Source organism: Nansenia antarctica (assembly GCF_963989245.1).
Source record: "Nansenia antarctica genome assembly, chromosome: 11".
Lineage (NCBI taxonomy): Eukaryota > Metazoa > Chordata > Actinopteri > Argentiniformes > Microstomatidae > Nansenia > Nansenia antarctica.
The window spans coordinates 10,122,790-10,194,878 of NC_137681.1; the positions used below are offsets into that span (position 1 = coordinate 10,122,790).

General features: G+C 42.3%; 2 protein-coding genes across 2 annotated transcripts; one reads left to right on the forward strand and one right to left on the reverse strand.

Moving 5' to 3' along the window:
* Positions 1-11,684: 11,684 nt before the first annotated feature.
* On the forward strand, positions 11,685-39,163 carry cpxm2 (carboxypeptidase X (M14 family), member 2; the record flags this gene model as incomplete). Its single annotated transcript, XM_080542254.1, has 14 exons — positions 11,685-11,991; positions 15,086-15,187; positions 20,963-21,072; positions 23,189-23,328; positions 26,724-26,808; positions 27,904-28,054; positions 28,313-28,401; positions 30,531-30,654; positions 30,993-31,189; positions 31,728-31,907; positions 33,199-33,496; positions 33,961-34,100; positions 34,986-35,085; positions 38,904-39,163. 14 exons carry the CDS (start codon positions 11,685-11,687, stop codon positions 39,161-39,163), a joined length of 2,283 nt encoding a protein of 760 aa, XP_080398380.1.
* A 10,081-nt stretch (positions 39,164-49,244) lies between these two features.
* Positions 49,245-53,976, reverse strand: LOC308167279 (G-protein coupled receptor 26-like; the record flags this gene model as incomplete). The annotated part of the gene is made up of 3 exons (XM_080541667.1): positions 49,245-49,476; positions 51,652-51,765; positions 53,306-53,976. 3 exons carry the CDS (start codon positions 53,974-53,976, stop codon positions 49,245-49,247), a joined length of 1,017 nt encoding a protein of 338 aa, XP_080397793.1.
* Positions 53,977-72,089: the final 18,113 nt, after the last annotated feature.

A 72,089-nucleotide genomic window follows, 5' to 3' on the forward strand; every position in this document is an offset into this window, starting at 1 on the left:
TGCCCTGCCTGAATGTATGTCTATGTAGACTTCAATATCTGCATTGGACACACAGTAATGTGGAACCATAATTCTGCCAGGACCCAGATGTGATTTAAGGCATTTTTATGCTTATTTCTATCTATCGGCCACAAAGTTGCTCACACAGTATGTCTCCCACAACAAGTATGTCTAAAGTGTGCCTTCAGAGGCTGGATGTAATGATTAAACCATTCCTATTGAGGAAGATCCCATTTGCTATGGAGGATGTTCCATGTCCAGATGTGAACTCACCCCCCCTCCCATAGAACTTTGTCTTCCTAGTACTGTAGCAGCCTTCCTGTTCCGCTGGAGTTGTGACCTCATGGGCCTTAGTTAAGGTCAGTGCTCAACACCTCTCTCTCACCCGCAAGCCAAACATTTAACAACAAACACTGGACTGAACTGTGTGCTCACTACTACTAAACAGTGTCCGTACACCCAAATTGTGGAATGCACTGCCAGTTTACATTAAGGATGCAACCTCAGCAAATATGTTCAAGTCAAGACTAAAAAGCCATCTTTTTAATATTGCCTTTAAATTACTAAATAATTCAATTATGATTATAGAATGATTGGAGCACTTTGAGATGCAACGTTTGCAAGAAAAGCGCTATACAAATAAAAAGTTATTATTATTATTATTATTATTATTATTATTATTATTATAGTGTCCTTATCAATGTGGGAGAGCCTATTTTCACTGATAACATCAACCTCAATTGTATTGTGACCATTAAAATGTTGTTAAACGAAAGTGTGTCATGAAATGATGTACGTACAGTTATCCCTAAGATTAGCGCTGCACATAAAAATAAAGGATATGCAGTGTATACAAAAATATGACTTATCAAAACAAAAATTCAATTGGCATTTAAAAAGTAGCAATATTTTGATAATGCTATACATAAATCATACTACTCTTCCCATCATGGCTGTCATCGCTGCATGACATGTGCAGGCCAGTGGGTGCTCTTAAACAGCTGGAGTTTCTACCAGCTCTCTTAAATAGGAAGGTGAAATGAGAAACGCAGGTGTTCAGGAAAGGAGAATCCGTTGAGAGAAGTAGGAAGAGAGCTGTGCAGCAATGAACTATTGGGGAGCCAGCCAGGCCACCCCCCAATTTAACTAACTAGTCTGAAACCATTTTTGATTAATATATGAAAAGGCTTTCAACACCTGAGAGAGAAGCTATGCACCATGTCTTGAATTAGAAATGAGATATTTACACTCACTAAAACACGTCATTAGGAACACCTGTGCACCTTCTCATTCATTCAGTTGATGTAATGCTGTAGGGAATGTTTTCTTGGCACACGTTGGGCCCGTTGATACCAATAAATCATTGCTTGAATGCCACAGCCTATTTGAGTATTGTTGCTGACCATGTGCATCCCATCATGTACACAATGTACCCATCTTTTAATGGCTACTTCCAGCATGATAATAAGGTTTCATGAACATGACAAAAGTGTTCTTCAGTGGCCTTCCCAGTCACCGGATCTGAATCCAATAGAACACCTTTGAGATGTGGTAGAATGGGAGATTAACAGCTTGAAAGTGCACCTGAAAAATCATCATAGACCAGAATATCAAAAGAATGTTTCCAACATCAACAGGAGAATCAATGCCACAAAGCATTGAGGCTGTTTTCAGAGCAAAAGGAGCCCCTACCTTAGTGTTCCTAATAAAGTGTTCAGTGAGTGTACATTCCTGCAGTCACAGACATTCTCAACATCCTCCCCAAACGTCCAGCCAACCATAAATTGTTTTCAAGAATTTATTTATTTAAGAGTTGCAATGGCTTTTTCAGAGAGAACATAACAACGAAAGCTGTTATACTAGACAGGAAGTTAGAATCCATTTAACCAAAAGCACATGAAAGGAGGTCAGTGTTTGATTAGAAATGCAGAATCTCCATAAGTACATGTCCCCCACTTGGCCTACATAAACAGTGCTTACTTGAAAATATAGTTTTGTTTTGTAAAAACAGATTTGTTTTTACAAGCCCTCAACGGTGAACTTCACTAACTACTAACTCCACAATGTATATTCAATTAATTAAATTGAGCCTACTAAATCTTTAACTGAAGCTTGCTAACATTCAACATCCTTGCTTATCTTTGCTAAGATGACGACAGATTGTATCTCTCCATCATATTGGAAGCGCCATTGTAAAATAACTTAGAGAGGTGATTCAGGAGTGCATCAATGGAATGATGCCAAATTCCCATAATTATTGCAACATAGCATAAGCAAATTAATCAACCTGTTTTTCAAATATGTAATACTTCTTGAGGAACACAGACGTTTCCTTTCCGCCACATTATTAGAAACATCTCTATTATCTCCTCTTAGTTTTTAATATGCGGTTGGACCTTCAGTTGTGAATAATGAGCAATTCACTTGGGCATTACATAATAACATACAAAATATGAGCATCTGCTATTGGTGTTGTCCCAAAGACTTTACCTCAGACCTCAATGGAATCTGGGGCTCTGTTTTCTGTAATCAAGTTAATAACGTTTAAAAAAAAGATTCTTCATGTAAATTACCTGATGAATAAATCATATTTTGGGATTTTCTCATAATATACTCATGTTTCAATGTACTGTCAGGCTGCAGCGTTGTATTCATTTGGTTGGCAGACAATGTAACCTGGAGCTGAAGGTCCTTTGTGATCCATGCAGCGGTTTCAGCCGAAAGATGGCTGACACAGCTAGGACTCTCATCTCACCTGCTGAGAATGTGTTGAGGGAATGTAGGACCTTTCGCTATGTTTTAGCTGGTTTCCATAGTCACTCGAGAGAAATATCAATACTCTAACTCTAACTCGAGGGCCCGGCTGCCCTCGAAAAGGCGATACAGGACCATGGCCGCAAGGACAAACAGACTGAAGCACAGCTTCTACCCCAGGGCCATCCAGGCCCTGAACACAGCAAAGACCTAGGTTCTGGGCCCTGGACAGTCTGGACGGATTGATGGCAGCTGCTGGACTGAAAAAAATCTGGTGTAGTGCTGAGGCACAAATATGTACATTTCTAGCCTGCAAACTGCGACACTTCAAATGAATGTGCAATAACACTATGTGCAATATGACAACCCTAGTCGTCTATCTGTACAGTATAGTATAGTGGATAGTGTACATAGCCTTTATTTATGTAAACCAGCTCCTTCCCTTCTTGTTTTGTTTTTTTTTTTTTCTTTCCTTTCCTAGCACCAGGGGAGCCACCCCTCCTAAATTTCGTTGTTTGGTACCTGTACTGTAGCAATGACAATAAAGACCATTCATTCATTCATTCATTCATTCAGTGTTGTATTCATTTGGTTGGCAGACAATGTAGCCTGGAGCTGAAGGTCCTTTGTGATCCATGCAGCGGTTTCAGCCGAAAGATGGCTGACACAGCTAGGACTCTCATCTCACCTGCTGAGAATGTGTTGAGGGAATGTAGGACCTTTCGCTATGTTTTAGCTGGTTTCCATAGTCATATAGAAATATCAATACTCTAACACCAGGCTGTGTTCTATGCTGTCTTATCATATCATACCCTGCTTATTCTTTATTTTTTTATCCAAGCAGAGCTTATGGTATTGAAGGATAAAGGTCACTTCAGTCTCATACGTGTTTTCCTTACAGAGTTGTGCAGTGCACTGTGAGTTCATAGGTTTATGGAAAACTGAATACATCTCTCTGTCTCTCTGTCATAGGCTTGTGCGTTGTATGTGAGTGTGACCAATGGGCCAAGCTCCTTAGACTCCTCACTCCCTGATTATAGTCGAGCTCAGCGTCCTTCCCCTCATCTATGTTGATAAATCAAAATAATTGTTGACATTTATCGGCACCCGCACACCATATGTCATTCAGACACTGATGCTACAAATAGATAAAGAGCAAAGATTAACTTTGAGGGAACCTTCTGGACATTGTCTTCTCGCAGCTGAAGAAGCTCTGTTGTGGATTTAGTGTTATTGCCTGTTCAGATGCTTCGGATGTTGCAAAAAACAGACCCTATAATGGCATGCACATGACTTGGCATGAGTCACTGCACATTTCAAGGTTGTAAAAAAAGACAACAGGCCTTGTGAGGACGCGAGCGGTAGAAGATGGAAGCAAGGCGGAGGCATGGGGCTTCCCCAGGGTGCGAAATAAGGGGGAGCTCGGGGAGCTACAGCTCCCCTAGTGGTGACATGAGCTCCCCTGGAAACATGGTTTGTGAAATTTTGGGGGAGCTCTAAAATATTCCAAATTGCGATGGATTTATTCCAAGTTGTGACGGATTTTACCTGGTGTAATATGATTTGTAGAGGCATACAATCTATTTTGATGTTGGTATTAGGTATATAAATGATATATAATAGCCTATATAGCCTACATATAGGCCTTTATTGGCTACAACTATGCGAAGGTAACAGAGCGGGGTGCACTGACGCTGAACCCCTCATAGTGATAAGTAGGTGGACATGGTGCGTGCTGCTGAAATAGCCGACATGCGGTGTGTGTTTTGAAAAAAGTAACGCCAGCTCAGTAAATAATTCAAACTTAATGTTTACTTATAGGCTATGTGAATGTGACTGCACCACACATGTGAACAGTAACAAAGCAAATGCAGTTTAATTTTATGAAAAACATTGACGCTGAATCCGCTTAGCCTATATGCTCCTGAAACGACAGAGCAAACACGCTACATTACCCGGGATAATAATTACAATGAGCCATTCATTAAAAATAGAAAAAATAATATTAGGCTATTAAATCTCACTTAATGAGAAAACTGGCATCTCCCATCGGTCACTATTTGTTGGCTATCTGGTGATATGGACGTCTTTGAGTGTCTAGAAAAGCGCTATAAGTCTAATGTATTATTATTATTTATTATTATTATGGACGTCACTTTAATCCGGCAGTTCTCAAGGTTTTTATGCACCAATCGATTCCTCTAGTCAGTGCGTCTTTATCACATTCATTGACGAAAAGGACGACTCGCATGTATAGGTGGAAGGGAACATTCATTGTGAGCACGGAAAACGTGAGTCTCACAACGGCTTTGCATTGATGAAACCAGGTAGGATGAACGCATAGTTCACTGTCCATTCCTAAATGCCCTGTTTCCACCGTCAACTTTCCTCTTTAGACCTTTGGAGAGTGACATGATGTTTCTCTTGCTAGCAGGTTAAATGTTTAGCTAACTTCACCCGGCACGCAAACAACCAATCCAATAATAATGTGACCTTGTAAGTCTGGGAGGAGTAGGGAATAATTATCACAATAAAACTATGTTAAATAATTATTAGAATAAGTTAGGCTGCGCTACATCGTCAGTCCACACATTTATTATTCAAAAATATGGAAAAGGGTGAAACTACGTTTCAACGTTGTTGAGAATCACAACACAAACTTGCTAGTCAAGCCAAAATACTGCAACGTAATGGATTGGACTGCTACCTAAATAACTACAACACTACTTTACATTGTTAGCAGGCTCATAAAACAAGCCGTGTTAGTTGACTAGCGATGTGTCATTGATTTTCGACAACGCGGAAATGTATTCACATTTTTCGAAAGAAAAGTCAAAGCATTATAACGTAGAAAGGAACATCGCACGCGCGCTTTGCGCACGGAAAGCCACCGGCCCCGATTTGGCCAGAATTTTTTTTTCCGTCAGGAGATTTATTTTTTTTTTGCTTTAATCCCTGGGCTCCCCCGCACACCGTGATTTAATTCGCACACTGGGCTTCCCTGTGACAGGCCTGTTACAGGTCCATGAATGTCGTGACGTTAGACTTATACGGTTCTATCTCCATTTTTGTCAAAATTGAGTTTTTTACATAATCTGATCCATTAGGTGTTTATTAATGCCTGTGTGGTGTTATTTTTAAAATGTTGACATTTTTTAGTTAGTAATTAATAAAATACAAAGGTTCCATCTCCCAAAACATAATGGCATGTAAAAACGTTGACGCTCAATATCTCTGAACTGCCCTAAACGGAGATAGAACCGTATCATTCTAAGCTCACGATGTGTCACTTATTCGTTCTTGGTCAAACACGTCAATAATAATGACACATAAGATACTAGCCAGCCCATGTTAACTAACAACATTTCTCCTCCATTTAATCGCTTCCTTAACCATATCATTATTCATTAGATCAATCACGAGAAGCTCAACATAGTGTACATAGTTGTTGACACACATTGAGTTGAGCACATGTAGTAAAGTACCTGTATTTGCACATAGGTAAAAGGTACCCTTTTCACCATGACTTTGCTTGATGATGCAATTTACTTTACCACGGTGGTAATACAGCTAAAGTTGATAATCATGCCTTCAGTGTCTCTATCAGAAAGCAATGCTTGACAAGGACATTTCTCATTTTAAACTCGCAACCCCACCTTGGGACATGGAGGGTAACATTTATCTCATTCTGTGCCACATTTTCATGAACACAGAAAAAGCCTGAATGCCCTGGTTACAGCACCTGATGCAATCATTTAAAAAAAGAAATCCCTGAATGGGACCATTAGAACACGAACAAAAATCCCAGATTGGTTACATTCTCCATCATACTGTAGGAGTTCATTTGGTATTATATCTGACAGCCTTATTTGCCTGCTGCTTTGAGAACAAAAACCCTTCGCTTGTCATTAATTACGTATAAGTCATGCAGGCAACTGAGGGATTTACTGTATTTGACAAGTGCTCCCTGACTTCCAATTAATAAGGTACTATGCTTCATCGACTTCATCGACAGGCATTTGACTCGATACACCGAGGCTCAATGATGAGGATACTTAAGGCCTACGGTCTATTTCCCAATCTATTTCGGGCCATAGAGACCATGTACAAGGGTACAAGAGCCAAGGTGATGACTCCAGATGGCAACAGTGAGGAGTTTGACACCCTTGCTGGGGCCCTGGCCCCCTTCCTCTTCATCATAGTCCTAGACTATGCACTCAGGAAGGCCATCAATGGACGGGAGGAAGAACTCGGCCTCACTATAACACCTAGGAGGTCAAGACGACACACCGCTGTAGTCCTAACGGACTTGGACTACGCGGATGACATCAGCCTGCTCTCTGACCACTTAGAGCAAGCACAGGGGCTCTTGTGCCGAGTGGAGACAGAGTGTGCCACGGTTGGCCTTCGGTTAAATGCCAAGAAAACCGAGGTAATCACCTATAACATCCTCCCGGACTATCCACCTCTAATAACATCAGGAGGTATTGCTCTGAAGCAGAGGTTCTCAACCCTCTCCTCTGGGACCCCCAGCCGCTCCACATATTTGATCTGTTCCACCACCAGCACACCTGATTCAACTGATCAAGTATAAAGCAATTATGGTTTGTACTTGATCAGTTGAATCAGGTGAGCTGGTGGTGGAACAGATCAAACATGTGGAGCGGCTGGGGGTCCCCGAGGAGAGGGTTGAGAACCACTGCTCTGAAGGAAGTCAAAGACTTCATATACCTGGGCTCATGGGTCGGCTCGTCCGAGCAAGACCTTAAAGTGAGGAAGGCGCTTGAATGGAGGGCCCTGAACAGCATGGCCAGTGTGTGGCACTCCAACCTCCCAGGACAAATCAAACTCGGCTTCTTCTATGCAACGGTCCATTCTCCTATACGGCTGTGAATGCTGGACCCTGAAGCCTACCCTGCAGAAGTCCCTAGATGGGTGCTACACCAGAATGCTGTGTGCAGTATGGGCATGGAGGGATTTGTAGGTGAGGAGGAGGATTTTGTATAAGACGCAGAACTTGACCGGAAGCCAGTGGAGGTGGATGAGGGTGGGGGTGATGTTCTGCCAGGGCTTGGTGTGGGTGAGAACGCTGGAAGCTGAGTTCTGCACACTGGTACTGGAGCTTGTCCAGGGCTTTCCTGGGTATCTCGAACAGGACTCCATTGCAGTAATCCAGGCGGGAGGTGACAAAGGCATGAACAGAGTCAGAGAGTGACATTCGGAGTCTGGCAATGTTTTTGAGCTGGAAGAAGGTGGATTTGATGATGGATTTGATGTGTGACTGGAAAGAGACGGTGGAGTCTAGAATGACACCCATGATTGTAAGTCATTATACCCCCCTAGACAAAAAATCTGATAGGATTCCAATATTAATCCTCACTCTGGCAGATGCAGAGAAGCTCATCCACGCCTTTGTCTCCTCCAGACTGGACTACTGTAACTCCAGAAACTTCAATACATCCAGAACAGCGCTGCTAGGATCCTGATGAGGGTGCGCAAATATGATCACATCACCCCCATCCTCAAATCACTGGCTCCCCGTCTCCCTCAGAATCGAATTCAAGGTCTCCCTCCTCACCCACCAGTGCATCCATGGAACTGCCCCCCCCTACCTCAAGGAACTCCTCCATACCCCTCAGACCTCACGCACCCTCCGTTCTACTGCCACCAACCTCCTCAAGACCCCCAGGACCAAGCTCAGCACCATGGGAGATCGGGCCTTCTGCTCGGCTGCTCCCAGGCTGTGGAATGCTCTCCCTGACCACCTAAGGGCACCACAGTCTGTGGATGCTTTTAAACGAGGCCTTAAAACCCACCTTTTTAATAGAGCCTTTTTTTTAGCCTTTTAATTGAAAATGTTTATTGTTTTATCTTCCTGTTTTTAATTGTAGCACTCTGAGATTTCCTATGTAAAGTGCTTTTATAAATAAAATGTATTATTATTATTATTATTATTATAATAATAATCTAATAGAAAATCTTGTTTGATTTTCAAACCGATATCCTATTGGATTTGAGCCTATAGGATAACATTGTATAGGATAGAATTCGTTTAGACAGCTTTCAAAATCTAAGACTTTCTTTTTGATTTTTAAACAGCTAGCTAGCTACTAACCATCCTGCATCTTCTGCATAGCTCTCGAGCTAGCTTGCATATCTATGGTACAGTATTTCCAAGTTCCCACCAAACTGTTTATCAAAGGCTGTTGAATTAAACAAACATGCAGGATACCATAAACTGTGACCTTGTAGGGTTAGGGTTAGGATTCTGTTAGAGGTGACATAAAAAAATCTAATAGGATTTCAAGACGCCTATAAGATGTAAAAAAAAAAAAGAAAAAGGAGTAGTATAGTATTTTCCATCATTCCAGCATTCTATTGGAAAAATCATCCATCTTATATGACTTTTTGACTAGGGCCTTTATACGCAGTTCTATTCAGTTCTTTTTGAAGCATCATTGGCTTGCGCTGCAATCGAAACGCTTGACATTCTGACACCACTAGTTATTTGAAGGTGTGCAGAGAGGGAGGGAGGGAGTGAGCATCATTTAACTTTGGTAAAAAAAAAAAACGAGTACTTCAGGCTTTCCTTCCTCTCCTCCTAGAGAGAGTGTACATTTTGCAGTGGAGAGTTCTAAGCTCATGGGCACAGTCTAAATGTAGGAGTGGGCGAGTTGTAGTCAGTGGCTGCCTGGTTGTTTCAGGATTGTGGCAGCCCCCGCCGCCCTTCGTCCCTCACTTCCCTGTCCGCCCACGCTGGCCCCTTACCCCCCCCCCCCCCCCCCCCCCCCCCCCCGCCTGTGCGCTGCTCGCCCGATCCCCAGCCCCAGCCTCAGCCTCAGCCCCAGCCTCTCAGCCTCTGAGCTTCCATTCAGCCCCTGTCTCCGGCTGATGGCTTCGGAGCGCGCGGGCGGAAGGCCAATTTCCGCTCAACCTTTTGTGAGGGCTCTGCATTTGACATTCAGCCTATTATACCCAGCCCCCCCAAAAGAGGTGTAATAAAGCAATACGTCTATATTGTTCTCTCCGTTCTGAGCATGCTATCCTGTTGGTCTGACCGTGTCTCTCCCACACACCAAAGGGGAATATCAAGGGAATGCTCCTAGGGGAATATCATCCTCTCTTTTGTTTGTTTTGCTTCAGGCTGGGTTAATGTCAGGAGCAATGCTTATTAGAGTGTAATAGCTCCACCACGGCATCCCTGTCTACTCCAGCAATAAGGGCTTCAGAAGAAGATCACCCTTCTCTAGTGCTAATTCTAAATGCAACGCTTAAGGAGATACCTGCTCTCTGTCTGTGCTGCTGGTTACTGTAGGTAGGATTCAGTGTATTGTATTGATTTGATACTTAAGTTTAATTGACTTCTATCAGAGTAGCTTATGACTGTAAAGCTAGCTGCAGAGAGATGCATTTTAGGCCTGGGTCAGGACTGGTGTATTCTATGGGACAATAATATGGGTCTACTCTAGAAGGTTATCTGTGCTGTGCTATGCTGGTCTGGCTCTGTGCTTTGTTATGGTTATCTCTATGGAAGCAGTGAAGTGCTGTGGCTCTGTGGGGTTTTAGTGGTGTCAGTGTGAGGTACTGTAGATGGATGGGGGGCTGTGTGTGTCACCGTGTGTGTGTGTGTGTGTGTGTGTGTGTGTGTGTGCGTGTGTGTGTGTGTGTGTGTGTGTGTGTGTGCGCGTGTGCGCGTGTATGTGTGTGTGTGTGTGTGTGTATGTGTGTGTGTGTATGTGTGTGTGTGTGTGTGTGTGTGTGTGTGTGTGTGTAATAGAGGCGTTGAGGCACAGGCGCTGCAGTGCTGATGTGATGGGCTGTGACATAGAGGGCAGAGCTCTATACTCTGTGTTTGAGCATGCCCGGACGCTGCACAGAGAGACGCTCCGTTTCTCCTCAGCCGCTCGCTAATGTGCAAATTACAGCTATGTCCAAACAGGTCTGGGTGTCAAACAACAGCCATCTTACGAAACGAGGCTGCATGGAGGGGAACTGAAGGCAAGCTAATTATTTTCCAAGAAAAGGGGAGATGATTTATATTATTTTCCAAGGGGAGATGATTTATATTTAAATGGACACTCAACATAATATGGGGGATACTGTTATTTAACCTGATATGTGACCCAGTATTTAAGTTGGAATTAAACTTGAAGTGGTTTGTTTGCCTATGGTAAGCATAGCATTTATAGTTTCTCATCTCACTATTGGGGCAGTTACTGTAAAGGCTCACCCTTAACTCTCTGCAAATGAAATCCTCAAGGTACTGTGCTGGATGGCTTGTATGGGTTAAGGGAGTAAACTGAGTCCCTCCGTTCCTCTGCAGTAAAGAGAAAGGTTTGCTCAGATTACAGCAGAGCGGCCCCAGCCCCAGCCTTAGACAGAGTGGGAGGAGAACAAAGATGAAAGAAGATCGCGTAAAGCAAAGTGTCAATGTGTGCATGCGTCCAACAGGGGTTTTCATCTGACTACCCACTATCTACACAGACTCAGTCAGGCTTCTGTACCTCTGTGGTACAAAGCTAAAGGGTTAAATTAAAAATTCCCTTTCTCCTTCTGAGGATTTTTTAGAGCTTGAGCCACCTGCCAACATCTAAAGAAGAAAATCCCTCTCCCTCTCCCTCACTCTGTCTCTGTCCTTTCCTCTCTCTTCTGCTTTCTCTCTCTCTTTCTGCGTGTATCTCTCCCTCCCTCTCCCTCCCTCTCACCCTGCGAACATTTCCCAGACAGAGACTCCCATGGACCCCCTGGCTCCGCTGCTTTCGTCAGTCACTTGGAGCGCTCTGAGAACTTTGTGAACCACCCTACCACGCCGTCAGAAGTGGGAGAGAGGAAGAAGCGGAAGCAGTTTAATGGGACGCCGCCTCGCAGCAGCAGTAGCCTCCTCTGGAGACAGCAGGACCCCCCGCTGTTGACTGATGATCCCCAGGGCCATGAGAGGCCAGCGCCTCACTCTCCTCCTCACGCTGGGTCTGCTGTGGCTCCTCACAGGACTCCTGGACCTCAGCCACGGCCTTGCCGCAGAGGACGAGGACTACTACCTGCAGGAGCTCCTCACCAGAGAACACTACCACCACGTCCCAGGAGGACCAGAGGATCTCGTGCCCCAACCTGAGGTGCAGGAGCCTGTGGCGCGCAGGAATGAGCATCCCAGTCAGACCACCACTGCCAAGAAAGAACCCAAGGGCCAGAAAGTGAACGGCAGACAGACGGACAAGACCACCAATGAAGCTAAGTCAGGTACTGTAAAATGAAAAGGGCATAGGATTTACAGTAGGCTGCATGAAATTCTCGAAAATGTCACTCACAAACTCTCTTGTGTATGATAAAAAAGGTTATTCCAAAGATTTTCGGCAAAAAAAGGTTTTATTGGTAGAAAGGCCATCCAAAAGTACTGTTGTAAAATGTTATTGGTGCTTTAAATAAGCCACAGTTGAAGTTGGCTAACATACTGTATCTGGTGAGAACTTTATCAATGGTTTCTCAATGACTGGCTGCAGTTACTGTATACTAACATACAGTAGTCTATAAAAAAAAAAGTCTCATACCCTGTGTGTGCCACAACCTCTTTGCCATGGTAACACATGGCATCATCTGTTGATATCATCATCCACATCCAGTCTTGTTTACATTTACAAAATCAATACAATGGCTGAGTTTAGGAAAATGTATTTAATTTGTTTACCATGCAATAATAGGAATAGCCACACAAGTCATTGCTTTCAAAGGGCCTGGTAATTCATTTTGAAATAATATGGTTGTTTTGCACTAATAGGAATGACGAATTGGAGACTTTGCAGTTTGATGTCAGAACCAAGCAAAATACAAAACAAAATGATCAAAACCAGAAGGAGTGGAACACTTCACAGTTCGGTCACTGCTCTGTCCCAAAATGTTATGTATCCTACAATAAACCAACATTTTAATAACCTTTGAGAGACTAACGATCTGGGAATTACATTTTCCAGTTTAAAATCCAGTAATGTGTACCAGATATAATACTGTATATAACCTAGCTTATTTGATGAATCTGAATGGAAAACCCGTGGCACAGAATCTCTACTTTAGTCTTTTGGACTGGAGAAAACCATCTGAATCTAATTCAGATAGTGATGGATGGAAGCGTAGAAAAAGACAAACAATAATCTCCTCCGGTAGTCCCTCCCTCCTCCTCCATACACAGAGATCAGCGCCAGGTTGCTGTGTGGCTGTGTGCAAGGCCAGGTGGGCTGAGGAGAGGAGCGGTATTGCTGCCTCTAGCGCTGCATTGGGAGGTCAGGATTACATTAGGAACCCTGGTGTGCAGAGCACATGTGAGACACACACACACGCTCACGTGCTCCTCCACAGCGGCGCTATATGGAACCATGGGATTCTTTACAAATGAGTTTACTATGGATGAAAGCCTTTCCCTATGGCGTTTGCAGTTTATGCAGTATAGCAGCACAATGGTTACTTAGTTCAGTTCTGTGGGGCCAGTGTCAACCCTGCTGTGTGTTTGGAGGGCAGTATCAGACATGTAGGTACGAAGGTAGCAGTCAGACCTTGGCTCCATTAGTATCTGGCGCCATGGAACCGATGGAATAGCGCCAAAAGCACAAACCCCGGCCATCAGGAGTTTTAAAACAGTATTTCAAATAGTTTTTTCAGCCCATGTCTGGTACAGTAAGTAAGTAAGTAAGTAAAACATTATTTCTATAACACCCTTCACAGCATGGATGCACAGGGTGCTTTACATCAAAATAAGAGATCAAAATGGGTGAAAAGAAAAGTGCCGTCAAACATCGTCAAAAGGGATTAAAAACAAAAACGGTGGAAAACCCCAAAGGGACAACATAAACAGAACATAAACAGGAACATAGGATGGCTATAGGTGACTAACGGCCTGCCTAAACAGATGAAGAGTCTTTAATTGCCGTTTAAAAATGAGTTCTGAGGGAGCGGCTCTCAGGTCAGGGGGGAGGGCGTTCCAGAGTCTTGGGGCCGTCAATTGCACAGATGAGGTACAGGCTGTGAGTTTAGCATAACAGGCATGTAGGTACAATACAGTATAGTAGGTGTGTCCAGTGACGGCCTGGTGAGGTGTGTTAGCCAGGTAATAGAGAGCAGCTGTGTCTACAGATACTCAACAGTTCAGGCGTCCTCCCTCACACGTGTCTCTGCAGGGGTACCTGCAGTAGGTGGGGTTGGCACAGGAACATCAACACAGCCTTCTGCAGGCAGTTACAGACATGGGAAGTAGACTACACTATTGAACACTTCATGATGATTGTTTCTATAATGTGCAGCACAACATTTTAGTTCCTTTGCTGTCCACAAAATTCTTTGATTCTGCTCTGTTGCATCTCATGCTTTATGTTCAAGCAAGTAGCCCGTTGTGTGAAGTACTTCCTTTTTTCAGCTTATTGAAATGTCATTAGTCTTAAATGTCATTATGTCAGTCTTTTTTTATCATATGATTTCGCTAGCATCATTCGTGAGGTTCATCTGTGCAATTGCGAAGGGTCATCTTTGAGAACACAATTATGTTATTAATTATCTATTCCTAATCTACATTGGTTGCTCATCACGAATAACATTAAAAACCTGAAAACACTAAATAGGTCAATAACAAGATTTCACAATTTACATCTCATGATTCATGAGTCTACTTCATCTAAATCCACTGACTTAATTATTTGCAGCTTTCTGCATTGCTTAATGGGCCTATTTGAGGCAAATAGTTATCGCATGGGGCCTGCCTATCCAAACCTGATAAATCAATCACATTAAATTAATTTCCATGAATTGAAGTCTACTCTGTTGTTCCTTCAGGAAAATGTCATTTTCATGATAATCTTGAACTGTGTGGCAGTTAAGTGGTACTGTGCTTGACTATACCTTGGCTGCATTCGTAAATCCGCTCTGAGAGCGCCAGAGTGCACACTGGGTTCAACGTCATAAAGGGACCAAGTAATGTGGTTGGACAAGAGGCATTCCATGAGTGCTGATCAGATTTCCAGAGCGAATTTACGAACGCAGCCCTTGGAAGAATCAAATAATGTCCTAAAATGACAATGTGCAATTGTTCACATAACTGCAAGTCAGAGTCGGAGTAGAAATATTATTCTGCTCCAACTCAGACTTGCAGTTATGTGGACAACTGCATATTGTCATTTTAGGACATTATTTACCTTCTTACGAGGTAGTTTGAATCTGGTGCAGTACCGTAGACTGTATTTAGTCATTATAACTTTATTAGGACCGTGGGGATGTAAAGGTTCATGAGAGGTGGAAGCTTTTTGAGTGATTGAATATCATGCGTCTCTAACAGCAGATCTATTTCTTTTCTCAGTGAAAACTGGAAACAAGAAGGCTGAGAAAAACAAAAAGGGTGCTTTGAAAACTCCAAACAGCATCAACGAGGCGGAGGGTCAGTACAAGTCAGTCAAAGAGGGTAAGTAAGTGATGGCTGCCATAACACTACCGCTGGGATTCATTCGAGCAGAACTTCAGTACCTGTGAACAGCCCCTCGGCGATATCCATCCCCCTCGTACAGTTCTTACTTGCGCGTCTGTGTGAGGACAGTCTGCAAGATTGGAAAGACACACAAGCACACACTTAGAAATGACAAATGTGTCTGACTCCTGTTGGAGAGGGTTAAGATACCAAAAAATTCTTATTTTCCCTCGGAGGAAAAACCTGGCAACGAAGATGATGCTTCTGATGTGAGGTGAAGACAGAGGCGCTGCTGTCCTCTCTGCAGATGAAACATTGTGTCTGGTTGCCATGGATCATGTTAGAATGACTAAACAGAAGTTAGGTGGGTCTTAGTTCGAAGGCCAGTTGCCTGTGGCTGCCTGTGGTTGCCTGTGGTTGTAGAAACGAATACTTTCTCTGAATATCTGTGGTCCTGTGTAGATTGTATATCACCGTCATTCTGTTCCAAGCCACAATGACTAGATAATGGCTGCATTCTGTTGAAGACAGACTAACTGTTTTTGTTACATATTTTTGTAACTCGCTTCTGAATGCTATATATCTATCTATCTATATAGATATATAGATATCTTTTTTATTTTTTAAAAATGCCTCTATAATACATCTGCCTTTCCTGCTATAGGGTGGTAAATACTTAACACAATATTAAGAGAGCATACAGAAGGGAGTTGGGAGTTGGAAGGCAGGATAGCTCTAACATGTCAGAAAATGGGAACACACACATATATATATATAATATACGTATATATATATAATTATTTTAAGAGAGCATTCAGAAGCGAGTTGGGAGTTGGAAGGCAGGATAGCTCTAAACTGTCAGAAAATGGGAACATATATATATATATATACTGTATATAAATATATTCTTATTTTCAGAGAGCATTCAGAAGCGAGTTAGGAGTTGGAAGGCAGGATAACTCTAACATGTCAGAAAATGGGAACATATATATATATATATATATATATAAATATATAATTATTTTCAGAAAGCATTCAGAAGCGAGTTGGGAGTTGGAAGGCAGGATAACTCTAACATGTCAGAAAATGGGAACACAACTCAGACATGTCTGGCACAAACGCTGAGGCATAAATACGTCCAGCACACAGACAGTTCTTCTTTCATGCTCTTGGTTCCAGTTCCCAAGCTGTGTCTTTTGGACTGAAATAATTCCTGAAGGCAACTCTGTTGTCTAAATCATGTACACTATGTTTAGTGTGTCATTTGGCAGCAGCAATGATTTATCTGCATTACACTTTTTGGCTTATATTTTGACAATTCAATCATGGATAAACTAACACTGACCTGTGCATGTTATGTTATGTACTGTATTGTATGTATTCTTTCTTAAAGGATTGGCTTTAATTAGCACCATTTATAATAAGCAGAGAAACCAAATTAATTCCAGCATTTAGAGACACTCAACTGAACTCTTTCAAGGGGATCATGGATACTTCTTTGCTTTTCGTATTTCCTTAATTAGTGTATTGGAGTGTGAACGAGGGTAACAATAGGGAAATCATTACATCGAGTATTCAACTGTGGCAGGCATTTAAGGAGCGTAATTAGAGGAGTGTTTCAACATTTCTGTCCCCTTTAGAATGCTCATCAGCACAAGAGTTTTGATGTTAAAACAAGATGTTTCCCCAAAAAAGCTGATATCTTTAGTGGCATTCTATCCATGGGACACGACTGGATGCAATGGATGAGTTGCATGTTGAATTTATGATGGCTTGGACCTTTGTCAGGCAAAATCTAAAACTTTATTGATTCTTGTAAACAGGCTTTTGATGTGCAGCTGTCTGGCAGGGGAAGTTAGAAACAGTGATTCATCATGGAGTCACACTAATGTATTCAATTATGGGCACTGCAGCTCTGTCCTTAACTTGGAGAGGTTACAGGATGACTGAACTCATTTTCTTATTCAAGCCCATTTTCAGAGTTTCCAGTCCGTCATAGATGTCTACAGTAAAAAAAAATGATGCCATCCAGTCCTTTGCTATTCCCGAAATCTATTTGCTTTTTGTCTATGAATAGCACAGTAACAGGACAATTAGGCACCATTCATATTTCACAATTGTGTCAGCAGATGGAAATTGAATGCTTCTGACAGACCCTGGTCCCTGACTAAACTTCAATTTCAAACTCGGGTTTCAAGCCCTAAGCAGCGCTGTGACAAGTGGCAAAGCTAACAGCTATACGGGACTGAGCAATTTCGTTTTAGATTTGCATGATATATTATTTTCAATGTCAGATTAACTCGGCAGGCTTCTCTGTGTGCTGTTTGTGGAATACTACACACACTAACACACACATACACACACACACACACACACACACACACACACACACACACACACACACATACATACACATAGACACACACACACACAGACACACACACACACACACACACACACACATACACACATACACACACACACAGACACACACACACACACACACACAGACACACACACACACACACACATACACACACACACACACACACACACACACATACATACATACATACATACACATAGACACACACACACACACACACACACACACACACACACACACACACACACACACACACAAACGTACATAATGACCTCATGCTCATCGACACGGCAGGATGCCATGTGCATAGCTTGTTTTCCTTGTTAACATTGTTCGTGTGGCTTGTTGCTATGAGGGGCAGGTTGACCGTAATGAATTGTGATGCCTTAGTGCTGAACCCACTGCATGCCCTCAGCCCACGTCTCTAATAGGATGATTCTGATTTGAAATATGTACATATATTCTTTTAGCGTAGGGTCACAGGAAGGGCTAACACATGGGCTTCATATGCCTGTTGTAAATACCGTACTAATTGGTCATAATCAGTAGCCTTCTTCTTATCTATCTGGCTCACTAACCCTGGTCTCTCTGCCTCTCTGCTATACTCACTCTAGTACTCACTCACTCACTTGGCTTTGATAAAGCTTGTGATAGCATATGCTCCGAGTATTACAGTAATCATGCGATATCATCAGTTGTTGAGGCAGTGTGTGGATCTTGGATCTCTCCAAAAAATCTGTGATCTTTAAAAATGTCACCACATTTCATTCACTCCACCTGGGGATTAAAAAACGTTCTGTTGGCTCTAAACTCCCATTCCAGTGTGATGGATACGGTCTGGGGTGTCATACAGACAGACAGAGAGACAGAGAGAAGGCCACCAGACTGATTAAATAAGGGCCAACTTAGGCTCCCAGTAATGGAGAGAAAATATGCAGAGACTTGACCAAATCCATATGTGCATATGGTGCGGGAAGTGAGGAGGTGGAAGTCCACACAGTATATAAGTTATATATCTTTTTTGTCGGTCTGCAACAACCATTTGCTGCGACTTCGAGCCTCAGTGTTCATACGAGGACAGCTTTAGCCGTGTGACAGCGTGGTAATGGAAACCATGAGCAGTGCATGCTGCGAGTACAAACACACACGCCCAAGCGGAAATACTTGCTTTGAAATCCCATAGCTGGAGTTTCGGGGTAGCCGCCAAACGGCATGTTCAGGCCGAAGAAGCTGTTAGCCATCAGGGCCTTTCACAAGAGCTCACTTATTTGCACGTTGGGTTAGGGTTAGGTCACTGGGTGATACCCAGCCAAGTTAAAAAGATGAGTCGATCCCAAACAAAGGGCCCTATCTCGTGAGCAAGCATCTCATCTGTGTAATCAGTTCAAGATGGTGATTCAGCCAAGCGAACTCAAGTGTTGCATTGCTGTCTTGCAGAAAATGAAGAAAAAAAAATAAGTGAAATGATGTGTGTTTTGATGAAGCTGGTATTTAGCAATTTTGAAACCAGACAGCCATACACAGCTCATCTTGGGCCGTAGTGTTTTAGTCCATAGTCCATTAGTTCCATATAGCCCAAAAAAAGAGTCTGAGGGATTGCATCGTTTTAGCTGTGGAGGATGAGATGATGATTCGAAAAGATATTGAACGTCATCATTAATCAAAAGATCTAAAGTGATGGCAAGTCCTGCGGGACTCAAAGCATCATAGAATACCATTGCCCTGTTTGTGTGTGTGTGTGTGTGTTTGTGAGCTACGGCTAGCCGGCTAGCTAACCTAGCAGGGTTTCAGCCTCACTGCACATGATGGATCCATACAGCACGCCCACAGCAAGGCATCACAAGGACAGTCACACTGTGTTCTGCATCACAGCTCCCAAGCACGACATGAAGGCTCTACTGTCCCCCATGTCATTCTGTAGCTCTTCTCTGGTATATCATTTCCAAAAATAGGACATTCATAAATCTTTTAATAGACCATTTCTATATGGCTGGGGCACACACGGGGAGCGGTATATTGGGCGGCCGCTCCCGAGGGCGGTATAGGAGTATTTCCGGACAAGGATCCGTCGCGCAACAGCGCCCCCGGGGTGCCGGAATAACGGTGCTGGGCTCGAGGAGCCAGTCAGCTAGTCTGCCTGGCGGCCTCCTCTGGGACTGCCGGCCACGGGGTCGTGCGGCGGATCCTTCGCAATAGGCAGGGGATAATTGGATGCTAGGTTGGGTTCAATTGGCTGCCAAATTCGGTGAAAAAGGGATAAAATCTGAAAAACAAATAAAATAAATAAATAAATAAAAATAGACCATTTCTATTAAGGATACATGTTTTGTATTCATTTTATAATTATGCGTTATTCAATTCAATTCAATTCAATTATACTTTATTTATCCCCGTGGGGAAATTCATTTTGCCACGCCGCTCTCTAAAAACAACACATGACAACACAACATAAAGGACAGACAACAATACTGGGCCAGCCATGTATAGTATTATAAACAAACAGTGAGATCATGATAGAAAAGTGGATAAAAAGATGGCTATAGTTATTATATTAAAATACTAAAAAGTGATGATGATGATTAAAATAAATAATAAATACAGATTCAGGAGCCTTGACCCCGACTACTACTTTAGTTGCCATTGAACAGTCTTAGTGCTGTAACTAACACATCATTATAAATTATAAACTGTAAGTACCACACATGATGTGTCAATTTACACTTACCACACCTGATATCTACATACAAACGTATGTGTGTATGCAGTAAGTGTAAATTGACACATCATGTGTGGTACTTACAGTATTGTAGTAGTTTCATAACCAGTCCAAACAATCACACAACACTTTTCCATTTCATCCAGACCTAATGATTGGATTTTCTAGACCTTGAGAATATTGTAGATTTGCCCATCTGTTTGGTGTGGGCTGGTGCTCATGTCTGCTTCAAAGGACACTGGCTGGATGACTCATATCCCACCTCTGTTGGTTGGGCAGCGATGATGCTAATGGTTTCTGAACATGTGTTGAGAAACTGTGACACAATGACAGTTAATGTTACTCACTTCTTAATTTTTACTTTACCAGTGGGAGATACATTCGCCCATGTGTTGTTTACATGAATACGGAGCTACAAGTGTTGTTGTTGTTGTTGTTGTTGTAACAGGCTACTGTACTGTACATACAAGAGGATATGAGTTACTGTATTCTATACTACTGGTCAGTCTGGGCAGTATGTGCTTTGTGTACGAGTCCTGCTTGCTTCACAGCATAATATATACAGCAGTACTGTTATGTAACAAGATGAAACATTAAATACATTATATTATTGTTGTATTATTATCATCATGATTGTGTAACAAAGTCACTTTTCATTTTGTTTCATTAGAATGTCCTCCGATGGGACTGGAGACCCTTAAGATTGATGACTTTCAGCTTCACGCTTCCACAATGAGACGGTATGGCCTTGGAGCACACAGAGGTCGCCTCAACATCCAGGTGTGTCAAGAGGTTTACATGTGCAACAGACCTCACAACACATGACCTGAATGGGGTCAAGGTGTATCAAATGAAACCCTTGTTGAAAAAGTACAACAGGCTTGAGTGACCTACTTTTTCCGTCAGTTGCTTCTTATGCTTCCAATGGCTCGGAAACTTTAATTGGATTCATTTACGGTTCCAAGGACCGAGTAGAATAATACATATTTCAGAGGATCGTGGAGAACCCAGATTTAAAACAACATTTATAGATTATGACATTGATAAAGATGTCTTGGCGGATGGCTCGGTCAACACGGGTGGCGTAGATCCTATTCCATCTTAGGGTGCATGTTCATTGTGCGTGGCTGGCTGACTCGAGAGAGAGAAAACAATAGCCTTGCCATTCAGTTCAACCAGAGGCATATTCCCAAACCTAATAAAGTGGATCGACATCTGGGAGAAGAGGTATTTCCTGTTGGTGCGAGCTCCACTGAGAATTTGAATGGGAGTGCAAGTCTGTTCTGCAGTTTGCCTCAGTCATCATCATCTGCGAGCTGTAGTGTCTTGAATCAGATACTGTCTAGTACACATATATGTATATGTGTATATATATGTAGTACACATACCGTATTTTCCGCACTATAAGGCGCACTTAAAAGTCCCAAAAAAAAAAAAAAGCGACAGTGCGCCTTATAATCCGGTGCGCCTTATAATCCGGTGCGCCTTGTATATGAAAACAATTCTAAAATAGGCCATTCATTGAAGGTGCGCCTTATAATCCGGTGCGCCTTATAGTGCGGAAAATACGGTATGTGTACTAGACCGTATCTGATTCAGGACACTACATCTCGTAGATGATGATGACTGAAGCAAACTGCAGAGCAGTTTATCGTACACATAAAGATATAGTACACATAAAGATATAGTACACGTAATGACTTCCACACACTTCTGGGTCTACCAAGATCCCAACAAACAAATCCTCATGTTTACAGATCTGTTGTAACTTAATGTGTGTGTGTGTGTGTGTGTGTGTGTGTGTGTGTGTGTGTGTGTGTGCACATGTGTGCTTGCGTGCGTGCGTGTGTGTGTGTGTGTGTGTGTGCACATGTGTGCTTGCGTGTGTGCGTGTGTGTGTGACAATAGGATGATGCGGATGCCTCCAATCTGGAGAGAGAAATCTCTGGAAGTCAGAAGGAACACAAAGAAAACAGATGTCAGCTGTTGATTCAGGCCAATGCCTAATAGAGAGTGCTTTTTTTCTTCCCCGTCTGTTGCTCATATGTTTCGATTCCAAGCACTGATGGTACCGAAATAAATGCGGTGGAGGATAATTTGGCCAGATGAAGCCTATTCTCTTCATTTAGTCTGAGGAGGACGGCCTCAAGTACGGCCAAACAAGCCTTGTTGTAAACAAGCTATTTCCTGGTCTGGAGGAAGTAAATCCAAGCGATCAAAGCCATCTTAAAAGGCCCTAACCCAAACACAGCAAAGTCTGTCTTTGAGGAGAGAAAATATTGGCATATTAATCACCATTCTTTCACATTTATGTAATCAAAATTGATTTTCTGGAAACAATAAGTGAGACTAACTAGGTGCTTGGAGCTCACAGAGAATCACTCTGATCCTGCGTTGTTTGCTGAATGTATAATTTAGAATGAGTGGTATATTCTCTTAGCATTCAGATTCACATAATTGTCAGCGTATCATCAAGTTAGTATACTTTACCTTAATTCATTGCCTACTGTATGCTTCCACGTCATACAGCAATTTACCTTGCTATTTTCTTCTTCTTAGGAGGGCTTTCACTGCATATTTCAATATTTCTTTTCCTTGCAAAGCACTCACACACATCAATATTTTAAGTAGAAAGTGCCCTCATTTTACTAGACACAATGTTTGGGCATACAGGGATGATGTAGGGTCCTATTTCAATCAGTTGGACCCAACAGGTTTCCAGGATAACCCCAAACATAGCTCTTCTTTTGTGACAACAAGGAATGATGAATTTTGAAATGCAGTTAAGATTGGCTCAGTTTCAGACTGTAAACATTGGTTTGTTGAGGGGATGAATCTTCACATTCAAGAGTGCCATGCAGGGCAGGCTAAACTAAACTCTTCCCTTTTCTGTCAGGCTGGCCTCTATGAGGATGACCTTTATGATGGAGGCTGGTGCGCTGGGAGGAATGACCCCTTGCAGTGGTTTGAGGTGGACGCCAGGAGGCTGACCAAGTTCACTGGGGTCATCACACAGGGCAGGAGCTCCCTTTGGTCGTGAGTACTGTACCATACCCTTTAAACACTCATACAAGTGGCAGTGAGTACCATCCCTATATATTGGACAACTGCCAATAGGTTCACGGTTTAGTTGACAAGAAATGTTAAAATAAACGCAGTTCAATAAACTCTCAGGTGTGATTAATTCTAAATAACAGTCGAGAAAGCCTTTGTTCCTTATCATATCGTATCTTATAATTTCTCTTTCTGATCCTCCACTCTGTCTCTGCCTGTTGCTCTGTCTCTGTCTGTCTGTCTGTCTCTCTCTCTCTCTCTCTCTCTCTCTCTCTCTCTCTCTCTGTCTCTCTCTAATGAGAGCTGCTGCAAGTGGTGGTGGATAAATTAATAATGGAGTGTATTTGATTTGAATCTCCATCGTCATCTCTGTCACGTTGAAAAGACCACGCAATTAAAGGGAGATCAGGGGAGATGCTCCCATTGTTCTTTCATCACAATGACTTGGATGATGATTACTTTGCAGGTGCAAAAAAGGATCACATGTCCACATTTCGTGCGGTTTGAAACAGTGACCGCTTGCGGACCAATTCATCATTGTGAGGATCAAATTAGGTTTCAAATTTGAGCCCCATCATCATGCTGATGATGTCTCCATGGAATCACAGATTTCTCAGCGGGAAGGGCAGCTCAGCTGTCCTTCCAATCTGACTCACCTCCTCACCCCTCCTCCCTCTTTTCTGTTCCACATCCTCATCATCCCTTCGAGCCACTTTGGCCTAGGAAGTGATTATGCCATTTGAGACTTCTGAATGATTCTTCAATCATTGCCTCAGCACACTTACTGTCCATCTGATTGTGTACCGTAGTTATTTTGAGTTATTTGTGTCGCAACTACAGTGCACTCCTCCGCATCGTCATCCTCATTCACCGATTTTGATGGGACATTTTCTAGACCCTAGTCGTAAGCAAGAGGTTACAACCAGTGGGAAACCATGGTTACAGTAGGAGAGCACATTCGCTGACATGTGTAATCCTTTGTGGCTGCTGTGGCTGTGGCTGTGGCTGTCGCCAGGGGCTTCCCTGGAGCCCTGTTTGACTCAGCGGAACCCCAGCGATGCACACACACACACACACACACACACATACACACACATACAAACACACACACACACACACACACACACACACACACATACACACACATACAAACACACACACACACACACACACGCACACACAAGAAGAACGCATGTGGCACGCATGCACGTGCATTTGAAAGTGCCCCTGGGTGACCCACTCTAAGACTCACAAAGGATCCCATCTGGGCTTTACTCTGGAGAAAGAGGGTATTAGTCATAGTCCTTCACCTTGAATTATTCCACCCACAGTGTTCAAAGGGCCTGGGTGCTCTCTTCATGTCAGACTTGACTCATCTAAACACTGGGACACACAGTGAATATCATAAGTCTTCAAGGCACATTTTCTGCAGTAACTAGGCTAGCGGTGGTGCCAAAGCTGGTGAGAGAACCATCATGTTAAGTAGCAAAATACTCTACTTTATATCTTCATCTGAAATACTACACATGGAAATGTTCAAATGACATCTGAGTACCATCATCCACTGGCAGTGTTTGCTTCTGAGCAAATGGCCGTGTAAAACCACAGTACTGTCTGTGTATTGGCTGTATGAAACCACAGTACTGTCTGTGTATTGGCTGTATGAAACCACAGTACTGTCTGTGTATTGGCTGTATAAAACCACAGTACTGTCTGTGTATTGGCTGTATGCAATGACAGTATTGTCTGTTTATTGGCTGTATAAAACCACAGTACTGTCTGTGTATTGCCTGTATAAAACCACAGTACTGTCTGTGTATTGGCTGTATGAAACCACAGTACTGTCTGTGTATTGCCATGAGCAAAGTCCTTCGTTAATCAAAAAGAAGTTAATTCATCCTGATTATCACATTTTCAGAATCTACATATTACACCCAGCCCTGTAATAATATTTGACGTGTTCTGCCCTTTGCACGCCTTAATTGGCAAAGGTGACACAGACTTTGGAAACTATTTTGTAGTTCCCGAGCTAGGCGAGCTCCCTTATCATGCAGCAAGTGTAATTTCGCTTCCAAGTCCTACATGATTTCTCAGTTCAACAGACACAGCACAGCGGTGCAGGCACAGAGACAGGATCTCCCAGCAATTATTTCTCTGGCTCTGTGGCTGTCTTTGTTGCCAGCTCTGGTGGTCTGATCATAACAGCATTATAATTAGCAGTACCGGGGATTCTAACCAGACATTGTCCTTATTCAGCGCAGCAGTGATGGCGGATATCTCTATCCAGGAACGACCTAATTTAAACACAGACCATCCATCAGGTAGCACGATGCTAACCTGTATGATAGATGAGATCATCCACAAAACCCTATGATGTATAGGATACAGTATACGTGCTAACGTAGAAATTGATTTTCCTTGTTTTGTCATCTTTCCCAACAACTGTAAAAAAGGAAACACATGTCTGTGCACATTGTTCCTGAAAGCATCTTTATACACAGCAGTCCCAATGGGCATTATTCTATAACACATACCCTACAACAGTGAATTTGTGCTCTCGTGGGCACACTGTTCTGTATTATGTAGCATGTATCACTCTACTGTATTATGTTTATCTGTCACTGTACTGTATTATATTTATCTATCTTATACTTTAGTGTGAAGTATCTGGGCCGTGTACACGATGGAATCCTCTTTGCATATCTAGCTTTAACGACTGTACAGTACACTGTATAGTGGCTCCACTAAAGCAGAACCAGGTGTCAGATTAGTTCAGCTTGGCTCCGAGACTGAGCCACTTAGTGTAAAGCCTCCTACACACTGTGCCATTTTTGGCTCGAAAAAGACGAAAGATCACCAGTCGTGGCATTATGTGTGGTCGTGGGTTCAAAACGGTGGTCCTACATCGTACTGTGTCTATGGTTCAAAGATGAATAAGGCATGACATCAAATTGATGGTCATTAGTTAGTTCCATGTCGCACAGTGCGGCTTGCAATAAACTTATAAGAACGCAAATATCTGACAGTGTGTAGGAGGCTTTATGATGTGAAATATGTCTGGATCTTATACATGTACAGTACCAAGACTGTGTTTGTACACTTCAAGTCAGGTCTGCGTGGAAGAGATTCACTTTCTTGCCTTTTTTAAGTCGTTTTTTTCTGAGTGTGGCAGTCCCACTCATATTTCCTTTTTATTGAGACAGTAGAGATTTTGACAGGAAGGATGGGTGAGAGGGAGAGAAGGGATGACATGCAGGATATGCCCACGGCCGGAATCGAACCGGGAACCCAATGGCTACATGGTCGACGCTTAACCCGCTACGCCACCTAAGCGCCCCTTGCGTTCTTAACTCGTACCACTCTCATGTGATTTTCAGGAGTGATTGGGTGACCTCATACAAAGTGCTGATGAGCAACGACAGTCACACCTGGGTGACTCTGAAGAATGGATCGCGAGACCTGGTGAGTAGCCGAAATGGAGATCAAACGATATGTGGGTGTAAAATACATTGCCAATAAATCAATGGCCCCTGGCCTGAGCATAGATTACTTTTTCTTGCTATGATTGGTGGATAGATGATTCACTTACTTAGTCAAATGAATTTATTGGAAGTCGCTTTGGATAAAGGCGTCTGATGAATGCCAAACATGTAAATGTAAATGTGTTGTTGGAGTGCAGTACTGTTTTTCCATGCACACTAACCATGTTATATACTTGATACTTTCTTAAAAAAGAATTCTCAAAAGGTTATTTTGGATCATATTGGTACCTGCTGTGCTGTAATTCGTCATTTCTTAACATCGACAACAAGTCTATGTCTTGTGTCTGCCTTTGTTCAAGATTTCAGTTTCTGATGAAGTCAGAGTTTGCTCGTATAACAGAATTCTTGTTTGAAAACAATTACCAGTGAGACATAGGAGCCCTAGGTATTTGACAACCAAATTAGCTGAGATACATAATAAATATTGATGATACTCAGACAGATGGTTACCTCATCAAGACTCACTTAGAGACTTAGAAGCGTGGCGGCTCCAATCTCTCACCTGGCACGAGGCATTGTCTACAGGAGAGAGAGGCCCTCCTTCCATTACTACCAGACTGTCTTGGATTTATGATGTGTTTTCATTTTAAGGGTGAAATAAAATAGAGGTATAAGATCTGGGAATAAGTTGAGTTTTACTCCAAAATCATATTCTCATCAGCCTACTGTACCGTTGATAATTACTTTGTGCATATACAGTACACCTCATAGATTGAGGTGATAGTTGTAGTGAGGTTGATTGTTGTAGTTGAGAGCTATTTACTTCCAGGAATAGGAGTCATGAGACTCATCATGAGGCATCATCATCCAGGAAGTAAATGGAAGCTTGCTATGAGGCTCTGATGTACAAAATTATTTAAAAAATATTATAAAAATCACCCTTCCTCTGTATAAGTTTTCTATTGCACATATGCTCATATACATATTACAATGTTTAGTAAAGGTGTACCACACTATGTCAGTGTCTGTACTCACTCATGCAGCGTACTGTATGTGCATGTGCTTGCCTCAGTAGATCTTTAATGGAAACAAAGAGAAGGAGATTCCAGTTCTCAACACCTTCCGCGTGCCCGTGGTCGCCCGCTACATCCGCATCAACCCGCGCTCCTGGTTCACCGGTGGCAGCCTCTGTATGCGAGTGGAGATCCTCGGCTGCCCTATGCCAGGTACTTAGTCTCTATACCCACTGGTGTTGTGTCTATCCACACACCTGGTCAAGTCAGAGTCTGACCAGAGGGACTACCAGGTAACTGAGTTCCATTGTCTCCTCAGCAGCCATAATTGCTTTGTAATGTAATGTACTCCGTGGTAATATAGGCAGTAAGATAAGGTAACTTGTGGTCCTCAAAACCACTTCTTTACAGTACATGACATTCAATAATCTGTTCCATGACTTTATGATAATCTGATCTGTTTCCTGGCAGACCCAAACAATTATTACCATAGACGGAATGAAATCACAACAACAGACAAGTTGGACTTCAAACATCACAGCTACAAAGAGATGAGGCATGTAAGTTGAGTACGAGCTGAACTGGGAGGAGAGTACCGTCTTCTACATGGTTGAGTCAAACTTGTTGGAAACGCAGGCTTGTATTGTACAGAGAGCTTGCAGTTATTATAAATACATAATTATTCAGTTACAGGTATGTCTATAACATATCTATAATATATATATATATATATATATATATATATATATATATATATATATATACTATAATATATGTCTATAATATATACTGTCTGTGAATTGACAAAACCCATAAGATTGGCTTGACACTCAACACACATAATATTATTAACTCACGTCACGTGGATGTATGAATTGAATGAATTTGATTCTAATTGAATAGTTGTGATCAATGAAAATGTAGTAGGCGTCTTGTACTAGCATACAATTGTCATAAGCAGTAGCCTGGCTGTCCTATGAAGACAGACAGGTGTATTTATCACTAGAACACTGTGACTAAACGGTTTGACGTTAGCAGGGCTTTGAATTATAATCTCCTATAATGCGGCAAGCACAGCTCCTCACAGCTAGGCTGGCAGGCACGCAGGCTGTCAAGGGGTGTCCCAAAATGCTGGCATGAACCATAATGAGCGCCTCACTCACAAGGCATAAAAACAGTGGCCACTGCCTATAAACTACTTCAAAATATCATCTAATATCATCAGAATGAGCTGAAATGTGGATATATTTTTGAGTCTCCATTACTGACAGGTAGGCACAGATTGACTGGTGAGATTTGATGAGATTCGTTCATTAATATTAGATTTTGTTCATTGATATTAGTTCGTTAATCAAATCAAATCAAACTATATAGCATAACAATCCCTGTAGGGAAAGTGAATATCTTTGAGTCTCCATTACTTACAGGTAGGCACATTTTTAAGACTCACCTTAAAGCTTCTGTTTGTCCTTGACATTCCAATTCAGGTGGTTTTATCTCTCTCCCTCCCAATCACTTCAGCACACTATCTCTCCATTACTTCACAGTGCTGCAGTTGGAAATAGTTGATCTTATTTTCTTTCAAATAAAATAAATGCCCGATAGTGGAGAGGAAGAGAAAGGACAAAATCGTTCTGACAGGGTTTTGGAGATTTCAGATCCTTGCCAATTCCGTAATCTGGCAGAGCATAGAAAATCAGACAAAACAATATGCATGGAGAGAGCTTTAGCAAGAACAAACAGTTAATGAAGAGGATGATGTCTCATTAGCCAGGCATTCTGTCAGCCGGGGTCATTTCATGGCCTGTCGAACAACTCTGACAAACAAACACATGTCTAGCTGCTCTCATTAGTTTCATTGATGAATATGGAATGTTCATGGAATGTTCTTTTAGGTGTATAGTAATCGGATATCAAAAGCTGATTGTGTGTGGAATGTCTCTGCACTGTTCCACTGTGTCTTCAAATGTGTTTTACATCGTCCCTGATGATTGCTCAAGCCTGGTGTAATTATCGAGGGAACAGCATATATATATTAGCATGGTACTACTTCACCTCAGCCAGGCGGTCCCTTGTTTCCTAAACTAAACCAGATGTTTGCATAATGATTTACTTGGTAAAATCCGAGGTTCAACAACTGCTTAATTAAAACCCCATCACTCCATTGTGATTAATGACTTCCCTAGCAGCTGTTTGAGAGGGTAAACAAAAACATAGATTTTTATAATTAATGATGCTGCTTGATTTAACAGCTTGTCATGTTAGTTCCTTCCTGCTATTTCCTTTTCTCTCTCTCTCTCTCTCTCTCTCTCTCTCTCTCTCTCTCTCTCTCTCTCTCTCTCTCTGTCTTGTTCTCTCTCTCTCTCTCCCTCCCTCTTTCTCTTCCTCTCCCTTTCCCTCTCTCTCTCTCTCTGTCCCCCTCTCTCTTTCTCTTTCTCTTCCTCTCACCCTCTCTCTCTCCACCTCTCTCTCTCTCTTTTGGGGGGATTGCTTGATCCCTGAGAGAATTGTGCCCACTTTTACTTACTGTAATGCTGGAGGTCATACTCCGACTACTGGAAGGGGATAGGATCTGTTTTGCATTACATACAGTACAGCAAAAATAGTAACATATGGTGTTATACAACTGAAATTACACCACGTCTTACTAAAAGCTATGGAACTTTAATGACGTTATTCTGTCCCGCAGCTGATGAAGGTGGTTAATGAAATGTGCCCCAACATCACACGGATCTACAACATTGGCAAAAGCCAGAGTGGTCTGAAGCTTTACGCCATCGAGATCTCTGACAACCCTGGAGAGCATGAGCGTGGTGAGAATATCTTGACTGTAGAAATGGTGTGTTGCCATGTCTAGAAATATAACTACAGTGAAGATCGTTGACGTAGCATGTACTTCATGTTTCCTGTTAGAGAATCTTCACCGAACGCCTTTTCTCAGTCAGTCTGATTCGAGTGTTGACATGTTGTCACATTTCATTATGCTCTCTTTCAAGTCAAGTGAATTAAATACGCTTTATTGGCATAACAAGACGTATTACATTGCCAAAGCACACATAGGAACATATAAATTAATAATGACAGAAATCTCTCTCTCTCTCTCTCTCTCTGTCTCTCTCTCTCTCTCTCTCTCTCTCTCTCTCTCTCTCAGGTGAACCAGAGTTTCGCTACACAGCGGGTTCCCATGGCAACGAAGTGCTGGGGCGAGAGCTGCTGCTGCTGCTGATGCAGTTCATGTGTCAGGAGTACCTGTCTGGTAACCCACGGATACGACACCTGGTAAAGGAGACCAGGATCCACCTGTTGCCCTCCATCAACCCAGACGGGTACGAGAAAGCCTTTGAAGCGGTAGGTCTGCAAGACCCAGCCCTCACTGCTGATACTGAGCCCTATTCTATCACTCACGGAAAGATCCGGACTGAAAAGATCTGTCTGGTCCGGGTAATGAGTCCTTCAGAAGTTCTCAACAGCCATGGAATCTGACGGAAGGAATTATTAATGCACTGTGGCTCAGCGTGTTTCGGCTTTCAAGTGTGTTTGAAGTGAATGTAACCCCACTTTGTCCTGTCTTTTTGTCTTCCCCATTTCTCCCCATTGTAAAACAGTTTTGGCCTTTAAAAAAAAATCACGCCTTAAAAAAAATCACTCAAACCTTTTTGTATCAGCCACGACGTTGTCAGATGAAAGGCTTATCATTCGTTAGCTCGTAACCCAATCAGATAAGACCCACCCCCCGTAGTCAAAAGCTTTGCCTGCTTAGCCACTATTGCAAATCACAGGGACTCATTCAGGCCTAGGCCTAATTGTTTTCACTAGGCCTGTTTACCTATCTATCCTCACATTGTCACCATGTGTCTCATGTGTCTCCGTGCTGTTTGGCCCTCAGGGGTCAGAGCTGAGCGGCTGGTCGCTGGGTCGCTGGACTCAGGACGGGCTGGACGTCCACCAGAATTTCCCGGACCTCAACTCCATACTGTGGGAGGCCGAAGCAAAGAAGTGGATCCCCAGGAAAATGCTCAATCACCACGTGGCCATCCCCGAGTGGTACCAGAACAACAATGCCACAGTCAGTCAAAGTCAGGACTTTTACAGTGTGTCAGGGGAAGGCTGGTGGAGGTAGAAATCGAGGAGGGCAGGCTCATTGTAAAGCGTACCATTACATGCGTTACAATGAGCCCATCCTCCGACTTCTCCCCTGGAGTGTAGAGAGGGTCGATCGATAAAGGAAAGCATCCATATAACATATCCTAACAGCTTGGTGACAGGTGCACTTTCACTACTTCATTGGCAGTTATCATTTTACAAACTGGCGAGTCTGACAAGTAAAGTTTATGGTATTGGGAGTTTTAAAAGGGTATGCCACATGAGGGTCTTTTTTTTTTTTTACTCAATGTGTTTTTTATTTCGTTTTCAGAGACATTACAGTACGCAACAGACATGCCACACGAGGGTCTTGAACGGTTGTCTATTTTGGGGAGGGTTTGTTTTGACAAACACCCTGTGAGCTAATTTAAACCCTAGCAGCCTATAATAAGATCTTTCTCACAAGTGTGTTGGCATTATGCAGCACCGCAGACCAGTACAGATACAAGTTACAAAATTGGTGAATGAAACATAATAAATAACAGACAAGAGATAACAGATACATATTATAAAAAAAACAAAAACATCTTAGGAGTAGCAATTGCACATTTCTGTCTCACAATTTCCAATCAGAGCTTTAGTGTGCTCTGGAGGTTAGTCCCAGGGTGTGTGTGTGTGTGTGTGTGTGTGTGTGTGTGTGTGTGTGTGTGTGTGTGTATCTGTGTGTCTGTGTGTGTGTGTGTGTGTGTGTGTGTATGTGTCTGTGTGTCTGTGTGTCTGTGTGTCTGTGTGTGTGTGTGTGTGTGTGTGTGTGTGTGTGTGTGTTTATACTCGGGCTGAGATAAGGTTAGGGTCCAATAAACACTGTGAGCCCTCACAGAAATGGCAATTTGCATCCATTTTCTAATTATATCTTGTGTATGCAAATATGAACACAACCCGTTGGGTATTGGGGTGGCTGCAATACATCTCATGCAACACTGCCTCTCAAAGAAAGCTTTAGGAATTTTTAATAAATTCCATCGGATTTGATAGACTTTTATTGTCTGAGGTGCACTTCACGGCCTGTGTAACAACAAACTAAGCTTGAATCTCTAACTACTAGATTCATGGCAGCTTGATATCTTTAAACATATTTTTCTCTCCCCTGAGTGCATAATGCAGTGGCGTTGTTTTCAGAAGGTGCCTGTGTTGATTTGTCAGTCCTAACATCTTGCTATTGAGATGATCGCAGGCTCTCTCTCTCTCTCTCTCTCTCTCTCTCTCTCTCTCAGGTTGCCTTGGAGACACGGGCGCTGGGTGCGTGGATGGAGAAGATCCCCTTCGTCCTGGGGGGGAACATCCAGGGCGGGGAGCTGGTCGTGACTTTCCCCTATGACAGGACCCGGTCCCAAGGGGTGACCAGAGAACAGACGCCCACTCCCGACGACCACGTCTTCCGCTGGCTGGCCTTCTCCTACGCCTCGACACACCGCCTCATGGCCGACGTCAGCCGCCGCGTCTGCCACACCGAGGACTTTGCCAAAGAGGATGGCACCATCAACGGGGCATCCTGGCACACTGCGGCAGGCAGTTAGTGTTCTGCCCACCTGGGTCCACCTCTCTGCCTCCATCTTGGATCTTTGTTCATTGTTCCCTCGTATACTGTACTGTATATAGTGGGCTCTATAGGATTGTGTCTTTGGTGGTTACCAGCTCAGCTTTTAGCTTCGCTTTACCTCCTTGGAGCTGTAGTGTTATTTAGTATCCATGAAGGCCTACCCATCTGCGTAGGCAATTTCCCCACCGGCTGTTTTAGTGTTTCCTGTGTTTTGCTTGTTACGTTGTAAAATAACCTAGCAAGACTACCAAAGAAAACATCACAAAAGCACCTGTAAGCTACCATTATATACAAACGCAGCAGTTTGCCTCTTTAACATCAACACAAATCTAACACAAATGCCTCTTTTAGAAAATACTTTTTTCATGGCAAAAAACAAAGATCTTGACTCTTCAGTTGCAAGTTGGCCAACAGATACATTGCTCTGTGTTGGCAGGTATGAATGATTTCAGCTACTTGCACACCAACTGCTTTGAGTTGTCGATGTACGTGGGCTGTGACAAATTCCCTCATGAGAGCGAGCTGCCGGAGGAGTGGGAGAACAACCGCGAGTCCCTGCTCGTCTTCATGGAGCAGGTACAGAGGCAGAGCCGCAGCACACAGCCCCCGCAACTCACACATACACAAACCTACACAACAAACACACACACACACACACACACACACACACACCTACCCACTCATAAACAAGCCATATATCCCTAATTAAGTTTGTATGGTGTCTGGTTTGACTTCATTATACGTTACCTCCTGCAGTCATTTATTTCACTCCGACACCAGTAAACCATGTATATTTAGACCTACTCCAGCTGTGTATCTTTTATTGTGCTTCCAACGAAAGAAAATGGATTACAGTGTTAATGTGTACAAATACAGTAGGAGATAATTGCAAGTTAAACAAGAAAAGAGCCCACTCCCTGTGTTATTGTTGTAGCATTATAATCAGAGCGGGTGGTCTGTGACACCACAGTGTGATCATCTGAACAGCATCCCCAGGGGCCACTGTCACTGGGTGGGAATGAGCATACTCACCATAAGCACATTTTGGCTGTGTCTTTAGGGTAGCAGATCCTGCTGTCTTCTACTGTGTCTTTAGGCTAGAAGATCCTACTGTCTTCTACTGTCTACAGATGTTGGCTTAGAAATTCCCACACTGAAGACACAAGCTGTTTGACTTGCTGTTCAAACCTGCCCTACCTCTGAGATATATTGGATCTTTTGAGTATTTTAGTTTGAACCAAATATGAACGTAACTTAATAAGAACTACTGTATTCTTGCAGCACTCTTCCCAATATTTGCAGAGCGACTTGAAATGTAGTATACAGACAGGGAGATGGAGATTTGTTTTAAATCATCCTGTGCAAATGTTGACCCAGTGGTGACCAAACTGTATTTCTTCTTGATGGGGTTGATCTTGGGGTGGATTATCTAGCCGGTTGACCCATGGCCTTTCATTTCAGGTGCATCGTGGGATCAAGGGCTTGGTGAGGGACCGGCTGGGCCGAGGCATAGCCAACGCCATCATCTCTGTGGAGGGCATCAACCATGATATCCGCACAGGTCTGTCTGACATCACTTCACTGAACATTTCCCCAAAAACAATAAGCAACATTTGCAAGATAAAATTATTTTTTTAATGTCACACAATTTGTGGCAAGTCTTTCTTTTACTGTACGATTTCAGCTGGTATTTACCCACTATTTACTAAGATACAATTTGGGAACTATGTGGTAAGAAGTTACCAAAGAGTAAGACTTTTCTCAATGAATTCAGCACCGTTGGTAACTACTTGGCACATAATTGGTGCATGAGTCAGTGAATCTAAAAGAAACAGTTAGTGTAATTAATATGCAATTATCAGGTAATAATGCTTTTTACCTAGTACTTTAAGTAAGTACCGGGCTGTAAAATAAAGGGCTACCCATTTAGTTTCCAGTACAGCATGATGGGGTACTGTATATTCTGATATTACCTTTCATGCTCCATAACTGTATGTGCTTGCTGTGTACATACATCTGCTGATGCCTCTGGACACATCTTCAGTGATGTTCCTGGAATCATCGGGTGTTTCGGGCCTTTCAACATCATACACCCTCCTCTAGGTGACTCAGCCGGGGCTGATCAGATCCCAGCTTGTGTCAAGTTGGCTAGCCTCTTTATATCCACGGACCCCCATGGGGATCCGAAGTGATATAAAGAGTTTACCTCGATCAATTATCTTCATCGATATCACATTTTTTTCACAATTTTGCATGCTATACGATGCCACCATTTTTTTCCCGAGACGGTAAACACGGCCTAAGTCACATCCAGTTTTCTCCAACTGGAGAATGTGTCATGTCCGGTTTCAACGCAGAATTTCCATACCATTGGTTGGCCAACCCAAAAAAATCCCCCCCCAAAAAATGAAATCTGATACATGAGAAAGGTCAAAGGTCAAAGATGGTGCCAAAATATCTCCAAATGGCCTAAACATATACAGTAGGTGTCCGCCTAAACATACCTGTACTAAAACAGGTACAAAGTTGCATTTGCTCACATTACTAGCATCGACTTTGGCACAAGTACTAATAAGACCCTGGAGTACTGATTCCTAGATGATTTGGGCTTGGTTATCAGGTTTCCAAGGTGATATTCACTGTAAAAGCAGTTTTTTTTTTAGGCGGAGACTGAATTTGAGATGTTTTATAATGTTCTAGCTCTATTTGCTCTGACACAGTAACATAGATTTTGATTCTGACACTTCTACAGCCACCCCACAGGTGTTAGCTTTCATTTGATAGCAATATCATTATGAAGGCCCTTGTGATTGTGGAGATATTCTATATTCACTGTGGGCATGTCATTTCGAGCAGAAAACCAGAAAAATGAGGTGGATAAGAAGAGGTTTTAACTACCTATGACTCCATAGCGCTCCTCTTTTGAGCCACAGCCATCTTGAGGCCCTCGCTTGGAACACAGTGGACACGCTGGTGACTCTGCTATGCCCCATGTGTGCAGATTTGATGGGCTTGGCTCTGCCTCGTGTGACTAAACCCACCAGCTCCTTGTGACGCAGCCTTGCCTCGGCTACCTGAACAACAGCTTCCTCAGCCCTCCACTTCCTGCCAGTCCTCACTTGGATCCCTGCTTTAGCCACCTTTCACTTGAGTCCCTGTATTGTACCACCACTCTGGCTTTTGTCAGCTTGAACTCCTCCTCCTCCGAGGATTTGAAGGGCAGTTGCAGTTTGTTGTAGTGACCATAGAGTGTGATGCTGCTCAAGCTCTTTGGCAGCCCCAGCCATCTCCTGTCATGTTTGCTGACACTTGAGTTTACTACAGGGTAATACCACAGGTATACCACATGTAATACATGCTGTGCTATAGGTACTTACATGCCCAAAGTTATTCTCACCATATTAAACCAGTGCACAATACAGAAGTTGTTTTTCATGGCATTTCTAAACATCATCAGTAGAAAATTTATTATGGACAAAGGTCTATAATACAAAGGTCCATAATACATTGACAGCTAACTAAATAAACTATTCAAACATGATAATCAGAGGCAACATTCCTGGTAAGTGAATGCTAGAAAGGCGAAAGAAATATTTTTCTTCCAGTCACAGACACAGTAAGAGTCATCATGAATTCATGGATAGTTATTATGCTGCTATTTCATGCTTGATGAAGTAAATGACCCACACTTGCACAACAAAAAAACAACAGCTACCATTTTTTTCAATCCACGATGCTGCCGGTTATTACATAAGCAGTTGTGTCTCAACTGTCTAGCAGTACCGTATATGGGTCATTATGTGCCTTGTGTCTTGAAAACGGTATGCGGGTAAGCTGATATTTTGCAACCAAAGCAGCGAGTGCTGCCTTAGGCAGGCCTTAATAGAGTCCCATGACTCTTCATTTGAGCTTCATTGTACACAATGACTCACTTCTATTGTACAGAAATCCTCCAGGCGCCCCAATGGTGCTCCATTGTAAATAGATGGTGTGTTGTGCTCAACAACACTTCCCAGCTGATCAATTTGGGTATCAAGTGCGGTGCACCCTCAAGGCTATCTTTTCTGATATATCCCAAAATGGCAGTCTTTAGAGCTGAAATGGCTGTAATCGGAGCATGAAATCGAATGTCCACTAGGACATTAACTGTTGTTATTTCTGAAATCTACTGAGAGAAGAAGTCACAATTTGGTTCTTTCTGAGACTGCATTTCCCTCATCATCAAGAAAAGGGAACATTTCGAGCTGAACTTTTCCAAATTGGATGTTATTTTCAACTGCCACATCGTTAATGCAGGAACACAGAGTCCTCCCCCGTGAAACAACCAGCAGAAGATGTGTCTCTCCCCCACTCAGGGGGAGAATCATCTGCAGTCACTCAGAGTGCAGGATAGACATAGGCACAGCAGGAGGTAGACATTCACTATCTATCAGAAGAAAAAAACCATCTAGGATGTTAACTAGACGCAAGACCTCCTTCGAAATGATAATGATCATACATCAGGATTTTATACCCGATTATTAGTTCGTTAGTAAAACGAGACAACCAGATTTCCTCTCAGATTTGTTACCGCTGTGATCTCCACATGTTGTGTGGACAGTAGATCAACAGTGGTGTCATAGCCATCATCGTATTTCACAAGGCTGCATGGCTGAGCTAAAGTGTGGGCAGGGTGGGCGTACGGATGATGGGGAGGAAGTAAAACTGTCAGCTCTATGACTGCTCGGATCAAAGGTTCGGCATACATCGCAAGTTCACTTGCGACTCCAGCCCACACAATGCCATGCCTGGAAGAGTGGAGGGAGGTAAATCCAAGATGACAATGCAGTGCTATTTTTAAAACCCAAACAGGAATACAGAGTCCCTCATCTTGAGAAGTAGAGCACCATCTCCTCTCCTCTTTTCATTCTCAGTTTAGAGTATTCTTAGCTATTCTTATCAGCTTACCTTCAGCTGTTGCCAAGCATTCAAAAGTTCTACATTTTAGGGCTAGATTTGCATAGGGGAAAGTTAACTTTGTGGCTTGGAACTTTTTAGCAGTTTTTTTTTATTGAGTGCTGTTTGGTCTAGCCGGATACTATTCATGTCGTGCTTCAAATTCCGTGAAGGCAAGAATAATGTTTGTTCAGTAAATGAGATTCTGGGATTTTGGAAAGGATGTCCTCAGATATTACAAGAATATGGACAGAATCATTTTCTCATACAAATATACTTCTGGTTGGTTCACACATGTTAGATCTCTCTCTCTCTCTCTGTTTCTCTCTCTCTCTCACACACACACACACACACACACACACACAGACACACACACACAGACACACACACACACACACACCCTCACCCTCTCTCATTTGCCATCTCTCTGTGTGCCTTTGATAGCGTCTGACGGTGACTACTGGCGCCTGTTGAACCCCGGAGAGTACAGAGTCACAGCCAGGGCCGAAGGTTACAGCCCGTCCAGTAAGGTGTGTGAGGTCGGCTACGAAATGGGCGCCACGAGGTGCGACTTCACCGTCGGCCGCACCAACCTCTCACGTATCAAAGAGATCATGGAGAAATTCGGCAAGCAGCCAATCAGACTGCCCGTCCGGCAACTTCAATCCCGCAGGACCATGCGACGGAGGCGTCTGGGGACATAAGGACCATGTAGGATAGAGGGAGTATGGAGAAGTTGGGGGGGGGGGGACTCTCTCTCTCTCCCTCTCTCTCTCTCTCTCCTTCTCTCTCTCTCGTCCTCTGTTGTGATCCAAATCTATTTTCTGCTCAGAACAAACTCTGCTTTGATCATGACTCCTTCCTACCTTTCTTTGGAACTTTGTTACCACCTTGCAGTGTCGGTGGAAGTGCTAAGATGAGAAGGCAGGAATGGAGGTTTTGGAGTGATGGGTTTTTGCTTAAAACAGGGTTTTATTCTTTCAACAATGACATAAGCTCTCATTAAATGCTTGGTACTTTTCAACTCACGTTGAAAATTGTTTTCTACAATTGTTTCTTTATTCTGAGTCATCATGGTAACAGTTGCGGTACACTCCACATCTCAAAGCATTACAGTATGTCTTGAGTGGATTCAAGTTTGTGTCTTGACCCTAGCAGTTAAATTCCTACAAACATGGAAATATTAAAAAAATAAAAAAATCGAATGTTGGCTACATGGAAACTTTGAATAAAGTGCTCTTTTTGGACCTTGCTCTATATGGTATCACAAATTAAAAATGTGTGTTGCCAGATACATTGTTTCTCTCATTGTTAATGAGAAGCTGGAGATACTGTATTGACGGTATTGTCTATATCATCATGTTTATCTGTACTAACTCATGCAATACCAGTACTGAAGCTATAATAATAAGCTTACCTACCAACAAGTATACACAAGTGTACAAGCTTCGTCCTTGCAAGCATTATCTTTGAATGAATGCTTCGGGATGGATGATGCTTATATTTTGAATGTAGAAAAAGCTCGGTTATTTTTTATGATAATGCACTCCAATGTTACTTTTCTGCATTCAGAAATAATTTAATAAAACTATATTTGAAATGCTTCATGAATGTGTTTATGAACTCTCCCTGATACTATTCTCTCACAAGCATGGCATGAGAACATTTTGCTCTGGAAAGTTTTTTCAGTCAATTATGTAAACCTAAAACTCATGACCTGATGAAAACTCATGCGTAGTGGTTGAATCACAGATGATGTGGAAAGGACATGACTTTTTGTGAAAATGCACCTGGACATCTCACTCTTGTCAAAGTTCTCTCATGGTTTGACTGGTTTTCTCCTCTATCTTACAGGTCTACTATACACCTTACAGCTATTTATCTGTGCTCTGAGCAGAAGTAATAACTGAAAGATTACTTCACAGTCGACAAAGTTCACAATCCTTTCTTGAGCCCTATTGCACAATCTAGGCCTTTGGAAATGTTTGTAAAAAAAAAAAAAAAAAAAAATAGCAACTGTTCAAGCAACTGTTGTTGTCTGTGAACTTTGGAACGTCTTTTAAGATCTGTTAAACATTATTGTTCATTGCAGCTCAAGAATTAAGTCCCCATTTATGTAATTCTGTCAATCTCTTACATTGCAGACAATTCTCTTGATCGATGCATTAACTTAGCATTTATTTTCAAACATCAAAGACCTTTAATTTATCATCTCTAATAGAAAGCTTAATCTATTTCCATGTATCCCTAAAGTTACATTTAATCAGCAACAAACATTAGCTCAGTTAGCTCATATCTGGTAAATGTCTGGAAGGGATGGCTCTAATTACTAAAGTCTTCCACTTGTGCTGCTGTTACGTCTGATTGCCTAGCAGCTCACCCCTGAAGGCAAACCTTCATCTCTCTCCAACCTGCAATCACAGAAAACCCTCAACTTTCGCCTCCTCCACTGCCCCCCTCCATAGGTTATTGACGGCGGGCCGTACACCTGTTATCATTTCAGAGGCACACAGAAAATTAAATAAAGATATTAGAGGGAGTGTGTAACCAATTACTTCCCTGTTTTCCTGTCTCAAGCCAGTCTCACGTTAAGGCTGATTTCCTAACGCACCAGACAGTACATGCTGTATACTCAGTATACAACACAAACATCGATTTTAAATCCTTTCTAAAAAGTCTTACTGAAGTGACCTGCCTCGAAGAACTAATTCAAGAAACACAGTTTCATGTGTATAATGAAAACCATTATTGTCTCAAATACCTTAACTACACAGTTTCCTCTTCGCTACATAATGTACACGTCCCTTCACCCCACAACAGGGCTAATATACTGTAATAGCAAGATCATTCTGTATTCGGTGGATTCTGGACGTTATCATCAACCGTCTGCTGGGCAGATAAGTGAGGGGGGGGATCGAGCAGGATGTAATGGCGTGTGGTGGACGTCGAGTCTCCAGCTCTTGCTCCTTCCCTGTCCTGCAGCTGTGATTCCATGCAGATGTGTGGGAAGACACAGGCAACCATCTGACCCCGGCAGCGGTTCAAAGGCCAGCGCTTCCTCAGAAGTCCGTCCAACCTTTGAAGTGAGAGAGAGAGAGAGAGAGCATGTCTGCCTGGATATCACACGCGTGAGAGGCACAGCACATCCGTAAACAACCCTCTTAACCTCTCTCTCAACCGCTGCTCTGAACAAACATTCATTCGTGCACTGATAACACCTAGTTTAGACTCCTCGACCCTTCAGCTGACTCTGACGGACATCAAAGGAGGAATTGACAGATGAAGTAAATGAAGCGATGCTATGGGGAAAGCTGTTGCCCAACCTCTGGAGGCATTTACTGTCAGCGCTGGATAAACACTGATGAAATACAGACAGGCCCAGGAGGAGGCAACAATTCAAATTCCCATCCTTGCAGTACTCATTTGAATACTTGTTTTAGGCAAGAATATTAGTGTTACATTATTATATATCGTCTGGCATACATTGTATACAGCACAGGTCTATAAATATTAGTATACTTGTATACAATACAATACACAAGCAAAACCTTTTCCTTAGTTTGAAATGACAGTGTATCAAGTTCAGAATGGAAGTGTTCTGCTTGTGACAAGCACAACCAACGGGTGAACAGCACAAACGTAATGGAGGACACCTACCCGGCGCTTTCTTAATCAAAACTTGATCATCATGAAGAGGCCCCCGAACAGAAAAACGACATCCACCACACTGTTTTGCACTCTTTCAAACCCTGATTGCTTGCTTGGTTTAGCACAGCGGGACTAACAAATGCGTGTGTGTGTGTGCCTCGAGAACTGGAGACTGACACAGACAGTGGGCGAAGTGTAAGTAGTCTCTCAGCCATGATTAAGCCTTGCCCTACAGTACCACCTGAAGGCAATCTCCAGCTCCTGGGGTGTGAATCAGTGTTTGGACTCGCAGTCATTTACAGCTGGGGTTTCTGCACTCAATGTTGCCGTCCCATTACCACCAACACCGCGGTGTGAACAGGAAGCCCTTCCCTCAGCACAGAGGAGGGTCTGCAGGTGGCAGACGATTCAAATTGCTGTGCTGTTAAGGCCAAGGCCTTAACCATGTCCTTTCCTCTCTTTTTCTCTCTCTCTCTCCCCCCCTCTCTCTCCCTCTCTATCTGTGTCCCACGTTGATTCGTGTTTGCTGTGTTTGTTCCTGAATCTATCAACGATAGTGAGAAGAAGGGCGTTGAAATAAAGGTGAATTACTCCAACAATAAACAAGATTTGTATCAATAGGCACTAGCAGGGCAATCTACTAAATCCACAGTTCTGTATTATGCTGAATAGTACAATCCAGCCTGCACATTACATACAATTCAGCCGCATTTCATTGAACTGTGGGAAGGCTAACCACTGTGTTTACTAGACTAATAAAGTGTGTCAGACTCTCGTTACAACTTTCTTCTGGAATTTATTCCAACAAATAAACAGCATTATCAACAGTCAGTGAAACTGGATATAGACTAGTTTAGAGAGTGGCATTCATGTAATGGACTGGCTGGCTGTAAGCTCCACATGTGTAGTAATAAAGACAGCATTGGCCACTTTGGCAAGAGAAGAACAGCAGCCTACCTAAGTCATCATCATCATCATCATCATCATCATCATCATCGTCAAAAGCAGTAGTAGCAGCAACATCCACATCATCTTCATCATTATCATTGTCATCATTGTCACCATCATCATTATCATCATCATCATCATCGTCATCGTTATCATCATCATCTTTTTCATCGTCGTCATCTTAATCAACATCAGCAGGAGCATTACTAACATCATCATCATCATCATCATCATCATCATGCAATGAGGGAAATAAGTATTGAACACATCAACATTTTGTCCAGTAAATGTTTTCCAATGAGCCTATTCAAGTGAAATTTGCACCAGACTTTGGTATTAACTCAAACAATCCAAACAAAAAAATCTAAACCTTAAAGTCAATATGTAAATAAAGTTATGTGTAATAAAGTGGAATGAAACAGGAAAAAAAGGGTTGAACACACTAAGAAAAAGCTACTTAAACTAAAGTTAAAGTTAGAAAAAAGAACTGATTAGGAGGCAACTCTACCTCCAATCTGTGCTAATTAATGTCAACTGGGTAAGGATATAGCGATGGGCTATAAAAGTTTTTGTTTTTTTTGTTAACAAGGTGCCACACAACAATCTAATGTTGGGTAAAAGCAAAGAGCTGTCTTAAGACCTTTGCAACCAGATTGTTGCAAAACATGAAAATGGGATTGGCTACAGACATATTTCACAACTTTCACAACAGAAGGATACTTAGAAGAGTAGCCAAAGAGCCAAGGACCACTAGGAAAGAGCTCCAGAAAGACTTGGAGGCAGCAGAAACAACTGTGACAGAAAGGACAGTAGGCAATGCACTCCACCGCCATGACCTCTGTGCACGCTCAGCCCACAAGACTCTACTGAAAAAAAGACATGTTGAAGCTCATTTAAGGTTTTACAAACAACATTTGGACAAGCCAGTGAACTACTGGGAGCATGTACTCTGGTCAGATGAGACCAACATTTTACTTTTTGGCTGTCACACAACACACCATGTTTGGAGGAGAAATGGCACTGCACATCACCCGAATAACACTATACCAACAGTGGTATAGTTTGGAGGTGGAAGTTTCATGGTGTGGGGCTGTTTCTCCTCTCGTGGTACTGGCAGACTTCATATCATTGAAGGAACAATGAATGGAGCCATGTACAGAGAGATTCTTGAGATGAACCTGCTGCCATCCACCAGGATGCTGAGGATGAGACGTGGGTGGACCTTCCAGCAGGACAACGATCCAAAGCATACAGCAAAGGAAACTCGCAATTGGTTTCAGAGTAAGAAAATCAACTTGTTGGAATGGCCCAGTCAATCACCTGACTTGATCATTGTGAAAGCATCTGAAGAGGGCCCCCTGTAATCTTCAAGATTTAAAGACAATCTGTGTAGAGGAATGGGACAAAATCACACCTGAATACTGCGAGCGATTAGTTACTTCATACAGAAAGTGCTTGAAGCTGTCATTACAAACAAAGGCTTTTCCACTAAGTATTGAATTAATTTCAGTTAGTGTGTTCAATACTTTTTTCCTGTTTCATTCCACTTTATTACACATAACTTTATTTACATATGGACTTTAATGCTTATATTTTTTGTCTAGATTGTTTGAGTTAATAGCAAAGTCTGGTGCGAATGTCACTTGAATAGGCTCATTGGAAATACATGTACTTATTTCTCCCACTGTAGGTGCCAATCAAAAAAAGAAAAGTTCCAGTTTCCAAAAGATCACACAAGTAAGGAGGTACATAAAAACGTTCTTGAATTGATTCCAAAGTACTTTGAAGCAATCCACAACAGTGATAAAATGAGGTATAGTTCACTCAATTCAGTGTCAAACTATTCATATATTACGCTTACAACCCATTACTTGCATTTTAATCAGCAAATTCTGGTACACTTCAACAAGGTATTAGCATAAATAACAGGTATCAAATGACACAAAAATACTTTTTTTAAACACAGTTTTAACAATCTAAATCTTTCTGTGGATATATTTTTTTTCATGTATTAAACTTTTGCAGAGCTTTATATCACCAACTAACACATAAACATACTGTATTCATATTCATCATTCAAGTGAAAGACAATTCTATTCTATATCAGTGCAAAACATCAGCGAGGAACCACCATTATAAGCAAAAGGAGGATTTAATATGCCACTGTAGGATCATACTGTATACTGTAGGATGTAAATGAATAAGAACTAATAAGGCAATGACAGACTATCTATTCCCAATCTTTCAGTTCATTTTCTATAATTATTTAAATCTCTAAAATAGATCCCTTGCTGAGAGGGGATTTATTATATTACAGAAATGATACCATCATAAGTTTAAGGCATTGACATGAAGGAGTCTCATACAGTTCTGTGCAGTCTAACAAACAACTAGCTCAATCACAATAATTGCAATACTCAATGATAATCATAATCACTTCAAAATCCTAAAAAATCTTTACGTAATATTAAGCATACAGTAACATAGAGAACAATCATAATAGTGTGCTATATATCACGTTTTTCATTTTCATAATGAGAGGGAGTATTAGCTCTCACGGTCGAATTCCACTACCGATTGTTCCTCTCTGCTTTTAGATGACACAAGTTTTAAATATATATATTTTTAAATTAGAAAATATACAGAGTCAACCATTTACAGACCACAAATCTATCATCAAATTGGGTGGAAATTAATTCTGTCAGCATTTTCCTCGTTAAATGTTCAAGTAACACATTTCTGATGCCAGGTTTCATTATGTCTTCAGCTAATGAATCAGAGCTTCTGTGTTTTTGGCTTACAGAACCTAATGTATATTACTTTGGCACTCTGCATCTTTTCCCATAGAAATCTCACTGTGTGCAGTTTGTGGACATGTCAATCCAAATACACTTCAGATTCATGTGCTAATTACCAAAAGCAGATTGCATTTCCCCGGCCAAAATCTTACGATCAAAAATCAGGTAGATATATAAGCAGTAGACAGTACAGTATGTCTATAGCCTTTTCTGTAGCTACATGAAACACCCACGTCTGTTTATGCCAACCCTGGAATATGTTGGGTGCACACAATAAGCCCTCTGATACAGAGTCGCCTTACTTCTGATACAGAAAACAAAACAAACAGTGATAACAACAAATAGAATGTGTAGGACTCCGCTCTATCATCTTACTAATTATATCTTTTCAGGTAACAGGTAATCCCTCAGGATGAAGCCTGTAGTCTGATTATGTCTATATTAAGTATAACTCTGGGAGTAGGAGGTGTTGCTGATATACAGTAACTGTTGCTTATTGTACTGTGCTTATGTGGGCTGCTACATGGTTTTGCTAATATATTTTTCTGTCAAATAATCACATTATTCCAATCGAATTGTCATTGCAGGTATGCTGGCACGTATATAGGCGGTGGTATGGGAGCAAGCACAAGGATAGAGATTATGTTTTCATAACTGGACTGATTCTAATTCTAATTGCAGCCAGTACTTTTCTCATCATTAACTTGTGTAGTGCTGTATGTCATTATATATTTTTAATTGTACCATTATGCTTAAGTTGATTGTGATTGTCAGTCTGGCAGAAGAGAGGAGGGGGGTGGGGGTTCTCTCGATGGAGTCCAAGCCGAGGCAAGCACTGTCAATTTGCTACACTTGATCACCCAACCTGAGGGGCAGACGTCACTCACTCACAACAGCAGCACTGCTAGCAATCCCAACTGAGGCGCACTTTCTCATTAAAATTGTACTTGGCTAGCAGGCAAGGACTTCCGTTGGGCTAACAAAACACATATATAAAAGCTAAAAAAACAAAAAAACTTAAAATATGAGAGGAAAAGAAAAGGTCCCAGAGCGTGAATGCCTTCTGTTACTTCAAAGTGTAAGTTTTAGTAAGTAAGTCAGTAAGCCCCTCGAACTGTGAAGCGAGGCTTACAGTATATGAAAGACAAGTTAACGAGACTATGAATCGAAGGTGAGACAAAGACATTAGAATTCCAGGAGTTTGGAGTGCAAGTAAGTGACATTTTGGAATCAATAGACAGCTCCTATGATGACTATCTAATGGCAAAAGGACCTGACTGAAATCCTAAAAATCATTGTACGGTAATATACAAAGACCCAACTGCAACAGAATAAACCGTGTTCCCAGGCTAATAAGAAAGGAGGTCTGGTGGGCCAGATTACAACCCAAATGACTTCAGTCTGATGGCATATTAGCATACGTGTATTAACAAGCCCTATGTTAAGAATTAACTTGTTTTTTCTGTATGTGCAAAAGGTGTACATATAATATATCCACTATATGGACAAAAGTAATGTGGGCACAATTATCGTCTGGGGCTGTTTTCATGGTTTGGGCTAGGCCCCTTAGTTCCAGTGAACTAAATCTTAATGCTACAGCATACAATGCGATTCTAGAGAACTGTATGCTTCCAACTTTATGGCAACAGTTTGGGGAAGGCCCTTTCCAGTTTCAACATGACAATGCCCTCATACACAAAGTGAGGTCCATAATGACATGGTTTGCCGAGTTTGATCTGGGAGAACTTGACTGGCCTGCACACAGAGCTCTGACCTCAGCCCCATCAACACCTTTGAGATGAATTGGAACGCCGACTGCGAGCCAGTCCTTCTCACCCAACACCAGTGCCCGACCCCATTAATGCTCTTGTGGCTGAATGGGAGAAAATCCCTGCAACCTAAAATCTAGTAGAATGACTTCCCAGAAGAGTGGAAGCTGTTATAGCAGCAAAGGTGGGACCAACTCCATATTAATGCCCATGGTTTTGGAATGAGAAGGTTGTGATGTTCAGGTGTCCCAATACTTTTGTCCATATAGTGTGTATATATATATATGAAAAACATATCAAACATACTTAAAAAGGCCTTTATATGCCTTTTTAAGTATGTTTTATATGTTTTTCATTATAGATTTCTTTTTATATTTCAACTGAAATCTAATTAATTAAAACATTAATGGCTTTAATAAAACAAACAACCTTTTTTAATTATAAACATTAGGTCTTCCATTCCCAGTTACATTTTTGGCTCTCCTGTAACATTTAGAAAATGTCACTTATGCCCCTTGAGCAACAAACCCTTGATTGTATCATGTTGAGAGTTAAATTCCTGAGCCTGTCAAGTAAGAAGCCTCAATATTTTTCCTGTATCATATTTCCATTACTGTAAAGGCCAATGCACACAGCGTGCGATTTCGATTTCTGTTGCGCGTCAACATTCCATTTTGAAGTTTGAATGGAAGTCTATGAGAACATCGCATTTCAACACACACGGCCCCGATTTTAATCGCACGGCGAAAATTCGATTCCATTCATTTTGAATGGGAAAAAGCACAAATTTGACAGTGCGACAAAACTCGCACGCCGTGTGCTTTGTCCCATTCAAAATGAATGGAATCGAATTTTCGCCATGCGATTAAAATCGGGGCCGTGTGTGTTGAAATGCGATGTTCTCATAGACTTCCATTCAAACTTCAAAATGGAATGTTGACACGCAACAGAAATTGCACGCTGTGTGCAGAGCCCTTTATGCATCTCTTTTCTCAGCTCCTTTTGTGCCGCGTTTGGATTGAGCTATTTTGCTACATTTCAACATCACAACAGTTACTTATTACCCGTGAACACAGTGCACAAAATAAATATACTCCCAGCCTTTCTAGAAGTGGTCTACATACATATGAAGGTACTGTAATGTGAAAGCATAGAAATGTCGTGAAAGAGAACAGTTGTCAGTGTAAACAACTAACACCTGACATTAGCCAATGAGCTCTTCATCTGCTTTTAGGAGGAATAAATCTGCCTTGCTGAGTCACATCAAGAGGTGGAGGAGTCTAACGGGATCGCTCATCTTCACGACAACAACTTCGGCGCACTGAGCAGCTGTGGGGCTCCGGTATGTGTTCTGACAGGATGGGCGCAGAAATACAGCTGACTAATATCCAGAACTTCAACTTCCAAGTGAACAAAACCAAATGTGATCAGTCAGATGATGAGGTCCTGTCCTCTCGCAGCTCTATGCTGACACCGGCAATCAGCTCCAATCTTGTGAACCGGCCAATCCTGGGCACGAGGTTAAAAATGTTCAAGCGGACTCTCTGAGGAACACCCTCAGCTCTCAGCTTCCTGTTGTTCCTAACATCTCACAATAGGACATCTCCCCTAAGACACTCCCCTCACTCTGCAGTCTGCACGATGTTGTTCCCTCTGTTCTCATGGCTCCGTCCGGAAGCGTTCAGAGAACTGCGTTTCAGCAGCCTGTTGATGATGTCCCGGCATGTCTTCCTGTACTGATGGCGGAGCAGAGAGTACACAAAGGGGTCGCAGGCCGCCTTGCTGTAGGCCAAGCACTTGGAGACTATTCCCCAGTGATGGTGGATAGGCACTGCAGGAAATAACTCCAGGATCCTGCAGGCAAGCAAACGGAGGAAGAGACAGAGCAGAGAGAGAGAGAGAGAGAGAGAGAGCAAGTGAGAGAGAGAGAGAGAGAGAGCAACAAAGAGAGCAATTAACTACATTATGTCCACAGTAGACCTTAAACAAAAGGCTCTGGTCATGCAAATGTATGGACGCGGCTCCCTGCCTGTGCCATAGTGCATTCATATCAGCCCTAACTCTCTTTATCTGCATGACCACATTAAAATGTGACGGGAAGAGTACATTTTGAGAACAGGCTCCTTCAACGCTATAGTGTATGTATGTATGTTATTAGTATTCAAGTTATGTCCAGCTAAGGCAAGAGAATCGACAAGGCTGTTAAAAGACTAGTGTACCATTAACTCTCCCATTGCGAGAGGTCTTGCGGTGTGTCGTTCCTTGCTGTTGTACATGACAGTCCGCTGTGCACAGCACTGTGAAGTCAAGCCACTAACCCACGACATACAATATAAAGCAGCTCGCTGTCAGATGTGAAACAATGCGTAGCAACGTTTCCTATTCTCTATCCAATCTATTCTGTTGACATGAGTCAGTGTTTCTCCCACCCAGAGATTTCTTTTCCTCATTTTTTAGTTGCAACCATTTCCAGCACAGCAGATTTTTTTTTCTGTCAGAAAAGTGGAAGTCAGACCCAGTGGGAACAGAAAGCGAGAATCTGAGTGTTCGGAAAAGTCAGCAACAATCCAATTAATTCGGGTTATAACTGGATACACTGTGTGACTCCAGACCACGGAAACAAGGAAAGAAATCTCTGTCTTTGAACTGGAGATAAAAGGCAATTATGTCAAAAGATCATTGTTTTTTTGTTTTTTTATTGTAATTTTTCTGTGGAGTTGTTGTGGCCTATTTGTATATGTTGTGTTCGTTTTTTTAAATAATGCTGATACCGATATTGGAGTTTTGTCAAAAAAAGGAATATACACGGCTTATCAGTTGCGTGAGAGGGCCGATAGAATCTCTAAATGATGAGAGCTGCTTAACTGTTCACCTGTCAACTTCCCTGTGCAACCCGAAGCCTGAGCATAATGCCTGCACTTCCCATTATTATTGCTCCTCCATTACTACTACACACTGACCAGTCAAGCGTTCTCTGCACATAAACACTGTCTACAGTATGGACCAACAGACCCAACATCATGCTGTGTCAAAAAAAAAAAAAGAGTCATGCCTGAAACACATGACTATAGAAGCCTGCTCACTTCAAAGTGTTGAGAGTCAGCTGGGAGGTCAGTACTGTAAGGTACTTTACTGTATTGCTTTTACACAATATCCTCTATCTAAAATTGCATGGTGTGCTATTAATCGCTAAATTGCCAGCCATAAGTGACAGGATGTGGAGTCATTATGCACTGTACACATGCTGTAAGAGCGTGAGTCCATACTGTCAAAGTGGAGCATCAGTAGAGAGATCGGCCTAGTCCTGGACTAAATCACACTTTCAATGGAGATTTTCATTCAAAATCTATTTGAGTCTAGGACAAGGCATAATCTAGGTCTAGAAAACCAGCCCATATAGTCCCTGCCATATGTTCTGTAACTATAAAGTGTTTTCAGAGAAAGTACTTTGCAAAAGAAATGGCAATGCACTGTGTATTCTCTTACCATCAGCCCCATATAATATAGATATATATACACTTCAATAATTGATGCTGTAAAGTTGTGGGTAAAGCTGTGTGCTTTTTCGTTCAGATAACAAAACCAGTATGATATTAGTCCTGCATTTCACTCAGACGTTGATACATCATCTGCACCCTCACAGTTTTATGTTTATGAGATGGGAAGGTTTATAAATGGCTTATTACACTACACTGCACAACCCAGCGAGGAAAACTGCTAATGCAGCAGACGGAGGAGCGCCATATCACTTATGACAAGGTCAGCCACTCTCATCTCTGGACTCTCTGGACGGTTCTTGTGAGATAGGCAGGAGGACGTTGAGTTGCATGGGGGGGGGGGGGGGGTTGGGCACACACACAGACACACACAGACACACACACACACACACACACACACACACACAGACACACACACAGACATACACCCTCTGTGCCGCAGTGAATCTCCCTGCCATGTGTTATGTTATGATGAGTCAGTCATGCCCAGAGAGAGAGTCCCCTTTGGGTCTCCCCGCATCTCTCCGCTCACCTGGTGATCACGTAGGGAGCAAAGCAGACCATGAAGGTGCCGATGAAGGTGCTGATCTTCCTGGTGGCTCTCTGTCGTCTCCTCTTCTGCTCCTCCAGACATCTCTGTCGGACACTGTCCAGGCACAACATACAAACATTACCACTAGGATGAGCTGGATGAGCTCGGCATGATTGACAGCTGTGGACACAGAGGAAGACAGACTGTGTGTGCGTGCGTGTGTGTGCGCGTGTGTGTGTGTGTGTGTGTGTGTGTGTGTGTGTCTGTGTGTGTGTGTGTGTGTGTGTGTCTGTGTGTGTGTGTGTGTGTGTGTGTGTGGGGGGGGGGGGGTGTGGGTGTGTGTGGGTGTGTGTCTGTGTCTGTGTGGGTGTAGGTGTGGGGGTGGGTGTGGGTGTGGGTGTGGGTGGGGGTGTGTGGGTGTGGGTGTGTGTCTGTGTGGGTGTGGGTGTGGGTGTGGGTGTGGGTGTGTGGGTGTGGGTGTGTGTCTGTGTGGGTGTAGGTGTGGGTGTGGGTGTGAGTGGGGGTGGGGGCGTGCGTGCGTGTGTGTGTGTGGGTATGTGTGTGTGCGTATGTGCGTGTGTGTGCCTGTATACCATTGTGTGCATCCATGTGAGGGCGTCTTAGTTATGACGTTGTGTACGTACCTCACTAAGGATGCTTCAGTATTTTACTACTATACACACTATATGCTGAATGGTAAGCACAACTTTTGCCAGAATTTACAGATATACAGATAGATCAATATTTGATTAACTCTACTCCCTACATAATCATACACAATCCCATGGATGGGTGTAATGCAGTCATATTTCTATAAACAGGTAATAACTACATTACTACACATACTTGACATATCTAGCATGCATACAGTGTGTGATGGTTGTGTGGCCTGGTGTAGAGTAGGTGATGATTGACAACATAATAATGCTATATGCTTAATAATAAAGCTGTATGCATTATGGATGCATGGATACATAAATAGTATTCTAATAATATCAGATTGTCCCCCTCATGAATAGTTAAATAGTGTAGTACTGGTATTGACAATCCAATAAAAAGCCACTAGCATAATGCATGCTATAAAATATTGTATTCAGGCAGGGTACAGAGTGTGTCAAGCGTGATCATCAGAGGGGTTAAATATCCGGGGTCCCTGTATACATAAAACCTATTGTTATTTGCCTTTTTGGCTGGCTTTGTAGAGGATGATTCATCATAAATATGAAAGTCTATGTTAGACCAAGATGAAGCTGTGGTGAGCACCATACACTTACAAATACACACACAAACAGGACACACTAGCCAATACAGAGTACTGTAAATGTGATTGAATATTATGCTTGGCTGCAAAAATATAATGTCCAGTCTGATGATTTGTCGAAAGTCATGGACATCTTGGAAGACAAAAGCACCCTACTGTGAGATATTCAAAATCATATGGATGGCTTAATGCAACCTTGAAGTGCACTGCAACAAAATGTAATAATGACATAAGAACAGTGGCTAATAAAAGTTGCTATAAAAACAATGATAATGAACCCCAAGTGAACCCCAAACTAACAACACAAACGCTGACCACAGTGAGCCAAGAGCAAGGTGCACAGTCAGCACACAGAACAATTTATTTAAGTCAATGTCTAAGACATGCTCTTACCTTGGGTGAATATCAACGAGCAACACTAACGTTTGCATTGTGATAACATCTATCCGTTTACAGTGGAACCTGGCCACTTTAAGCACTTTGAGGTATGTGACACACAAGACTATAAAAGACAGGAGAAAAGTGAGGGAGTGAAAAAACACTGTAAAGATAACAAATGGAGTCTGACTGTTCACAGCCCTCACGTCGGATAGTGTGCATGAGGCGTAGAGTTGATGATATCCCACCCAGGAGAGGCAAGCGGCCACTGTGGAGAAGGAGACGGAGTGCACCCAGGTGTACCCCAGGACGATCGCCGCGTCTCTGTGGCGCATCTTGGAGTGGTACCTCAGTGGGAAAACGACCGCTATCCACCTGTCGATGCTCAGAGCTGCCATGCTCAGCATCGAATTGGCGGTCAGAAAGGTCTCAAAAAAGCCCACCATCTGGCAGAAACCTTCACCTCCGGGTTGACCCTGGTTGACCAGTCCCACCAGAGTCAGTGGCATGTTGGACACGGTCAGCAACAAGTTGCAAAAGGTGAGGTTGAGGGTGAACACACCGGGCACCTGCCTCCTGATCTCCGGGTTGTACAAAAAGCAGATCAGCACCAGCACGTTGGACAGCAACGACACTATGATAATCACGACCACCAAGAGAGAGAGCATTACCTCCGCGGTGTCCATGGTGTGTCCCCCCAAAAGAAGATTATTCCGACTTTTGGTAATTGTATCCAGATAATCCAGCCACCATATGCGGTTGAAGTGTGGCCATGGTGGATTTAGCTGTGAGATTCATCCATAACCATGTCCATGCTCCATGCATTCCCAGTTATATCCCGAGGAGAAGATCCGCTTCTCTCCACGTCATTGCCCTGCAAGACTTTTGCACGAGGGTCCGCGGAAAAGATGTCCAACTGTTAGGAGGATTCCATCGTAATGATGAGTGGTGTCGGGATGTGTGTAGAGATCCGAACTAAGTAAGCTCACCCATCTACAAAGTGCAAGAAAGCTGCAAGCACCTCTGTCTGTCAGCCGCGCTCAGGCACTGCGTCTGCAGTGGACCGCTTTCTGGGATGCGCTCTAAAGGCTCTATCACCTCTCACGCTCACTTCAGAGACAGTACGTGAGCTTAGAATTATACGGTTCTATCTCCATTTTGGTCAAAATTGAGTTTTGTTACATAATCTGATCCATTAGGTGTTCATTAATGCCTGTGTGGTGTTATTTTTTAAATGTTGACATTTTTGAGTTAGTAATTCATAAAATACAAAGGTTCCATCTCACAAAACATAATGGAATGTAAAAACTTTGACGCTCAATATCTCTGAACTGCCCGAAACGGAGATAGAACCTTATCATTCTAAGCTCACGAGTAGGCTACTGGGTGTCTCTGGGACGTGGTAGTTAGCATGAGTTGTTAAGATATGTTTGCGTTCGAGGGAATATTTATATATATATATATATAAGTATATTTAACAAAAGATTCAAGTTGAAAAACGTTGATCCTATGAGAGTGCATGGCCACATCATCCTTAAACAGTAGCTGCAGGTGTGTGGCAACATCTGTAGGGGAAAAACTACTGAGTGCAGGCAATTCACTGTGAAATATGGGCATATTAAACACAAAGAGAATGACCCGAGAGGCATATAACACTATGTTGTTTTAGTGAGTTGTGGTATTACATCACTATACTTTACTAAACGATGATATACCATCCTAGTATTAAATGAGCTATTAATCAAGTAAGATGCATAGATCATGGACTAAATATGATTTGTATTTTTTAAACATGTTTGTTGCCTATCATTGTCTGATGCACTGTAGACAATAACGTCAATGATTTCAATCCAGTACCATAATCAAAGCTCCTCTTTCCCCCTGGTTTATGTCTGACTTTGGGTCATTTGCAAATAAATCTGTCCTAAACCCTCTTAGTCAAATACTAATCATAGACAAATTATCCACTATCTACCTAAAATAATCAAATTGAGTGTGTTCACCCAAATGACTTGCTCTTTGGCTGTTTGCTAATGCGCTTTAGAGTGCTTTGCCCTGTACTGCTGTATTACTATTGCTTTCCAAAAGCATGCATTTGATTTCCATTTGACATGCTTGGCTTGAAATCTCTCCATGAGTCTGCTCCTTCATCAGACTGATGAAGTGCAACATCTTGTTCAGATGAAGGCAGTTGAGGCAGGCCCCCCACCCCCCAGTATCCTGCCCCTCCGGATACGAGTGTGTAGAGGATTTCTGTGTCGCACAGCGTCTTCCCCAGGCACGGGAATCGATCTGAGAGTACTGCACGTGAGCCTCTGATGATGAGAGGGAAGGGATGGAGAGTGGGGGGTGGGGGTGGGGCTGAACGTGTGTGGGCGGCAAGAGGCTTTGTTTCTGGCAGCACACACATGTGCAGTAGCGTGCTGCAATATTCATATTCCTCCTTTAGTTCAGTTTCAGGAGAAGAAGATACAGTATGAGATGATAATATAGGAGAGAGTTATTAGAGAGACGTATTAGATAGGGATCCATATTCTATCAATTGTATGTTCTTTTAGACTTCGATTTCTCTGGATGATGGATAACAGAGTAAGAGTTAGGTTAGCAAATAGACTTGTCTAGAAGGGCATCATATTTGTCGAGTGGTTCGGAGCTGATGGAGCCGGCTGCTCTCTCTAAAGGGAAGCAAAGGGCATGCTTCTGCAGGGCAAGGGCAGACAGTCCTGCCAGCTGCTGGGTATTAATACCAACCCGAGGGGCACCTCTCTACCCAGGGCCCGAGTAAGGCTTTGTCAGGGCTGGCTTGTGGTGGGTGCATTTCCACATTATGGAAGTTTCACATGAGGAAGCAATCGCCCTTCGGAAGAAAGCTCCCACAAGAGCTTGCCGTGCAAGGGTATTAAAAGTTCTCCACCTTGACTACTACTGCTGATGACTGTGAGAGTCTCTAGTGGCTGAAATTCTAAACTAACCCAATTTCTCCACCTTAAGAAGAGTTGAATATTTCATATATAAATAGTCCTATAGGCATGACGTTGGGTTGAAAAGTACTGAACTCTGGAAACATCTGCTTTGATTGCATAATGTCAACACTTACTAGAGGCGTAGAGCCTTTAGTTATTCTCATAATGTCATTCTCAAGTAGTTTAATGTCATTGAGCCACTCAACGCACCTCATTGGCATCGCCATCACTGCGATGACTTGCTTAATGTCAAATACGCACTCAACAAACAAATATGCCATTCTATCTTTGTTCTGCAGGCACACATGAAAATACCCCAGACACAAAGTCAGGCAGTCACTGCTTCAAATGTAGTGCGTAGAACAAATCCTCACGATAATTGCACACCACATTAGTTTAGAGAAGTCTACACTGAATTACCTGTCATGAAATTTGCATGTACTTCAATACACTGTCTCTCAACAGCTGCCTACTGTCGTTTTCATTGCACCCGAAGACAATCAATTTGAGGGCTATTTATCTGAGGTGTACTCATTGTTGAGTAGAGTCTTGCATACACTTCTGGGCATAGGTGATATCTCCCACACCGTGGATGAACACTGAACAAGTCTTCCTTCTTCTAGTGTGAGAAAGGAGGGGTTTAATTCCTGCCACTCCAGCGCTACTGCATTTCACGCTAACATGAGGTATCGATAATTCATTGACAAACAATGATGTTATGATTTTGTTTAACAGGTTGTAAATTGAGGATAATGTGCTCAGAGATTTTCTATAGAACTTGATCTCTTGAGCTAAAGTAAACCTTAATGTGCATAGTCTGTATTCTCTAGATGGGTGAATCAGAGGTATAATTTCCACCCTATGATGCCATTTGCAGCAGGATGTGTCGAGCATGCCTTCAGCTTAAACTGACAATCTTAATTAAATGGTTCCACATATGAGTGTTATATTTTGCCTGTCTTTTTTGGCTGGTGACTTTCCGTACAATGTATGTGGGTCGTGTTTATTGTAATCTACAATCAGAATGCTTTGAGGAGCCATCTGTGTTTACTATCTTTAAGACAAGATCTTAAGACTTCAGAGCCTCACTTTGAAGATAATACCTCTTGTCAGTAGATTTAAGAAGTGAAGGACTACACTGTGCAAGATGGCAATGAGAGAGAGAGCCTGCAGCACTCTTCCTATTCGCTATGACAGTGTGACTTAGAATTAGCTGCCCGGTCCAATAACACACTTGGCTGGGCTTAGATTGGCGTGTTAGAGACACATTTAAAACATGGTTTTAAATGTATGTTTTACTCACCAAGCTGGCTTTCCTAACCCTAAAACCAAATGCCAAACATGAATGAATGAATGGTCTTTATTGTCATTGCTACAGTACAGGTACCAAACAACGAAGATAGATGAAGTTGTCTCATATGTTTCTTCAGCAATGTACTGTACTGTGGGTATAGTAAGGTACAGAAAGTGGAGTTTTGTGGTGCTGATTTCTCTGTGGAGTCAGACACAGTTACAATTGGGAATCTATATACATTTTGGGACTTTTAAATGAAAGCTACTATATCGCCATGATTCTTGATTCTTCAAGAATATAACTTCTGAATGTCTCATGAGCTTTAGTCAATTCTGTCTCAACATCAGAACCTGGTTCAAACGATTATTTTAATCACATCGATGGTCAGTCCTTGCATGTACAGCTCTATGAATTATGAATCTATCTATGAATTTGAGAGTGGTTGCATTTCTCTAGCCTCAACCCTCAGCTGTTACCACAAAAGGTGTCAGGTGACCGGTTGTTATTGTTTGAATCCCAGATCGATCACCCCTTTAAAGGACTAAAACATTAAAAAGGCTCTTAAAAGACTCCCAACCTCCTGAGCCCGGATGGGCACATTTGTTAGTATGCACTGCATGAATGACCTCAAAAAATAAGTTACATTTTGGGGCCCGTACTTCAGCTGCCAGTGTGAGTATGCTGACTGACTGACTGAGTGACATGACAGTGACTGAACTGATCACATCCTGTGCCCAGCTCTGCTCAGGAAGCTCCAGCGCTCTCTAATTGGTTCAGCTCAGATTCCCCCCAGCTACAAATGATAACCACTAATGACAGCCTATGACTATGGCTCACGAGGTCCCAGTGACAAACTCAAAGTGCCTCCATGAAATCTCACACCTTACAATGCCAGTTACAGATGTGGACTTACCTGTAAGGAGATGATTTAGGGACTAGTTGAGGAGAGCTGATGGACTATGAGTCGTGCTGAGAGAAACTAAGTGAAGATGAAAGGCAAGAGTCCTAAATCACACCTCAAATTACTTTTTTTGTGCAATGATTACAGGAGAACTTTGTCCTTTCACTCCTATTTGCTGAGGTTCTCATTTGGCCAGCCTTGGTGCGAAATGTTCTGTGATCAGTGTGAAGTTGCACCCTGCTGCCAGCCACTGAGAATAACAACGTGATAGGAAGCAAACTTAGTTTCTATGTCTGTAAATAACAAATATATGTACGTCATACACTGTGTCGTGAGTTGGTCCTTTTATTATAGGTGCCAGAGCCTTCAACGATAGCACATTCCAATCCAAGATCCAACACGCTAAACATTTGTCGGCCACAATGTGATTATGTGTTAGTTATAGTTAGTAGGCGTAGTTGATGATGTAGATATAATTTGCTGTTTATTCTGCCCAACTGCATTATCATACAGTAACTCTGTAGTCAATGGCGTGAATCTAGAGAGCAGTGTTGTTAAGGGACCTCCCTCTCTCCTCCAGCTCCAACTCAATGCCTGGATGAGCGGCGCTTCTACAAAGCACTGATAAACAGGCTGACGCCCTGTCTGGTTACATTAGCTCTGCTGTGTTCAGGGGAACCCGACGCTGAAGCTGAGATCATGCTCAGCAATGTTATCGCAGCCTTGTTATTGCAACCGCTGCTGAGTATATTTGAGCCTTTCATTCATTGTATGTTGTAAAGAGCAACGGTAATGTAACAGCATAGTGACACCTGTAAATAGGCAACGGTCGAAGAGGTTTATCCACAAAGCATTTCTAATGAAATCACACATCTCATTCATTTCAATTCAATTTGATATGGGAGGTGCATGGATTCCCCCCTTGTTAATGCAATCTTTACTGACAATGCCCTGTGATGAATTGTTGCTGGCCTGGTTCATTAAAATTCTGCCAGCTCTAAAGGCAGTGGGTGATTCTGGTTGTATTGAGGCTTGGCAGTGCTATGCTCATGTGTGCTGTTCATTAGCAAGACACTGATGGGCAAGTTCAGGGGAGATTATTGACCCTACCTAGTTGTGTACTGTACTGATACTGCTGGTACAATGACCAAATTACTGTTTATGAGGAAATGCTGTACATAATTTAATGTAGAATAAGCTATAATGGAAACTGCTGAACCATTCAAAATCAAATAGTTGCTTCAAGGAGCTTTCACCTGGACAAAGATGTTCATATATGAGACCATTATGTTCAGGTGTACTTATGGTTCTGAGTCTAGGGCATCATTTATTTATTACACAGATGATAGACAAGGTTAGGAAGTCAGATGATGTCTGTTACCCATGCTAAAAAGAAAACAGGATTTAGTCATGTTGCTGATAGCAATAGCGTGACGTTTTATCCAACAATTGTTAAAGGTCTTACGGATTACGGTTTGGATCAATCGAAGTGGAGCTGTCAGTCTCTCATCTCTTTATTTCGCACATGATAACACGATGATATTACTGTGAATACTCCTCTTTACAGTAAGCACCCTCTACACCAAACAGTAAAACCACACAGAATGTGTGATATGTAGTAACAATCTTTTCAGTAAAAGTCTTTGCTTCTCCTTTTTTTGTTGCAGCATCATTTATGCTGCATGCTGCAGATGGCAGATCACTGGATTGTGTCATCCAGCTCTCTTCCAATCAAGGAGACCCTGTGTTACATTATTCTGTTTGAATCACCAGTTATACTGAACATTGATGCTTCAAGAACCTCAGTCCTTATGCATTAATACATACATTAGTAAATAAGATAATGTTCATTCATTGGAAACAACCTGATTTCTCCAATAATGGGCGTTTTATTTCACTGTGGCAATTACTGTATATTTATTGTGCTTGAAATAGCTTTAACCCTAACCCAAAAATAGCTGCAGAGCTTTTGTGCAGTCAAGAAAGCATGCTATGTGTTTCATATGGACAGCCCTAGGCAGCTTTACATACGTTAGACAGATTCTCTCTTCTCTGTATGGCTGTAATACACTGGTAGGAAAAAGTGCATTGCTGTGTGTGTCACTGCTAAATCAAAGTGCATGTCCATTTAAGCATGCTAATAAAAGACATGTGCATTGAGGAGCCAGAAGCACTTGCACTTTTTGAGATAAAAATAAGTGAAATTATTCTCTTGATGTCACATTCCGCCTGGCACGCTCTCAGCCGGCCATGTGGGTGACATGCTCGGCTTTGGAAGAGGGACCGAGACCGTTGATCCTTCATCCTCAGTTTAAGCTTGACCACCTGTGTGTCCCTTTGATATACAGCACCTTCTTCCTGGAGGAGCTCAGTTTTGAAAGGAAATAAATTCGGCATTGTAAAGTTGTGAAGGCAATTTTCTCACTCACTGATCTAAGTCAGAGTTAAGTTGATAAACTCCTTAATTAAATGTCACAGTTTTCCAATAACTCTTGGAGAAAAAAAAGTCATCCATTCTCCATTCACCTGTAATAGAAATGTTAATTAAAAATGCAATTATTCCTTTTTTCCCTTTAATCTTTTACATGAGTACCTCACGCAATAAAGTCAAATTAGGACGTTTTAGCTTCAAATATAGTAATTGCATTTCGCCGTGATTAGAGGATGAACAGCGTGTGTCCTCGATACAGTATGTGTAAAACCTCCCTACCTTGCAATCAGTAACAGCAATTAACCTCATAGTGGTCCTCTCAGCCTGCAAATCTCCCACGGTAATGGAATCAATTACTCACTCCAAGCACTGCTCTGCCCTTATAATAGATATGGGATAGATACAGTATGACACTCTGCAAAGGATTGTTCTAGAAATCAATCAAATCCCTATCTCATATTGAATCCATAAACTAATTTATCATACATGTAACTTAAGACCAAGGCTGTTCAACCCAGCCAATTATAGTCAATGTCGAGAAAATCGAGGCGAAAAAGGGCTTTGAACCTTGATACTGTATGCGTGACATTAAGTAACATTAATTACCAAGATATTGTACAGGGGCTCAGTCAGGTTTGCATGTGTATTTAACCATGGGGGTAATACTGTTATAATGGTTACTGTGCTCATACTGTTTCACATTTTGTCAATGCTGGTGTTAATGTAAGACTCACTGCTGTATGCTGTTCAATGGTACCTCCTTGTGGTAAAGTAATGTCAGTGCTGTAGTACAGTTGCAGTACACCACTTAGGAGGTTATTAGCATAAATACATGACCATTATTAATGCCACTTAGTTCACGCCATTAGCATTAAATTATGGCTAGGCTGAATCATCACATTACTGAGCATTATCTACCTGAGGAAATCATTTAGTATTGTTACAATGTAGTAGAAAATTGGTCTTGTAATGTTGTACAATATTGTCCTATTAAACTGTTAGCCGTGAAATGAGGCAGTTGGCCTATTGGGCTAAGTGAAAATAGTCTACATTTTACAATGTCAAGATGTAGTCAGTGCAGTAGTTAATTCATGTTGAATCCAAACATGCACACACATTTATTGTCTTTGGCAAACAGATACAGAGAAAATGTCTGCTAAATGGCACTAAATGCATGGTGCTAAATGCATTTTACAATGCTAAATGTAAAATGTAAATGGTATGTAAATACTGAATTATAATGAATCCTTTACCATAGCCCTGAGGGGTGAAAAACAGCCATGGCAGATGAATGTGAGTGCATTGTTACATCACATTTGAACAACAAATAGGTCACAGTGAAGGGTCCAAGACAGAGCTCCATTTAATCTCCACAGTGTAGTAGGAGTGTGCGTCTCGAGCACCCAGCTGGGATGGAGCCACTTCACTCCTTGTTGAGATTAATGGCAGGCCCACACAGGGGGCCATTAGAGTGTGGAGACTGCAACAGCAGAGCCCCCCACCCGCCACCCCTTCTCCTATACTGCCCCCTCAATGCCCCAGCAGCAATGAAGCTATTACGGGCCCCACACTCTGAATTACAGGCATTTAGTGAGCATATGAAAAAGGAGGGATTTTAATTATAGGCATTGGTGTCGGTGATACCAGGAGAGAGAGAGAGAGAGAGAGAGAGAGAGAGAGAGAGAGAGAGAGAGAGAGAGAGAGAGAGAGAGAGAGAGAGAGAGAGAGAGAGAGAGAGAGAAAACCAGATGGGGAAGAGAGGTTTTCCACCTCTTATGTCCCCAGAGTAAGAGCAGCATATTTAATTGAAGCCTTCAACACATGTGGATCCCACAGTGAAGTGGGTCCGTCTCTGGTGAATTAGAATAGAAATGAGAGTGAGTAATGCTCAAACTAAGGCTCAAGTGCCTTACCTCACTCCCATTTACTTGATAAACCTTCAGCTTTTTCATTACGTTTCCAGGCCTTTCCCACATACTGAACACCAAGGAAACAGAAGTTTTTGATTAAGAACTTCAAGATCATGAGACAAGACAAGAATCAAAGCCATTCATGAACCAAAGATGGTGAAGTTCTATACTCTTCAAAGTGTCTGTACAGTACCCTATATTTGGTGGTGGGCACCCATTCGCTTTTCATTTTTGTAGCCGCAAGTACTACTGGGTTTGGGTGAAATCGACCCCCAAACCATAAGCACAACTACATGCTTTTCTTTAAGTAGCCACCAGAGAGAGCTCATTCCCTATGCTGTAGCTTTACAGGTCTGGATAAAGTGGAATAGTATTGGCGCCCCCTTTGGTCCCTAGACACTGATCTGAGGTCAGTTTTAGTTCAGTTGTTCCTCTAAGAGTTAAAGGTCCAGGTATGTAACATTCAAAATCTTCCTAATGGTTGGAATGACTATGTTTAATCTGTAGCAATCAGGGAATGAGATCCCTTGGGAAAAAAAAGAAAAGTCTGCTGTCTTGATCCGTAAAAAAAGCACTTTCTAAAATAGAGTGTCCTACCAGTGTCCTAACCATGTTGTTACTGCCAGGGGTGTTCTAGGGGATTGGACTCACAGATTTTCACCTTTCTGTCTCTTTCTCTTTCTGTCTCTGCCTTTTTCAAATGGTGCCCCCTCATGCAGAAACACAACAGCTAATGACCATTAGCATGTCGATGTTGGGGAGGTTATGTTATTATAAGGGAGGATGTTGTCGTTTGGAACTTCGAACTGAATTTCGCCGTGATGCCCTGCTACTTTAAGTTTAGGATTTGGCTGGGTAAACTGATCCTAGATTAATGCTTATGTGCAATTTATATTTACAGCAATGTAATACCTCTTGGCTTACATGGCCATTCTACAACAGAGGGGCCTATGGATTTTGTAAGTTGTCAATCATGGATGCCATTCAGATCCACTATCAATCAATCAGAGCCTAAGACTTCCCTAGGGTTAGGGTAACACAGCGATCAGTTTCAATTTTCACATAAATGCCCCCGAAATACCAGTCCAAAAGAAGAGTCGCTGGTAGGTTATTTCAGTTCAAATTGACATAATTCCCCTGCATTTGGATGGTTGGATAAGCCTGAGGTAGCATGTAAAATGGGTCGTTGTTTAGAAATGGGTTGTTTCCTTTTGTGTGTTGGTCATCTGATAGGTGGGACTGACTGGAGACTGCTGCCCTGGCTGCATGTGTACATGAAAGGCCAACTGTAGATGATGACCCGCTGACTGAACACATCCAGCCCCTCGCCAGCCCTGGCTGTCTGTCTGCCAGTTCTGCAACAATATCCATGTGGAGATGGACAGATAGATGCTGATGTCATCACCTGTAGTCCTCACTAATCCACTATCAACAGTCAACCCCCACCGCCACCCCCTCCTCTCTCCCCCCTCCACCCTCCACCCTACCTGATTTGTCCCAGTTACCAGGTGGCAGTAGGGAGAACAGAAAACAACAACCCTTGTCCCAGACCAGCATGCAAACAAACAAGGCTGGACATTGTCTCTGGGACAATATAACTCTCCGCTGAGGTAGATGTGACTGGTGTTCGTTCTGGCTCAAGGGGGTAGAGCAGATTTGTAAATGCAAAAAAAAGAACAGAAAAATGTTGCATCATTCATACTGTTATGGACATAAAAAGCTGTGAGGGGAACATAATGTGAGTGGACCATAATGTTCTGAAACTTTGACTTTTTGGGGGGGGACTTTTTCTGAATATCAATGATGCCGTGATATTATCATTTCCATACATCAGATGAAGTGAAATCATAATTGCGGAGTAATTGAGGTGCAGGTCGTTGGAGCGGCTCAAGTTGATGTGGACATCAAAAGGGGTCTGAATATTTTTCATTTTTGTGGCTGTAATAAGCAGGATGGTCTGACAGATGCACAAAAGCTCTTCAGTTACCTTGTGGATCCCTTGAAATAATTGGCATGGGCCGGAGCAGCCTCAAGGTATGGACAATCATCAGACAGACCCAATCATTGGAGATTTATCGTGATAGATATTTGTATCTCTTTGTCTTTGAAGTGTCTTACAGTTCCGGATAGTACTTAAAGTACACTATGTAGAGCATCTATGATAGCTGTATATCATACTCAGTATTGTTTGAGTATTGTCAGTACCTCTTCTCTCCTGTAGAGGGCAGAATAGACAATCTGTCCATTAGGCCTCTCCCTCCCACCTGAAATTCAAGAGGCACCTCTTAAAGAGAGTCACTTGCAATCAGAAAGCCTCCATTTAATTACAACACACAGGAAATTACCTGGTGAATGGGCGAGGCGCTGATAAGGGGCTGAGCCCAGGAGATGACAGCTCCCGAAACCTGAGCGCCCCACCCCGCCCCCCCCCACCCACCCCACCCCACCCCGCATCACAAAGCTGACTTATCACAAAAGGGCCGTCTGGAACCCTGACAATCTGATTGTACTGTCAACCCGATTCATAATTAATATATTTATCAAATTAATCACTGAAAAAAAAACTGCGGCTGGCCCCTCCAAACAGTGGCCAAATTCATCGGCTGCTGGCTCCGCTTACGGCTAATAACGGCGCTGTCAGTGTAATGGGGCCAGAGTGGCCCGCTGCCCCTGGGGCCCATGACAGACAAATTGCTCCTCTGTGTAGAAATGATATGGGGAATTTAGAGGCAAAAAAGAAATATGTCATTGTTTGGTGACAACCACAATTGCGCCCTTGTCTCAGAGAACTCTGTATTGAGTTGGACAAACATGAAAGGATCCTTTTTTGTTAGGTAGGAGCTGGATGAGGTACTTGTTGGAAATACTTCAGGCATTTTTTACAAGTTCTTCATCAAAAGGTTTTTGAAGATGTAGTTTCTGTGTCCTGTGTGCCGCATATTTGGTTTTACTACATAAAGATGCAGGTACAGGTGCAAACGCTGTCGTTTGAATGCACGGACAATGTGTATTTTAGTCTTTAATTTCATACTGATATTGACAGCCATAATGATAATGTCATTTTCCACATTCATATAGCTGTCAACGGGTCCCAGGGCGTCCTGACACTTCCACTTGATCCCTCACCCCTGTCAACAAACTGCTGCTTGTAGACTTACTGACTAAATATTCAACCAACTAAGAGGAAGAGCCAGATATGGATTATTTTTTTTATCAGCACTGAGATGAATGGCAAAGGAAACAATTAACCCTATGCCTGAACTTACTGGTTTTAGAAGTAATCAATTCGCTAATTGAAAAGTAAGAAGCAAAACCGTTGGTTACCAAACCATCTATGAGGCCTTTTACATTTTGGTGTTGATGTAATTTTTTGTAGCGGTCCTACAGTATCAAAGAGGTAAATCGATCCAACTAGAGGTAAATCCCATGTCAAGTCCACAACAACATAATCTCTCAAGCCATGTAGGTTAGGCGGGCAGGTGGTTACCTCCCTTGAGTGCAGAAGAAAGCGGCTCATTGAGGGGTAATATGTATTGCTCTTGCCATTCTAAACGGTCCATCTAGTTTAACATATGCCCTTTATAAAGAGTTACATATCCCCCTTTTCAAAAAACTCTTTGAGGGCAACCTGGCTCAAACGCACCAAAGGAGGATATGCAATCCCCGCCAGTCCTCTATCAGGCCCCGGGAGAAGAAAGGGTGGGGGAGGTGGGGACCCCTTTGCTGCTCGCCTGCTGAGCTTTTGACAAGACGCTCATTCATGGGCACCCCCTCACAGCTGAGCTGTTTCTACCTGGGCCAGAACGACGGAGCTTTAATCTGACCGAATGTACAACAAGGCACCTGAACTACTCAACCGCCGAGCAAAGCTCCATGGGGGTCTAGCATAACCAAAGGGATCAAAAACACCTGAACTTTATCCTGGTCAGGTTCGCTGCACTTCCTTCCTTGGTTGTTTGTTACAAAGAAGGCTGGAAACAAGCCGTTGGTCATCTGTGTCAATAGGAAGTGGAGAACCATTGATGGAGATATGTCATTTTCCAACGTAAGGTCGGCTTTTAACACTGAAGCCACAGAGAATGCTCAAGGATGATCACTGGGCTTTTTATTAATGTAATCCTGCCAATGTGGACCCTCGAGGGTTTTTCAGTGGAGGCCCATAAGCCTGGCTGCTCTGTTAGTTATACAAAGACACTTGAATGCAACATGGAGGCCTTTTAGGCTGCACCTGCTGTTGGTGATCAATCTCTTTCTTTGCCCCACTGCCCCCCTCTAATCCAGGTCACGGTGGGGTCGTAGAGACTCACACCTCCTTACGGCACGATAATGTGTGGCTGCTTAATCTAGCTGACTGAACTTGCATTGTGACACTGCACAGGTATTACATTTGGAAGCTTTCCATTCACACTGGCTTGGACATTGAAGGTGTCACATACAGACCAGAGGCTATGAGATCTGCAATACCTGGAAACACCCTCTCAGATGCTTAAAGCTCACATACTTTTTTTTTTGTTGATAATTCAGTTTGCTCTCGCCAACAATGGTGGGGGCCACACCACTATTGTATCAACAGCATTTCACCTCTGATGCCAAAATAGCCAATTAGGCAGTGGACACATATGGTTCAATTCATGACACTAATGAGAATCTTGAAGGGCTGCAGGGTGAGCAAGGGGACTCCCTTTGTATGGTAGGACCCCTTCTGGGTTGCTGAAAGGGCGTGAAATGGACCATGATTATTGGTCATCATCCTAGGTCATCAGAAACTGATTATGAAGGTGTAATTACATGATAAATGTCTGTATTACACATAGCTCATATCTTTACAGCACCCAGGAGACTGGGGATAATAGACTGAGAGAATGAGACATACCAGGGGTCTTTTATTCCATCCGTGTGTTCTCTAAAGGCACATGAAACACATCTCTTCCTGCAGTTCAACCCCACACAGACACTGTAAAAGCTTGCTTTGTATCTTTCTCAATGTAGTGTTCCACAGGAGTCACATTTCTTTTTTATGTGTCTCTTTTGGTCGGTATTGCGCCATGAATTATTTTGAATTAAGTTTGACTTTTTTGTGTATATGTTTTTTGTCCGCACCATGCCCAATACCCTGCCTGTGTTTGCGCACAATTATATTGGTTAGAAGAAGCACATAATTCATATATTTCTCGATACTACATTTTATTTATGTTATTCTAGATTAAAAACATTTGTTAGCCCAATGCCTTCATCAGAATTTTTGTTCCCATTTCCCTGAACACATAAAAGCTGCTTGTCCTGTCAGCGTCAATGCTGGCCTCTAGGTGGCAATAGCCACTTTAGAAGTGTTGATTTACTTTTCATAGCAGATTTCAGTTTCATGAGGTGGCAGGCATAGATATGTAATGAACGGTGGTATACTAGGGTTATTGCTCAACATAGAAATCAACCTTTTTTCTGAAGGATATCTTATTGTTTTTAGCGAGCCAATCTTTAGTTTTTCAAACAAAGTGTGTCATTTGATTAACTGTGATCATCGTAAATATATATATATATATATATATTTCTAATTTAATGAGCAAATTAAGCAGAACAAAACCAATTGCCATATTCAGTAATTATACTGTATACTCACAAACCATGAGGCTGAGAAACCAGAATGTTCCATCAGAGATCCCAAACTTGCATTAAAAGAAAAATCTTCCTATTTTTTTTCAGAAAGGATACCAGACAAAACGAATCATAGAAGCAGAAATGAAGTCAATCCTAGGATGTTGTCAAGTAAATGTCAAGAATTTCCTAATTAATACAGTACAAGAGCATGGTGAATAGCCCTCGTCCTGAATTCCAGAATGGAGACCTGAATGGAGCCTCCACACTTCTGCATCCTTTCATCCTCAGTAAGAGCTGCGTCTGTTTGCATAGAAACGTGCCAATGTGAATGTGGCTTGTTACTAGCAGTCGGCTGGCGATGGAATGCCACTGGTATTGAACTATTTGGTCAATGTGAGTCAGGTTGTTATGCTCCTTGAAACACAGTGTAGGCCAGCTCATCAACATGGCACATTAGAACATGGCACAAGAGAATTCTGTGGATAAATTACCTTCCAGGCCTGTGAGCTATATGTGACTTATCTTAGGGATTGGTTAAAGTGATGTCAGTGTTGAACAACCAATAGTCATTTATGATTAAGTAGATGCAATTGTGCCAAGAGCAATTCATTGTAAATCTTCGCAAATGTGGGCACATCTGTACCTTATATGTATTATCAACGGCCTGTACATAATTCGTGTCTGTCACTGTGCATATATTTGGCACATAAAACAACCATAAACAACTGTAGTACTGTGTATTCATCCGTTAACAGTTTTCAATATTTCTCAAAATATTGGGTTAACACATCGTCCCCCCATCGTGTTCGTGTGGAGCAGCCCCATCAGCAGATGACTCCTGTCATTTCCCTCTATGGAAGCCAGCTAGGTTCACCTCTGGTGACGAGGGGGTCTATAATTCACCACTAACAACTGCTTCAGCAAGGTAGTGGAGGCTGTTCAGCGGGGCCAGCCTGCACCGGGAACAACTTAGTCGGAGGGCCCTCTCCCTAATGGTGGCCATTACAAATAATATGTGGCAGGCAGGAGGGAGTTCAACATTGTTTCCAAAAATTGTGAAATGGCATCAAGGCCTCCTCTCACATCCAATGATAATTGAACAATTAAACTTTAGCATGCTAATTACCTCTTCACCATTGCATACTGTCTAACTAATTACTGTGGCAGGCAGACGTGTCAGAATGAAGGTTGCCCGTGCAAAGGTTTACGCCACATCAGGTGTTGTATCAATGGCTTTCATGCAGCTCATGGGCAGTATGCTGTGTCCTGTATGGACTATCTTTACTCATCTGCTTTTGGACATTGTCAAAAGTATAATTGTTAGGCTTTCAAGGAACAGTATGTTAGTGTATGGATTTTGTTGTTATTGTAATGGTATTTGGCTATGTAGTAAATGTAAATGTTCATTGGGGCTATAGAGATGGAGCTTTTTTTATTGTCCATTATGTGCTTGGATAACAATTAGGCTCATCATTTCCCAACTATTTTAAATACAGCTTTATCTCAGCGAGAACACGGTGATAATGCATGTTTCAGATGTAATGATGATAGTTAGTGAGGTGATTGAGGCCCGGGGGTGTTTTCAGACCACTTGCTTTAGGTCAGCCAGCTGTGACCCTAATTACACAGGTTGATTAGACATGATTTAATAAGTCACCCCCCTTTGATTGGGCCAGTTAAGCTACTTATACTCTTCACTACACAATGGCAATTCTCTCTGAAATAAATGTGCGACGCTCCTCTGGCAGCATATGGTGAATCTCTCTGGCATTAATAATTCAAGTGAAATGAGCAGAAATTAGTGAACATAGCCGCAGTGATGTCACTGCTCCATTAATTCTACTGAGGTTTGGCTAATGGGTCTATCAGGGAGAAAGGTATAAAAAGCCCTCCAAGATGGACCCCTCATTTTATTGAGCACTTTTACTCAACTGTCTCAACCCCATTTTTTCCCTTTATTACCTATATATTATGTATCTTCTAGTGTTAATGGCACAATCCTATTTGTTTCTCCGTTCAAACACAGACGTGCCTCTCACTCCTACCTACATTCAAAGACAGACCGACGATATCGCATTCCTTAATATTCAAATACGCCAACGTCGTGATAAGTGATACTGTCCACCATTGTCACCCTCTATCATCCAACTTAGCGAGTGAGTGAGTGAGTGACCCTGCATGCAATCGACCTCCGCAAGGTTTCCACAGAGTATTAACTCATTACAACACAGAGGACACCTGAAGACCCTCCAGTGCCAAGCGTACGCCCAGGGACTCGAGGGGGCTCTCCAGGGTGCATTAGGAGGAAATGACCTGCCTCTGGACAATGGAAGTCTCAGGGCTTCAGATACTAGAGAACACTGCAGTGGGTCTGAGAGAGTTCCAGTTCCATTTACACTGTGACACAGGGCTGAAATGAGAAGACCATGTAAGGGTTGGCTAAAGCCACTCTTGCACCAGCTGCAGGCTGAGATTATGGTTACGTTTTAATTCAGGTGATACCACCGTCACATGGGATTGTTTACTACAATAATAGCTGTAGACTATATTAGCATTGTTATATTAGGTTACGAGTGGTAGTTAAGGGTTAAAGAGTGGAGAGAGGAGGTTATAGTGGAAAAGCTATTGTACAGCCTCCTAATAAGTACTTCATATCCTCAAGTCGGTATTCGTAATTGCCCAAAAACTGATTCTAATTAAGGGTGTCATAGACCAGAAAGATTGTAAAATATGATTCAGAATCCAACTGAAAAGGCTAAACTAGGAGCGTAGAACATATTAAATATGAATGTGCCTTCTCAAATGCAAGTAATTTGCAAGTTCCAATACAAGAGGATTTTTTCGCGTTGATAAGCCCTAGCGAGAGATGACAACGATTGGATATGTATTATGAAGTGATTGGAGACAATATTAAATCCCACAAAGAGGCTTTTGTTCCTGAATTCCTGTTGCAGTTCAGCCAATATTGCCTCTGTTTTAATTTGATTTCTATTTATTTTACTCCATTGTTGGGGTTTTATTGAGGTTGTGCCTGCCTTATCAACCCCATCTACCAGAAGTGAAGGTCAGGGGAGCCAGAGTGCCTCTGTTTATTGGCTTTCATTGAGTCCATATGAGCTGATTTGGGTATCTGATTTGATATTAAGCTCTTTCATAGTATTTTGTGCTATCCGGATATTGTTTATCTATGTTTTGAGATATTCTGTGTGCATTTTAAGGTTGAATTAGATTATTCTTCATCTTTTGTAATATCCTCCTTTTTTACGCCTAGAGTATGTGGTGTGCATGTGGTGTGCCTGTGTGTGTTTTTGTGTGTCTGTGTCTGTGGGTCTGAAAGAGAGAGAAAATGCATCATTTTCTGTATATCAGAGCCTTGCATCTCATATGAAAAGCATTACCCCCAGACTTGCCAACTGACTCTTTAATCACTCAAGAATGATGCCTTGGAAAATGAAAATAGAAGTTCTCCACTTAAAATTGTAGAACTAATTAAATACCACTAAAAACTAAATACCACTAAATCTCTTTCCCCCCTCATCCTTTACCTTGGGAGTATTAGACGTAGGTGTCCTGCTGTTTGCCGCTCAATGAAAATATATGACACTGTTTCTACATTGACAAAGATAGACAGAGAACATTCTAATCAGAGTGCACATAGCTTATCATCCTGAAGAGAAACGATGGTCAGGTCTTTCAATGACAACA